The 72,089-nt window shown below is 41.3% G+C and overlaps 1 pseudogene; it reads left to right on the forward strand.

The window, feature by feature from the left end:
- Positions 1-11,410: 11,410 nt before the first annotated feature.
- LOC125343066 lies at positions 11,411-57,781 on the forward strand (annotated as a pseudogene).
- Positions 57,782-72,089: the final 14,308 nt, after the last annotated feature.

Raw genomic sequence — 72,089 nt, forward strand, 5'->3', positions numbered from 1 at the left:
TACTAATCTTGACATAACACTTGTTAACTGAAACAAAACACAAGAAATAGAAGCACAGTTACACAAGTATGATAGTGATATGAGAAATGATACTTTCAGCAAGTGGGGAGGGTGAGTGCTTTGGGGGAGATGAGTGCTTTTATAACTGTTTAACTGTGGGAAATTTGGATGAAGTCTTAAAATCATGATATTACCCCAAGAATGCATCACAAACAAGTTATTGCTTAATAATTAAAATTTCAGTTTTTATCAAAGCACAGCTGGAAAGAACAAAGCATACTAATATCCTAATAATTTGTTTTTGCATGTTTGACAGGATAAACAGATGATTTATGTTATACAAATGACTTTTCATATTTTTCTAATAAAAGGAGGCATGTACTTTGCAAATCTGTCTTACTGTCTCTCTCCCTCCTTCTCTGTCTTTCTTGTTTTCTGTCTCTCTTTCAAATCAAAAGGGCCTGGGGGGTATTCTAGCAAGCAAAGGCCCTGAGTTCAATCCCCAGTGCCACAAAAATGTACATGCTTTATTTTTATTGGTGCATATTATTTGCATTAGATGAAAGATTCCATTGTGATATTTCCATAGATTTATATAATGCACTTCGTTTACACTCATGAATCACCCTAATTTCCCTATTACATCCACTTTTCTTCTCCCCTAGTTCCCATTTTTTCAGGATTCCACATATGAGAGAAAACCTGTGATATTTCTTTCTAGTTCTTACTGTTGAAATAGAGACACTGGCTCTAAGTGGCGTCATCTTGGCCATGTGGTGGATGATAGGGTATTGGGTTTAACTGGCACCATCTCATCTTCAGGGTGGAGGCAGGGAAGTCCCACCTCCCAGGTGATGGGTGTGCTTGAATTCTTAGAGACAAGGGTAGGAAATTGGACACCATGGTACTGGTCCTGCCAGTCTTAGGTCATGAACTCTCAAGCTCCTTGTTACCCTGTCCACTGGTCTGACCTTTTTTATTCACCGACCAGCTCAGGCACCTTTACACATGCCTTATGTTCCCATTTCCCCTGTTTCCTGGTTCTCCTCTAGTCACCATGGTATCTCACTTCAGCTCTCTGTTGGGGTTGATCTGGTTTGTTGGTATTGTTTTTCTGCTTTCTTTCCTCTCCTGCTCTCATGCTCAGTTTTCTGACAGTGTGAAGTATATTCGAAGGGCTGCAGGTCTTTGGGACAAGAGTCCACCTGCATTAGTCACTGGCTTCCCAATAAATGCTTTTTGGTTCAACCTCTCAAAATGTGGCTTCTCAGTTTCTTGAACTGAGTTACCTTCCAACACTGTGAGATGATCATGAGTTCCAGTTTCGTCCATTTTCGTGTAAATAAAGTGATTTCATTTTCCTTTGTGGCTTAATAACACTTTCTTGTGCAGATACAACACATTTTCTTATATCCACATCCATTGATAGGTATGTAGGCTGATTCTATAACTCAGTTATTGCTAACAGTGGTGCAATATAGACGAGTACATAGATACAGTAATTTGACTTATATTACTTGAAGCATCTACTGAAGGGTTAGTATAGCTGATCATATGATAGCTCTATTTTTAGGATTTAAGAAACTTTTATACTGATTTTCACAGTGGTTGGCCTAATTTACATTTGCAAACACTTCCCCATACCTTTCCCACATTTCCTAACTCTTTCTGCCTATCATGTCCTCATCAGTATTTGTGATGTTTTGATTTTTGGATGAGTTTTATTCTTGCTGATGTGAGATGGAAATTCAATGTAGTTTTGATTTGCATTTTTGTATGTGACTGTACTGGGATTTGACTCAAGACCTAGCCTACTTGCTCAGCTTTATCACTGGCATTTGATAAACTAAAAATGCTGTGAATATGATTGGAATCCATACGCAAAAAGACTTCACTGGGTTTTGAGTCCAACACTTTAACCACTCAGACATACCTCACTTGCCTTTATCTGCACAGTATATTTCATCCTTCTCATTATGTTTTTGAAGATATCAGAGGCAAGCAAATAGCTAGGCACAGGTGCCTCCTGCCTGTAATTCTAGCTTAAGCAAAAAAGAAAAAGTAAGGGACTGTGTCCAGGTCCTGAGTTCCAGCCTCAGTATTAGTACAAAAACAAGGACAAACAAAAGAAGAAATAAAGAAAGAGTATGAAAATATCTGCAAAAACATATGGCAGATAAGACCTGAAAATGAGCTATTCTGATGTGCCAAACAGTCAAGAGAGAACCAGACAATAAATGGGAAAGGTCCAAACAAGCAATAAAAATAGATTTAAAAATAAGTGCTATCTCTCTGGACCTCCTATTATTGTTTGATGTACAGATGAAGGCACTATGTTAGGTAAGATAACTTGCTATTTGAGGGCAGAAGGGAAACTGCTAATGGCCTGAATACACTAGAGTGAAAATGTTTGTTCTGTCACATAGCTTTTTATGTTCTGCTAGCTATTTCACCTCTGCTAACCCTCTACTCCCATGATCATGTTTTATGTTTCAACAGTTGTTCCCCTGCTCCCACTGCTTTCATTCTCATGGCCTTAGGTTCCAAGACAAAGCAGATCAGCCCCAAGACCGCTGGGAGGTATGTTATTCTCAGCATAGCAAGCACACATCTGAATTGTTTCTGCTGTCAACCATTCACATTAATTAGAAGACAATCCGGATTGGAGGAGGGGAAAAATAAGCATGTTCTGTTGGGTAGAGTGCTAGTGAGACCAAGTTAAGTTAATGAGAATGAACAAAGATGGATACTTGAAACCGATTATCAGCAAGCATGGAAATAGAATCTCTTGAAACTGTATTAAGAGAAGGTAAGGGAGCTTGATAATATAGGGTTTATTGGAATACATTGCATACATATGTGGAAATGTCACAATGAAATCTCCCATTGTATAGCTTATGTATGCGAATTTAAAAAAAAGTCATAGCTTACATATGCTAATTTAAAAAAGAAAAAGTCAGCCAGGGAAATATATTTAGAACATACAATATAAACTGTTAAAATCATTGAAATACTGTGCTTCTTCAAATATATAGTGGTACTCAAGTACAAAATATGAAAAAAGACAGTTAACCTGATAGAAAATAGAGTAAAGAACACTAAGAGATAATTAAAGAAACAAAATTAAACTATCTGAAAATAGTTGGAACTTGCATAAATTAATTTAGATCAAATAAACGTTAACCAAAACAATCATAACAGATAAAAATGAATCCTTGCCAAGTAGATGTGTGATAGCTTGGAACAGCATATTGGAATGTGCTACATAAGAAGTTGGCTAAAGAAGAAAGGGAAATTGCTGAGTAGTTAGAACAAAGTTCTTGTACTTCTACAGAAATATCATACAACAAAGAGCAACTGTCAAAATAAGCTTCTTCAGAACTCTGGAAACACAGTCCAAGTCAAGTTTTATAGCCACAAAGTTGACATAAAATTAAGGAAAAGGAAACTTTAAAATGATTAAAGTTGTGTGGCTTTCCCCTCTATTTTTCTATTTTTATTTTATTTATTTTTAAATTATCTTTAAGTAGTTTTTTTGTTTGTTTTGTTTTTTGCCAGTCCTGGGGCTTAAACTCAGGGCCTGAGCCCTGTCCCTGGCTTCTTTTTGCTCAAGGCTAACACTCTGCCAACTTGAGCCGCAGAGCCCCTTCTGGCCTTTTCTATGTATGTGGTGCTGAGGAATCGAACCTAGGGCTTCATGTATATGAGGCAAGCACTCTTTCCACTAGGCCATATTCCCAGGCCTAAGTAGTTGTTTTTAAAGAATATTTTTATTAGTGTCTTTAAGTAGTTCTATAAAGGAGTTGCCATTTAACGAAGCAGTTAATGAATTTAATACATCTTGATCAATGTCACCTCTTTCAACTTTCTCACCCATACCTCCCTTATCCATCCCTTTCCTCACTCTTCTTAATTTTATAGGATATACATTGATTCTTAACTTCATTCTCTCTACTTTCTCCTCTTTATTTGTCTGCCCCTTTCACCTTATCCCTACCTCAACCCTTTCAAATATCAGCTTTCTGGTGTTTTAGCTTGCTGAACTCTGACTTTGCCTTTCTAAGGAACTACACTGAGTTCTCCCTTGGATCTACTGAATTTCAGTTAATATATTTGTGTACACTTGTGTACCACGCAGCATATTTACTTAAAAGTTTGTGAGCTAAATATAGCTTCTATAAATAAGGGAAAACATGCATAATTTGTCTCTCTGGGCCTGACTTACTTAATAATTTTTTCCAGGTCGTTCCATGTCTTTACAAATGGTACAGTATCATTCTTTCTAGTGGATGAGTACAATTCCATTGTACATATATGCCACATTTTCTTGATCCATATTTCCATTGAGGGGCATCTGAGCTCATTCCATTCCTTGGCTATTATGCTGCAATGAACATATTTGTGATGGTGGCTTTATTGTATCTTGGTTTATAATCTTTTGAGTAAATGCCTAGGAGTGGAACTGCTAGATCATAGAGTATAGTTCTATGTCCAATTATTTGAGAAACCACTCCAGAGTGGTTGAACAAGTTCACATTCTTACCATTAGTGTATTGGGGTTCTCTTTTGGCCACATCCTTGCCAGAATCTATTTATTTATTTATTTATTTTTATATAATGGCTATTCTAACTGGGGTGAGGTGGAATCTCAACGTTGTTTTGATTTGCATTTCTTTTATGGCCAGGAATAGACTCCTCCCCCAAGCTAGTAGAACTGATTCAAAACTTTGGTGAAGTAACCAAAATCAACCCATAATAATCAGTAGCTTTTCTGTACTCCAACAACAGAAGATTGTGAAATCAATTCAACGCAACTCAAATCAAATCAACTCAATTTGAAATAACCTTAAAAATACTTAGGAATTAACTAAAGATGTGAAGTATCTGTATAATGAAGAGTTTTAAATTTTAAAGAAGGAAATTGAAGAAGACTTAAGGAAATGGAAAGACCTTCCATGATCCTGGATTAGAAGAATTAACATTGTGAAAATGGCAATAGTGCCCAAAGCAATCTACAAATTCAGTGTAATAGCCACCAAAATCCCAACATCATTTTTCAGTGAGATAGAGAAAGCAATCCAAAAATTCTTATGGAACAATAAAAGACACTGAAGAGCAAAAGCAATCCTTAGCAGGATAAATAGTATTGGAGGGATAACAATACCAAACTTCAAACTCTAATGAAACCAGATTACTACTGGTACAAAAACAGGCCTGAAGACCAATGCGACAGAATAGAAGACCCATAAATAAACCCACAGTCCTCCAACCATTTAATATTCTATAAGGGAGCCAAAACCACATATTGGAAGAAGGACAGCCTCTTCAACAAACTGGGTATTCATGTGTAGAAAAAGAAACTAGATCCTCACATATCACCTCATACCAGCATTGATTCAAAGTAGATAATAGATTTCATGTAAGACAAGAGACGATGAAAATATTATAGGAAAGAGTAGAGGAAACATTAGGGCTCTTGAGCACAGGTAGAAACTTTCTGAGAAAAGATCCAGAAGCACAGAAAATCAAATAAACACTTGATAAATGGGATTGCATCAAACTAAAAGGTTTCTGCACAGCAAAGGACATAGCCAACAAGATAAAAAGAAAGCCTATAAAAAGGGAGAAGATTTTTGCCAGCTATAATATCAAGAACAAACAGAGAACTTAAAAGATTAAATCCTCAAAGAAAACAACCCAGTTAATGACTGGGCTAGTGAGTGAGAGTCTTTTCAGAAAAATAAGTAAGAAAGACCAATTGTGTGGCATTTTACTTGCCTATATCTCATTCCTTATCTCTAGCCAGGTAGCCAGCTTGAAAGGGTAACCTGTTTTTCCAGTGTTGGACTCCACTTGCTTGTTCTGAAGACATTTTAGAGAATTACTGGGCATACCTCTTCTAATCTGTCTGGAGGATACCTTATCTCTGTTTTGTCTAACTAAGAATTCTCTCAGGGAAGAAAAATGATGAGCATTACACAAAAACATCACAAGATGAAGGAAATTCTGACATCCTCTTGAACAACAAGTACTGAAAAAAAATAGCCTAAAATATAGGTTAGAAAATCTAGTGAGAGAGATAAAAGGAAAGCACATGCATGAGGGCCTGAGTTCAAGCCAAAATACCACCAAAAATAAAAGGAAAAACGAGAAGCCTAGTTTTTTTGTTGTTGATTTGTTTTATTAGAAACTTGAGGCCTTTAAAATGATTGTGTATATTGGAGAAATCTGAAAGCCACATGCCTTGGCCACCATGGGGAGATGCTATTCTTTCATCTTCTACTGATTTCTGGGCTAAGTATTAACAAGATTAGAGGCTGAATTAGCAGAATGGTATGCAGCCTGAATAAGATTTTAAAAAATATCCCAGCACAAAATCTGCTTATAAAGACAGATGCCAGTGTTTTCTTTGTTTGTATATATTTTTGGTTCATGTATATGTTTTTAGTGTCAAAGCTCTAGTAGAAAACAAACTAAATGAATACCTCAATGACTTCATGCAAAAATATTCTGGAGAAGTAACTAAACAAATGGGTAACTAAAGCCTTCAACAATCTAATAACAGAAAACCTTGAATTGAAGGACAGGAAAGAATCTAATTTTCAGGGTTACACATTATAATATTTAAATGTCCAATTTTCAACCAAAAAGCTAGAACATTTGCAATGAAATAAGAACTCATGACCCACTAAGACTAACAAAATAAATTAACTTAAAATATCCCTAAAAAGTCAAGATATTGGACTTCTTAAAACATTTCATAAAAGGGGCTGAAAATATGGCCTAGTGGCAAGAGTGCTTCCCTCCTACACATGAAGCTCTCGGTTCGATTCCCCAGCACCACATATATGGAAAACGGCCAGAAGGGGTGCTGTGGTTCAGGTGGCAGAGTGCTAGCCTTGAGCGGGAAGAAGCCAGGGATGGTGCTCAGGCCCTGAGTCCAAGGCCCAGGACTGGTCAAAAAAATTTTTTTTTCATAATTGTCATAAATATGTCAAATAGTTAAAGGAAAGCATGGAACTAAAGAAAATCGGGGAAGTTATGTATGAGCAAAATGAAAATAGAATTTGTAAAAGAAAAAAATTACCAAAACAGTGATATTGATGCTAGAAATAGACAATTAAAGTGAAATTACAACTATAGCATTACAAAAACAGATGTAAAAAAGTCACAAAAAGATCTAGAAACTTGAGGACAGTGCAATTAAATTTTCCAGTATGGAGAACAGGGAAAATAAGAATAAAAAACATAGATCTCCATCAAGTGGAATGACATATGCATTTTAGAAACCTTAGAAATAAAAAGAGAGGAATGAGAAGAGGTGGTAATAAGATCCAAAGCCTCTGGAGTTTGGTGAAAGGCTTAAATCTATGCATCCAAGTAACTTGATAAACATCAAATGAAATACATTTAAGGAAGTCCAAACTAAAACATTCACTGTCAAATTATTAAAAATACACAAAAGAATGCTGGAAGTAGCAAGACAGTAATAACCCATTATATACAAGGAACGCTCAATAACAGCCAATTCCTCAAATGAATTATGCTGATAATAAGAAAGTAGGGTGGTTTACAATGCTAAAGAAAAATAACTGAAAAAAGTATTTTCTATATTTTATTTTAGTTTGATTTCTAGTTTGTTGTTCAATATGGCAATCAAAATAATTATTCTGTCCTTATTTATGAAATTAATGAGTGTTTCTAATAGTAAAATATTAAATATGATATTTGCATGGATATTTAATCAGGTGACTTTAATGGACTAATAAAGTATTTTTCTATTAAAAACTGTAAGCTAAGAATTTCACATCTAGAAAAATGTCCTTTCACAATCAAAACAAAAATTAAAACTTTCAGATAAATAGTAGTTAAGTAAGTTTGTGACCTGTAGACTCAATCTCCAAAAAAATTGACAGTGTGTCCTTCAGTTGAAACAAAAACTAGACAGCAACCAGAAATAATATGAAGAAATAAAGATCTCTGAGAAAGTTAAATACACAAATACAGCATTATTTTTCTACTGGTATAGAATTCTACTTTTCGTGTATGCCTGCACTTGGGCTTGAACTCAGGGCCTGGGCACTCTTACTTAACTTTTTCGCTCAAGTCTAGCATTCTACCACTTGAGCCACAACTCCACTTTCAGACTTTGGGTGGTTAATTGGAGATAAGAGTCTCATGGATTTTTCTGCCTGGGCTGGCTTTGAACTATGAGTCTCTGATTTCAACCTTCTAAGTAGTTAGGATACAGGTATGAGCCACCAGCACACAGCTCTATGATTCTTTTTATTTACATATAAATGCATATAACCAGGCTGGGAATATGGCCTAGTGGTAGAGCTTGCCTCACATATATGAAGCCCTGGGTTTGATTCCTCAGCACCACATATAAAGAAAAAGCCAGAAGTGGTGCTGTGGCTCAAGTGAAGCCAGGGACAGTGCTCAGGCCCTAAGTTCAAGCCCTAGGATTGGCAAAAAAAAATGCATAAAGCTTCTTATGCTATTTGGCAAATAATGTATAAATATGTTCTTGTAAAAAAAGATACTACTGTGACAACAACAATATAAAGGAGACCTGTACAAAAGCAGTTTTTTTTTCAAATTTTTATTATCAAACTGATGTACAGAGAGGTTACAGTTTCATATGTTAGGCATTGGATACATTTCTTGTACTGTTTGTAACATTGTCCCTCATACCCCCTCCCCCCTCCCCCTTACCCTTTCCCCCATGAGGTGTTCAGTTCACTTACACCAAACAGTTTTGCAAGTATTGCTTTTGTAGTTTTGTCTTTTTTTACCCCGTGTCTCTCAATTTTGGTATTCCCTTTCAATTTCCTAGTTCCAATACCAGTATACACGGTTTCTAACATACTCAGATAAGATTACAGAGATAGTGTAGGTACAACCACAGGAAGGTGATACAAGAACATCATCAATAATAGAAGCTACAGATACACATGGGATGTTGAAAGTAGTCACAACTGTGATATAACAATTGTCTCCATAACATGGGAGTTCATTTCACTTAGCATCCTCTTAGGTGTTCATAAGGGTATAGCTATTGGGCCTTGTGATGCTCTGCTGTGACTTGCCTAAACCTGTACTAATTATTCCCAATAAGGGAGACCATAGAGTCCATGTTTCTTTGGGTCTGGCTCACTTCACTTAGTATAATTTTTTCCAAGTCCTTCCATTTCCTTACAAATGAGACAATGTCATTCTTTCTGATAGAGGCATAAAATTCCATTGTGTATATGTACCACATTTTCCTGATCCATTCGTCTACTGAGGGGCATCTGGGTTGGTTCCAGATTCTTGCTATGACAAACTGTGCTGCAATGAACATTGCGGACAATGGCCTCATATCTAAAATATATGCAGAACTAAAACAATTACCTTCTTCCAAAACAAAACTGCAAAAACCAATAGCCCCCTCATCAAGTGGGCTAAAGACTTACAAAGAGACTGCTCTGATGAGGAAATGAGAATGGTCAGGAGACATATGAAAAAATGCTCTACATTACAGGCCATAAAAGAAATGCAAATCAAAACAACATTGAGATTCCATCCCACCCCAGTAAGAATGTCATATATCAAGAAAACTAACAATAACAATTGTTGGAGGGGATGTGGCCAAAAGGGAACCCTACTTCATTGTTGGTGGGAATGTAATCTGGTTCAGCCACTCTGGCAAGCAGTATGGAGATTCCTCAGAAGGCTAAATATAGAACTCCCCTATGACCCAGCAGCCCCACTTTTGGGTATCTATCCAAAAGACCACAAACAAAATCACAGTAATGCCACCAGCACAACAATGTTCATTGCAGCACAATTTGTCATAGTGAGAATCTGGAACCAACCCAGATGCCCCTCAGTAGACGAATGGATCAGGAAAATGTGGTACATATACACAATGGAATTTTATGCCTCTATCAGAAAGAATGACATTGTCCCATTTGTAAGGAAATGGAAGGACTTGGAAAAAATTATACTAAGTGAAGTGAGCCAGACCCAAAGAAACATGGACTCTATGATCTCCCTTATTGGGAATAATTAGTACAGGTTTAGGCAAGTCATAGTAGAGCATCACAAGGCCCAATAGCTATATTCTTATGAACACCTAAGATGATGCTAAGTGAAATGAACTCCATGTTATGGAGACAATTGTTATATCACAGTTGTGACTACTTTCAACATCCCATGTGTATCTGTAGCTTCTATTATTCATGATGTTCTTGTATCACCTTCCTGTGGTTGTACCTACACTATCTCTGTAATCTTACCTGAGTATATTGGAAACCGTGTATACTGGTATTGGAACTAGGAAATTGAAAGGGAATACCAAAATTGAGAGACACAGAGTAAAAAAAAGACAAACAACTACAAAAGCAATACTTGTAAAACTGTTTGGTGTAAGTGAACTGAACACCTCAGGGGGGGAAAGGGTAAGGGGGAGGGGGGAGGGAGGTATGAGGGACAAGGTTACAAACAGTACAAGAAATGTATCCAATACCTAACGTATGAAACTGTAACCTCTCTGTACAACAGTTTGATAATAAAAATTTGAAAAAAAGATAATTATAGAAAAATAAGTCAAATTATTTGCCCAGAAAGTAATTATATATATTTTTAAATTTTTAACAGAATTATAATTTTGAATATCAACCATAAAATTAGCAGTAGAAATCTTAGCCCTAATGATCTATGATTTGTATACAGCTCCACTACTTATTTCTGGTGTTCCCTGAAAGCACTTTACTGGTTTTATTTTCATTAAAATGTCAATATTCTAAAAAAAAAATAAAAGCTCTGTTCAAGGGATCTCTGGATCTGTTGCTGACCTTATGCAGCAGGTTCCTTGGTACCCTGAAACCAGTTCCACTGTCCGGTCTCCATCATTGCTTTGCTGCTGGCTGTGGCAGGATAAGGCACTCGGGGTGGTTTGCAACATGGTATTCAGAACATCCTTTCCCCATAGGGAGGCAAATGGCCACTCTCGGAAATGCATTCATGTTTATGTTTGCTGGCAAGTGGGTCTAAGGGCCCAGAGACCAAACATTCCAAACTGTGATTTCTACAACTTCCTCCCAACTCCCATGGGGAAGTAAAGTGCTAAGCAGTGTCTGAAAGCACTGACACCTATTTCTGGGAACTGCTTTCTGATGTGCATTTGCTACAAGACATGTCAGATGACCTTGGCCCAGGATCTCTGAGTTACATGATTTCCACAGCCTCTCCCTCCTCTCAACAGGGAGGTGACCTGTTGGACAGGCTCTGAAAGCATTCACACTCAGCTTTGGAAACTATATCCTGGTTTGTTACTAAGAAGCTCTGAGGGCACTGATCTCAGGACCTCCAAATCACATGATCTCCCCAGGTTCCTCCCGCCACCCCCCCCCCCCCGCCCGCGATGAACTACTGTGTGGTATCTGAAAGCCCTGATGCCATCTTTGGAAACGTCAACTTGGCAAGTGTTTTCTATCAGGTAGGATTAAAGGCCCTTCAGTCCAGACTCTGCATCACAAGAGTTGCTCAGCCTCCTCTCCAACAGGGAGGTAAACTGCTAGATAGGTTCTGTAAGCAATGAGACTAGCAGGCAGAAATGTCTAGGACTCTCAGTTTTCCCTCTACCAATGCAAAAATCAGTACTCTGCCCCCCAATTCTCTGACACATTCAGGGTTTACCATGTCCTTGGAAACTTACAGTCCCTGGGGACACAAACTGGAGGACTTGCAAAGCAAGAAGGAGCTTGATCAGCCCACCTGACATACTTACTCTATAAATCAAGCAGTGACTCTCACTAAACAAAGAAGGGAAGCTTCTACAGTGAAAGCATCTCAGAAGCAGAAAATCAAACCCTTATAAGAGGTTCCAGCTACTTTTGTTCAATATGAGTGGTGCTGGTAATCAGTCCCAGTACCCTGAGCACATAGATAAATGCTTAGTGACTGAGCCACACCACCAGCCTAATGGTGAGAAATAGCACCTGCATCCTACCAATACAACTCTCCTGTCTGAATATTGAGAATCCTTCGAGAAAAGACTACAAATTATTATAATTTCTAACTTGGTCACAGATTCACAAACCTAAATGCAGAAACACAAGAAACATGAAGCAATAAAAAAGAGGCAACATAGCTCTTACAAAATGTAACAACCTCACAGTAACAAACAACAGTTAAAGGGGTGAAATCTAAAAGAATTAAAAAGAAATGATTATATGAGTGACCAATGAAAAGAAAGAGTACATGAATAAATATCTCAGAAAATTCCAAGAAAAATCAAATTGTGAACTGAATAAAATAAATAGTATAATGCAGAACATAAAGAAGAATTGAATAAAGATGCATAAATTCTAAAAAAAAAAGAAATCAGGCCCGGTGCTGGTGACTCATGCCTGTAATCCTACCTACTTAGGAGACTGAGATCTCAGGACCATGGTTTGAAACCAGCCCAGGCAGGAAAATCCATGAGCTTCTTATCTCAATTAACTACCACAAAAACTAGTAGTGAAGCTGTGGCTCAAGTGACAGAACACTAGTCTTGAGCAAAAGAAGCTCAAGGACAGTGCTCAGGACTTGCTTTCTAGCCCCAGGACTGGCACAAATAAAATCAAATTGAAATCCTGCCAATGAAAGGCTCAATAATTCTGATAAAACCTTAGTGGAAATTCTCTAGCAGACTGTCTCAAAGGACTTAATGTCAAGGTAGACATATTTGAACATGAAGATGATGATAAAGGAAAAAAATAATACTTTAAAAGCCTATGGGTAGCCAGGTGCCAGTGGCTCACACCTATAATCCTAGCTACTCAGGAGGCTGAGATCTGAAGATGGTGGTTCAAAGTGAGCCCCGGGAGGAAAGTCTGTAAGACTTATATGTACAATTAACCACCAGAAAATCAGAAGTGGTGCTGTGGCTCACAGGGGTAGAGCACTAGCCTTGAGCTGAAGAGCTCAGGGACAGCACCCAGGCCCAGAGTTCAACTGTGTATAGGGGTCACCCAGGCTGTCACCCACCATGTAGCCAAGCAGAATCTCCAGACACTAGTCACCACAAAGTCGCCCCCATAGTCTGAGGTGTGCAAAGCAGAGCTGACCTTAGGATGAAGCTCCTCTTGCTCCCGTTCCTGCCCTCAGCCCCACCCCCACTGCCTAGCAAAGAATAAAGAAGTTTGATTAAGCAAAAAAGAAATGGAACATGAAGACCTCTAAAAAAGTTAAAATCCAAAATCTATGTACATGTGAATGCAGAAAAATAAGAGGTGGAGGCTAAACACACAGAAAACATTTAAGGAAATAGCAGAAAGTGTCCCTAATCTGTAGAAAGAAGTGGTCATCTATGCATAGCAAACCTTTAGGGTTCCAGAGAGAAGACCAGAAAAGAAACTTCCCAAGGTTTATCATAGTTAAAATATCGGTATACGAGTTAAGGAAATGATGTTGAAAGCTACAAGAGTAGCACCAAGTCAGATATAAGGAAAATTCATCATCATAATAGATTTCTCAGAAGAAACTTTCAAAGCAACCAGGGCATAAAATGATATATTTCAAGTTCTAAAATAAAATAACTATCAACCTAGATTGCTATACCCATATAAAATGTTTCATGATAAACAAAACCTAAAGAATGTATGACAACTAAACTATTGCTGCAGAAGATACTTAAAGGAATCCTACACATAGAAAAGGAAGATAAACACAACCATGAAAATACAGGAAAGGACAAACCTCAAAAGATCGTAGACAAATGAAGCCGTTTGTAAAGAAATGCAAAGACTTGGAAAAATTATGTTAAGTGAAGTAAATCTGGCCAAGAGAGACAAAGGATACATGCTTTCCCTTATATGTGGAGGCTAGATTTAGCTTGTAAACTTATAAGGAAATACCTTGGGTGATATGCAACTATTTACAAATCTGTTAACTGAAATATGGTAGATTCAGGGAAAAACTCAAATCATGTAACTCATCAGAAAGGCAACAAAATAAACACCAGAAAGTGGATACTTGAAAGAGGTGGGGTAGTGTCAAGGGAAAAGAAGTAGACAAATGCAAAGGAGAAGAGGGGGAAAATGCACTCAGAATCCAATGTATATTCTACAAAATTAATAAGAGTGAGGGAAGGAGTATGTGGGGAAGGATGGGTGTGAGTGTTGAAAGGAGTGACATTGATCATGATGCATTGCATTCATGATCTGCTTTGTTAAATGGTAACTGCTTGTACACTACTTAAAGATAATTTTAAAAAGAAAGAAAAATGAGAATCAAGGAAAAATTGAACAATATAAAACTAATAAAATGGCAGGAATCGCTAAATATTTTTAAATAACTGAATATTAATGGTCTCTATTCTCCAATCAAAAGAAAAAGACTGGAATTGGAGGTGCAGCTCAAGTGCCAACCTTGAGTAGGGGGAAAATGACAGAAAATAAATTGAATAAAAAAAAAGAAGACCCAACCATTTGTCCCTTATACAAAAAATACACCTCACTGAAAAAAAAAAACAAAATAAGCTTAAAATAAAAGGATGGAAAAGATTTCCCAATGAAATGGACCTTGAAAGCAAGAAGGAGTGGATGTATGACAAAGCAGCCTTCAGTAAAATTTAGTAAAAAGAGACAAAGGGCACTTCATTCTAATAAAGGAAACAATTCATCATGAAGATATAAAAATTATGCTTATCAAAAGTTGATGCACCCAAATTTATAAAGCAAACACGACTGGACATAAATATAGATAGACACCAGCAAGAACAGTGAGTAACTTTATTATTCTGCTCTCACAAATAGGTTGAATACACAAAAAGTCAACAAGAAAACTTGAGAATTAAATGGCACCTATTGACCAAATTGATTTAATGTGTATCTACAGAATTTTCCACCCAACAGCCACCAAATACACATTCTTCTCAGTGGCTCACAGAACGTTCTTCAGAATAAATTCTATCTTGAGGCATAAAGCAGGTCTTAATACAAGAAAACTGAAATAATTTCCTATATTGCAGTGAAATAAAGATAAAAATAAATAACTAGAGAAACTATAGAAATAACCAAACACATGAACTCAAATATTCACCCTTGAATGATTAGGGAGTCATCAATGTGATAAAGAGGCTTTATCAAAACATTCCTAGAATCAAATGAAAATGAACAGAACAAAAATTTCTGTCACCATAAAGATATGCTAAGGTTGAGAGCTGGTGGCTCACTCTGTAATCCTAGCTACTCAAAAGGCTGAGATCTGAGGACAACAGTTCAAAGCTAGCCTGGGCAGGAAAGTCTATGAGACTACTTTTTAAAATTAATTAATTGATTTATTGTCAAAGAGATAAACAGAGGGGTTACAATGTCATATACAAGGCAGTGAGTACATCTCCTAACAAACTTGTTAACTCCTTCCTCATTTTCCTCCCACCATCCCCCTTTCTAGCTCCCCCCACCCCAAGTTGTACAGTTGGTTTACAGCATATTTTCTTCAAAGTATTGCTGTCACATTGGTTCGACTTTTACCTTTTGCCTCTTATCTCTAATTGGCCACCAAAGAGCCAGAAGTAGAGCTGTTGCTCAAGTGATAGAGCACTAGCCTTGATCTCAAAAGCTAAGGGACAGTGCCCCAGGACCCACATTTAGAAAGGGGAGTCTATCAAGAAAACACCAATATCCAGTTACTGGGCACTGGTGACTCAGGCCTGTAATCCTAACTACTTAGGAGGCTGAAATCTGTGGATCAGGATTCGAAGCTAGCCTGGGCAGGATACTCTTAGCTCCAATTAACTATCAGAAACCCAGAAGTGGAACTGTGGCTAGAGTACTATCTTTGAGCATAAAAGCAGGGGACAGTACCCAGGCCCTGAGGTCAAGTCCCACGATAGACAAAAGAAAACAAAACAGAACAAGGGAGTTCACAGGATCATTAGAGAATACTATATAAACCTATACTAAACTTGAAAATGTGAAAGAAACCGATGAATTTCGAGGTGCATTTGACCTATCAAATTGAATCAAGAGAATAAAAATACATTTAAATAGCAATGACATTAAGACAGCAATAAAGGGTCTCAGAACAACAAGAAGAAGCAATCAAGAAGTGAATATATTCACTGATAATTTTTTCCTGACCTTCAAAGAAGCAACAGCAGGACAGCCGTACCAGGCTTGCTCAGGGGCACCTATGCAGGGCCTGTCTTCTTCCTAGCCCACAAATGAAGTGATCCACACATGGCAACCCAGGCTGGACACTATAGATGCCATGCCATGAATCCATGGACAAAGCATTCATCGGTAAAGGTCTGATCACTCTTGGCTGTACTGAACTCAGTGGAAGTGTGGGTGGTGACCCACCCTGCATTTTGACAGTGAGTTGTGCTCCTGCCCCCCATCAGTTGTGATTCTGGCATCACAAGGTTAGGAAACATGAGCCTACATAGATCAGGTCCAAGTGACAGTGTCTCTAGCTACCTCAAACCTGGCAGCATAGGAACTCTGATGGCTCCTTAAAGCACAAACATCAGATGTCACAGACTGCTGAGCAGATGGCTTCCAACTTGAGTCCAGTTGGAATCTGGTTCTGCCAACATAGTGTCTGCAGCCACTTGCCAGAAATCCAACAGTATGAAGTACAGTTTGGATCACTGATGAGTCTTCACACCCATTCTGATACCCAGCACAGCCGTGAAGGAGTGATGTCTCACTTCTACCCCCGACCCCCATCGCTTGTCTATCTCCACTTCAATGTGGTCCAAAGCAGCCCAATGGGCATGGTAGAAAGCTTTACAGCTGCTTCCATGGAATGGTCCTGCAGAATGCAAGCCAAAAGGATGTTATGGACCAGCTGCAGACCACACAGACGATCTAGGACATTCTGTCCAACTTTGAGCATTCCTAGACAATAAGTATGTGGTCCATCTCCAAGAAGATAGCTACAAGTACCTTACTATCACCAAAGCAACAACACAGCCCTATGCAAGATCCTTACCAAGCATATCCACTTGGATGTGCAGCCTGCCAAGAGGATGGACAATGAGCTCTATGCCAGTGGCAGCTCTTCCCATAGCAAGAGCAGCAGCCTGAAACCCCCAGATTTACCCAGTTCTATTCTGTAAAATTAGGCTGCCTTGGAGGTCTTTCAGCAGAGCCATGAGGTCTGTTAGGGGTGAACCTCCTCTCCCTACCATCTGCTTCTAAGCCTTCTATAACACAGAGCAGCTGTTTACACATCAGAAATCTCTCCTGATAGCAAACGGCTTGTTGCTGCATTTGACAGCTCCTGCATCAAGCTCCCCAAGCTGTGCAATCTGTGGTCCAAGATACTGAAGTCGGAGCCCCACTATGTGGATACATCCTGCAACCAGCTGGTTTGTGATACTCTGTGGGAAGAGGAAGAAGACAGTAAGGGCACAGAGATGAAGATATTGTGGGGGTACTGTGGACCACTATGCAGCATGCAGTTCCTCTCAGACAGCTCCAAGTTGTTGTCTTTTTCTGAAGACATGCCCATCAGATATTGGGAATGTTTCACCAACACTGCACTGTACCAAGAACAAGCCTACCATGTGTGGGACCTGGACATCAGCTCATATAGCCTGTATTTCATCAGTGGCTCCCATAATCGCATCACCAGGCTGTGGTCCTTGGATTGGAAGAACCCACTGAGGATATTTGCAGGACACCTGACAGATGTGGACTGTGTCAAACTCCACCCTTTTCTCAAATTATTTGGCCATAGAGTCAACTGACAAGACTGTCGGACTTCAGAGACCCAGCAGCCGAATTCAGTGTGGCTCTTTTCCAGTCATGGCAGCCCTGTACTCTCCCTTGCCTTTGCTCCCCATGGCAAGTACTTAGCATCTGCAGATGAGGTCAAGCAGCTGAAGCTGTGAGACTTGGCCTTTGGGACACATATTAAAGAACTGAAGAGCTAGGTGCTGGTGGCTCACACATGTGATCCTACTTATTTAGGAGGCTGAGATCTGAGGATCATGGTTCAAAGCCAGCCAAGTAGAAAAGTTTATGATACTCTTATCTCCCATTAACCACCCAAAACTCAGAAGTGGAGCTGTGGCTCAAGTGATAGAGTGCTAGCTTTGAGCACAAACACTAACAAACGGTGGCCAAGCCCTGCAGTCAAGCATCAGGACCAGCACAAAAACAAAACAAAACAACAACAAAAAAGAAATTGAGAAGTCACATAGACAACATAACTAGCTTGACCTTCAACCCCGACAGTGACCTAGTGGTCACCTCTGCCTACATAGGTAACTCTGTGATGTCTGGGTCATCAGGAACACGTACTGCAGTGTACTGTACTCGCTGACAATTTCTCCAGTGATCTTATGGATGTATGCACTAGGCAGATGAACAATGTCCTGAGTGTACAGTTCATGGCCTACAATCTCCTCCTAGTGACTAGAATCACACAAGAAAACCAGGAACATATTGGAACTAGGAAATTGAAAGGGAATACCAAAATTGAGAGACACAGGGTAAAAAAAGACAAACAACTACAAAAGCAATACTTGCAAAACTGTTTGGTGTAAGTGAACTGAACACCTCAGGGGGGAAAGGGGAAGGGGAAGGGGGAGGGGGGTATGAGGGACAAGGTAACAAACAGTACAAGAAATGTACCCAATGCCTAACGTATGAAACTGTAACCTCTCTGTACATCAGATTGATAATAAAATTTTGAAAAACAAAAAAGAAAACCAGGAACACTGACTTTTTTTTATCTTAGCGGTTATGTACTAGGCAGGCCTAGAGGGCCTCTGGCTTGCTGAAACTAAATCACTGATTGTGGAAGAGCCCTTCCTTTCCTCCTGAGTACTTATTTCTCACTACTATGGAGTGAGTGATACCTGAACTCCTGTTCAGAACTAAAGGTCAGTTGCAAGTTCTCAGAAAATCTGCCTGATGCCACCTTCCCCTCTGCCTCTTGTCTTCTCGCTGGCAGGTTTGGCTGGGGCAGCTGCAGAGGATGGAGCAGCTAATTATGGTGTTATATGTTGGCCATGCCACGTGGGAGAAAGCTGTGACAGCAAATAGAAAGGCAAAGAGAATGGAGGTGTGTGTGTGTGTGTGTGTGTGTGTGTGTGTGTGTGTGTGTGTGTGTGTGTGCTTGAGCTCAATACCTGGCTTCTGTCTTTGAGTTTTTCCACTGAAGGCTAGCACTCTAGCATTTGAGCACACCTCTACGTCTAGCTTTTTGATGGTTACTTGCAGATAAGAGTTTCACATACTTTCCTGCATGGGCTGGCTTTGAACCATGATCCTCAGGCCTTAGCCTTCTGAGTAGCTAGGATTACAGGTGCGAGATATCAACACCCAGTTCTGGTGTTTATTATTATTATAAAGAAGCAGAAACCTCACACTGGCAAAGAGGACTTTCTCTGCTTTTCTTTCTCATTTGACCCCAGGCACTGACTATGGTACTTGTAATTTTAAGGCTCAGGGAATTCAGAGCTTTTGTTGGCTCAGTGTATGAGAAGAAAGGGAAATCCTGGGTATAAATCAATCATGCTAGATGAGTTGTTTCTGGAAGTGGGTAGGTAAGTTGACTAACATTGAGCTGTTGCAATGGTGGTGGAAAATATTCTCTTCTTGGCTGCATATCTGTCAGGGAGAATTTTCTCCCTTGAAAAGGAACAGTATGACAGGCTGTAGTTCAGTGGTAGAGCACTTTCCTAACACAATTAAGGCCCTGAGTTGATTCCTAGCATGAACAAAAAAAAAGATTATTCTAAAGAATAATTTGGGATTCATCACAGATATATATCCAGCAAATATTGGATTTCTAAATGGCCATTTTCTCAGACCAAGCTTTCAAGGCAAAGCAAGTTCTAATGTGTAAGAAAAAGATGGAATATTTCTGTATTCTGAAATGTAAGATTTGGGACTTGGCAACTACTACAGGAATACATAGGAAAAAAAACTTGATGATATAAATACAGGCAATTATCTTCTGAACAGGACTCCAATTGCCCAGGACATAAGAACAAGAATTGACCACTGTAGTTGCATCAATTCCATTATAAAAGTTTCTGTAGATCGAAAGAAATAATGATCATAATCAAGAGTCCATCTATCAAACAGTAGAATGTCTTTGCCAGCTACTCAACAGATAAAATATCAATATTCAGACTATACAGCCAACCAAAAGAACTAATAATCTAAGTAGTCAATAGGCAAACAACATAGTTTTCAGAAGTACAAATGGCTATTCAGTATATGAAGAAATATTCAGTATCCTTTGCCATAAACAAAATTCAAATTAAAATAACACTAGATTTCATCTCGTCCCATTCAGAATGGCTATCATCAGAAAAACAAACAATAACAAATGCTGTGAGGATGTGGGGTGGGGAAGGCCCTCATATACTGTTGATGGGAATGTAAATTAGTATAGCTACTGTTAAAATTAATACAAAGTCTTCAAAAAACTAACCATAGGCATACTTATGACCCTGCGATATTACTTGAAGTATATCAGCATACAGGAGAAATACCTGCACTCATATGTTTATAGCAACATTGTTCACAATAGCAAAGCTATGGAATATGTTAGGTGCCCAGCAACTGTTGAATGGATAAGAAAATATGTTATCTGTAACAGTTACAGGCTGTAATCCTGGCTACTGTGCAGGCTCAGATTGTTGGGATAGCAGTTCAAGGCCAGACGGTGATGAAAAGTCCTTGAGACACTTTCTCAATGAAGATATGGAAGCAGTGGTACATACCTGGTATCCTAGCTACCAGGAAGCCTAACCAGTAGATCACACTCAGGCATATGAGCAAGAAGGAAGCAAGACCTAATCACAAAAATTACCAGTAGAAAATAGAGTTGGAAGTGTGGAGCAGTAGTAAGAGTACTAGAATAGCAGGCAGAGTTCAAATCCCACTACCCCCCCCCCCACACACACAGAGAGAAACAAGAAAGGGCTTGGAGTGTGGCTTAGTAGTAGAGTGCTTGCCTAGCATGTATGAAGCCGTGGTTTCGATTCCTCAGTACAACATACACAGAAAAAGCCAGAAGTAGTGCTGTGGTTCAAGTGGTAGAGTGCTAGCCTTGAATAAAAGATGCTCAGGAAGAATGCCCAGGCCCAGAGTTCAAGACCAAGGACTGGAAAGAAAAACAAGAAAATATATAACGTAAACACAATGGATTATTACATAGCCATAATGAAATATCATTTGCAAGAAAATACATGGAACTGGAGAACATCATATTAAATTGTTTAAGCCAAGCTCAGAAATCTATATCACATTTTAACTCAAATGCAGATTATAAGTCTGAAATGACAAGAAATATAAGGAGGAGAGGAAGAAAGAGGAAAAGGAGAAGGAGGCATGCGTATACAAGAGGGATAGTCAGAGAGGACCAACATGAGGAACAGGGGAAAGGGAGAAAATACTAGAGGTTAAAGAGTTTTCGTGTGTGTGTGTGTGTGTGTGTGTGTGTGTGTGTGTGTGTATATGAAAGTAGCATAATGAAAAGCATCAAATACTGTTTGAGAAAAGGAAAAGAGGCTAAAGGAATATAATAGAGGTGAACTTGTTCAAAGTACACTGTGTGCGGGGTGCCAGTGGTTCACGCCTGTAATCCTAGCTACTCAAGAGACCAAGTCCTTCAGTTCAAGCCATACTGGCACAAATTAAGGACACTGTATGTGTCTATGAATGATCACAGTGAAATCTCCTTGACGTATTAATGTATGCTAATAAAATTTAAAAATAGAAGAAAAGTAATTAAACTATTTTCAAAAGATAATAACATAAGTCAGCTTATACTGCCATATATCAAAACATGCTCTAAAATTATAGCAACTAAAAGAATATGATATTGGCTCAAGATCTGACAAAACTTAATTCTTTTATAAAAGCAATCTGAGAGATATATTACAGATAGTTTTTCCAATAAGTGGTTTGCCTATTTGCATTACTTATAAATGCCTTTGTTCATGTAGCTTTTACTTGGAAGGAAAATAAGTTTATGTCTTTTTTGCCTTTTGTTTTACTGTATAAGGCAAGCCATTCCAAAACATCAGCCCACCTTGGAAGCTATGAGTATAACCTTATTTGGGAAAAGAAAGATTTCTTTTTTTTTTTTTTTCTCAAATTTTTATTATCAAACTGACGTACAGAGAGGTTACAGTATCATACGTTGGGCATTGGATACATTTCTTGTACTGTTTGTTGCCTTGTCCCTCATGCCCCCCTCCCTCCCCCCCTTTCCCTCCCCCCCCAGGTGTTCAGTTCACTTACACCAAACAGTTTTGCAAGTATTGCTTTTGTAGTTATTTCTCTTTTTTTACCCTGTGTCTCTCGAATTTGGTATTCCCTTTGAATTTCCTACTTCCAATACCAGTAAACACGGTGTCCAATATACTCAGATAAGATTACAGAGATAGTGTAGGTACAAACATAGGAAGGTGATACAAAACATTATCTATAATAGAAACTACACATACACATAGGACGTTGAAAGTGGTTACAACTGTGATATATCACTTGTTTCCATAACATGGAGTTCATTTCAATTAGCATCATCTTATGTGTTTCTAAGGGTATAGCTATTGGGCCTTGTGATGCTCTGCTATGGCTTGCCTAAACCTGTACTAATTATTCCCAATAAGGGAGGCCATAGAGTCCATGTTTCTTTGGGTCTGGCTCACTTCACTTAGTATAACTTTTTCCAAGTCCTTCCATTTCCTTACAAATGGAACAATGTCATTCTTTCTGATAGAGGCATAAAATTCCATTGTGTAAATGTACCACATTTTCCTGATCCATTCATCTATGGAGGGGCATCTGGGTTGGTTCCAGCTTCTCGCTATGACAAATTGTGCTGCGATGAACATTGTTGTGCTGGTGGCATTACTGTGATTTTGTTTGTGGGCTTTTGGATAGATACCCAACAGTGGGGCTGCTGGGTCATAGGGGAGTTCTATATTGAGCCTTCTGAGGAATCTCCATACTGCTTGCCAGAGTGGCTGAACCAGTTTACATTCCCACCAACAATGAAGTAGGGTTCCCTTTTGGCCACATCCCCTCCAACAATTGTTATTATTAGTTTTCTTGATATATGACATTCTTGCTGGGGTGAGATGGAATCTCAATGTTGTTTTGATTTGCATTTCCTTTATGGCCAGTGATGTAGAGCATTTTTTCATATGTCTATTGGCCATTCTCATTTCCTCATCAGAGAAGTTTCTTTGTAAGTCTTTAGCCCACTTGATGAGGGGGCTATTGGTTCTTTGCAGTTTTGTTTTGGAAGAAGGTAATTTTTTTAGTTCTGCATATATTTTAGAGATGAGGCCTTTGTCTGTTGAATGTCCGGTAAAGATCTTCTCCCAGTCTGTGGGCTTTCTGTTTATCTTGAGAGCTATGTCCTTTGCCGTGCAGAAGCTCTGGAGTTTGATGCAGTCCCATTTGTCCAACCTTTCTTTGATTTGTAGCCTTTCAGGGTCTTTGTTAAGGAAGTTCTGTCCTGTGCCAAGGAGCCCAAGTGTTTCTCCTACTCCTTCCTTTAGTGTCTTCAGGGTGCCTGTTTTGATTTCAAGGTCTTTAATCCATTTGGAATTGATTTTGGTGCAGGGTGATATATAAGGATCTAGTTTTAGTTTGTTGCATGTGTTGAGCCAGTTTTGCCAGCACCACTTGTTAAAGAGGCTATCTTTCTTCCATACTATTGTTTTAGCTCCTTTATCAAAGATTAAGTAGGCATAGTTCTGTGGGTTTAATTCTGGGTCTTCAATTCTGTTCCATTGGTCTTCAGGCCTGTTCCGGTGCCAATACCAAGCTGTTTTTATTACTATAGCTTTATAATACAGCTTGAAGTTGGGTATTGTAATTCCTCCAGCACTGTTCTTTCTGCTTAGGATTGTTTTTGCTATTCTAGGTCTTTTATTGTTCCATATGAATTTCTGGATTGCTTCCTCTATTTCATTAAAGAAAGGTGTTGGGATATTAATGGGTATTGCATTGAATTTGTAGATAGCCTTTGGCAATATTGCCATTTTGATTACATTAATCCTCCCAATCCAGGAGCATGGGAGGTTTTTCCATTTTCTTAGTTCTGACTTAATTTCATTTTTCAAGCTTTTAAAGTTCTCTTCAAAGAGGTCTTTCACTTCTTTGGTTAAGGTTATTCCTAGGTATTTTATGTTCTTGGGGGCTATTGCAAAAGGAGTTGCTTTCCTGATTTCAGCCTCGGTCTTCGGGTTGTTAGCATAGAGAAAGGCCGTTGATTTTTGAAGGTTTATTTTATATCCTGCAACTTTGCCAAAGTTATGGATCAGCTCTAGTAGCTTGGGGGTAGAGTCTATGGGATTCTTTAGGTATAGGATCATGTCATCTGCGAAGAGAGAAAGTTTAACTTCATCTTTTCCTATTTGGATCCCCTTTATATTCTCTTCTTGCCTAATTGCTCTGGCTAGGAATTCTAGTACTATGTTGAAGAGCAGGGGAGAGAGTGGACATCCCTGCCTTGTTCCTGATTTTAAAGGGAATGGCTTTAGTTTTTCACCATTTAGAGTTATGCTTGCTGTTGGTTTGTCATAAACTGCTTTGATTATATTCAGGAATGTTCCCTGGAATCCCAGTTTTTCCAGGGCTTTTAGCATAAATGGGTGCTGGATTTTATCGAATGCTTTTTCCGCATCCAGCGATAAAACCATGTGGTTCTTTACCTTGCTCCGGTTGATGTGGTGGATTACATTAATTGACTTGCGTATATTAAACCAGCTTTGCATCCCTGGGATGAATCCAGTTTGATCGTGGTGTATGATTTTTTTGATGACCTGTTGAAGTCGATTGGCCAGAATTTTGTTGAGAATTTTTGTATCTATGTTCATCAGGGAGATTTGTCTGTAGTCCTCTTTCCGTGATGAGTCTCTGCCTGGTTTTGGGATGAGGGTTATACTGGCTTCATAAAATGAGTCTGGCAGTGAACGTTCTCTTTCAATTTCATTGAAGAGTTTGAGAAATATTGGAGTGAGTTCTGTTTTGAAGGCCTTGTAGAATTCTGCGGTGAATCCATCTGGACCTGGGCTTTTCTTGGATGGGAGATCATTTATTGCTGTTTCTATTTCAATACTGGATATGGGTCTGTTTAGAAGGTTTAAGTCTTCATAGTTGAGTTTGGGGGTATCAATTTTTTCTAGGAAATCATCCATTTCTTCCAAGTTCTCGAATTTGTTGGCATAAAGGTTTGCAAAATAGTCCCTTATTATTTTCTGAATTTCAGTTATTTCTGTGGTGATGCTACCTGTTTCATCTCTTATCTTGTTTATTTGAGTGTGCTGCCTTCGTTCTTTGGTCAGTTTTGCCAGGGGTCTGTCTATCTTGTTGATTTTTTCAAAGAACCAACTCTTTGTTTTGTTGATTCTTTCGATGGTTTTTTTCGTCTCTAATTGATTTAATTCTGATTTGATTTTAATTATTTGCTTCCGTCTATTGACTTGGGGTTTGGCTTGCTGTTCTCTCTCCAGAAAATTAAGGTGCTTCCTTAAATTACTGAGTTGCTGTTTCTCCAGTTTGTTGATGTATGTACTCAGAGATATAAATTTTCCTCTGAGTACTGCCTTTGCTGTGTCCCAAAGGAGCTGGTACTTTGTGCCCTCAACTTGGTTGAAGTCCGTAAACATTTGAATTTCTGTTTTAATTTCTTCAATGATCCACTGATGGTTCAGCAGTGTGTTCTTTAGTCTCCATGAATTGTGGGATTTTCTGTGGTGGCTGAATGAGTTGAGCTCTAATTTTATTCCATTGTGGTCTGAAAGAATGCAGGGAATGATTTTGATACTTCTGAATTTGTACAGATTTTCTTTGTGCCCTAAGATGTGATCTATTTTGGAGAATGTTCCGTGTGCTGCCGAAAAGAATGTGTATTCTGTCCTTGCTGGGTGGAATATTCTGTAGATGTCGATTAAGTCTAGTTGGTCTATGCAATTGTTTAGTTCTGTGGTTTCTTTGTTCAGTTTTTGGCGTGTTGATCTGTCCAGAGGTGATAGTGGAGTGTTAAAGTCCCCCACTATCATTGTGTTTGGGTCTATGAATGTTTTTAGAGCCAGTAGTGTTTGTTTGATGAAGTTGGGTGCTCCTGCATTTGGCGTGTAGATATTTAGGATGGTTATTTCTTCCTGTTGGAGAGATCCTTTTACTAGTATGTAGTAACCTTCTTTGTCTCTTCTTACCTTTTTTAATTTGAAGTCAATTTTGTCTGATACTAGGATTGCAACTCCAGCCTGCTTATGGGGGCCATTTGCTTGATAGATTTGTTTCCAGCCTTTCACTTTTAGAAGATGTTTACTTTTGCTGGATAGATGTGTCTCTTGGAGGCAGCAGAAAGATGGATCTTGATTTTTGATCCAAGTTATGAGCCTATGTCATTTGATTGGAGAATTAAGTCCATTAATGTTGACAGTTAGGATTGAGAGGTGATCGTTTGTTCCTTTCATTATCACTGTCTTGTTTAAAGCTGTGTCTTCCCATTTCTTGATCTAGTGTTTACTAATTAGGGTTCATTTCTCTGTCTGTGTTGGGATCTTGATTATTTTCCCTGTATAGTACATCTTTAAGGATTTTGTGTAAAGCTGGTTTGGTGGAGATATATTGTTTCAGTTTTTCCTTATTGTGGAAGACTTTTATTTGACCTTCGGCTATGAAGGAGAGTTTGGCGGGGTACAGAATTCTTGGTTGGTAGTTGTTTTTATTTAGAGTTTGGTATACTTCATTCCAGGCTCTCCTTGCTTTCATGGTCTCTGCTGAGAAGTCTGGGGTAATTCTGATTGCTTTTCCTTTATATGTGATTGTTTTCTTTGCCCTAACAGCTTTGAGTATTTTTTCCTTGCACTCTGCTGAAGCTGTTTTGATCACAATGTGTCGGTGGGAAGTCCTATTCTGGTCTGGTCGATTTGGGGTTCTAAATGCTTCTTGTATCTGTATAGGCCTTTCCTTCTGGATGTTTGGGAAGTTCTCAGCTAATATTCTGTTAAATAGGTTGCCTATCCCATTAACCTCTTTCTCCAAGTTTTCCTCAATACCTATTATCCTTAAATTGGGCTTCCTGATTGTGTCTTGAATCTCCTGTAGCGATCTGTTTTGTTGCTTGGACTGGATTTGTATTGATTTTTGATCTTTCTCCATAGAATCTAAGGAATCTTCAGCTCCTGAGATTCGATCCTCTGCTTCAGTTAGTCGGGACTGTAGGCTAGCTACTTGATTTCGAATCTGTTTTCCTTCTGACTGGTCTTTTCTGATGATTTCAATGTCATTTCTTAGGTCCTGTATGGACTTCTTTACTTCATTAACTTCATTACTTTGGTTTTGAGTGTTGTCTCTCAAATCTTTAAGTTGGGTAGCTATCTTTTCATTTGACTCTTGAAGCTCACTTATCTTTCTATTTGTGGATGCCATGAAATTCTCCATTAATTTTTGCCTTGCCTCCTCACGCTCTAACATAATTGACTGAAGAGATTCAAACTTTTCATTTATCATGTTTATCAGTAAACTTTGTAGAGCATTTTGGGGGTTTTCTTCTATGTTTTTGATTGACTGCTCTGCTTCCTGCTTGTTTTGGGTGGGGGATAAGACTTCATTATTTGCCATCTTTCTTGTGTTTCTTCTGCCCATTTGAATTGGGAATGCCAGTCTACCAGCACCTGTGAGCACTGTTTAAGACCCAAAGCAGCCCTTACCAAGCACTGTTGTGTAAATCTTACAATTTCACAATTATATACAGATAACTTGTATACCTGTCTATAAAGTTAGATTTGGGGTTCCTAAAGAATACAATTTCAATATAACATCTGATCCTGGGCCCTGTATTCAGTAGTTACTTATTTACTGTTACAACCTTATACGCAATTCTTGTTTTTATATTAAGTTCTTTTAGGACTGGCTTTCTCTATGAACCCCTTTGATTCACTCGTATTAAGCTGGGATATCCTCTATCCAATAACCAGGAGTCATTGGAGCCTGGAGGTCCAGGCAGTAAGTCAGGAGGGTAAGTTGGAGGTAGTAAAGAGAATAGAGTAAAGTGTATTGGGGGGTGGTGGTGATTTTGGTTTAGTTTCAGTGACGTGGAAATGTGGAGAAGAGTAGAATCAGTAGAAAGCACATTGATAAAATGACAGACACTGGAGAGTTAGCAGAAAAGGGTGTAGGTGTTATTTATAGGAAAGTAATTTTTAAAGGAAGAGGACGCAACGAGAGAAATGAAGTAAAAATACTGGAACACAGATACACAAAACAGAGAAAAATTATTTAACAAGGAAGCATAAGTAAATAAAAAGGAAAATAACAGAAAAGGGACAACCCAAGCAAATAAACAAACACACACAAAAAAAAAACTTGATAAAACAAACCAGTAAAAATGGAAAACAAACAAAAAAAAAACAAAAAAAAACAGCCAATGATGTTTCAGGTGTGAAAAAATTAAAAAGAAAATTTAAAAGAAAAGTTAAAAAAAAATGTTTGAAAAGAAAAAGAAACCAGTCTCTGGTTCTGCAATGGACTGCAGTCTATTTTCCTGATTGGCTGGTTTGACTTGATTTCAGTTGGCAAGGGGTGGATCTGTTCTGACCTTCTCCCCTGTTGGTGCAATCGTGGGTCTCTGAGGTTCGCACAGCTTGCAGGCAGGCCTTGGGCGTCCTCTTTCGATGGGGACGTGGGCAGTCACAGGAACTGTGGCTCCTCTGTCTGCTGTGGGGCCGCTGCCTTTGATGCCTGGACTTGACTAGACTGTGAACTCAGCAGAGTGTGGTGCCTCTGGCCTGTTTTGCTCCACTAAGAGTTGCTTGCCTGAGGGAGGCGGCCTCTTTGGCATAGGTAGCTATGGAATGCAGCTCCGTTTTGGGCTGGGAATTAGTTTCCTCTGTGACGGGACCATTTAGCTGTCCCCAGAACTGTTTGTTCCTCCTTCTGTTGTTTCCGTGCCCCTGGTAGCTGCTCGCAGCTTTTGCTTTAAGTTTAGAAGTTCCGGCGGGCATGGCGGGGCATCTCTGGATAATCCCCGGACTCGCCTCCCGCCAGGGCAGGGGGCGTTCTTCTGGGCGGAGCTGGTTCTCACTGATTCCGCCCCTCCTGCCCTTTTCAAAGATGGCTTTTTTGACCTCGCTTTCCCCAGGCCCGCTTCAGTTCCAGTCTGGTCTGACCCTATGCCAGTGGCAAAGATGGCGCTTTGCTCTGGTGGTGGGGACAGGGATGCCTTCCAGAAGCTGGACTGTGGGCACAAGCGAGAATAATTTTCTTTTTTTGCGGGGTACTAACGCTGTCTCTGCGGTGTCAGGTCCTCCGTGCTCGGCTGCTGTCTGGAGTATTTCTCGATTTAGCTGCGCGGAGTGCGGGGGGCTGTGCCCGGCACTGTGCCGGAGCCGGCGCTGGCGCCGCGGCGGGACGCCGCCTGGAGCTCAAAACTGTGTTTTCAGACCAGCAAAGTCGATTTTTCCTTCCTGTTCAGAATCCCTGTACTGTTAGAACTTACTTTGGCTGTCTTTCTCGGAGAAAGAGTTTCTATGAGGTGAGAAAACTACGATATCGGAGGGAGCTCTGCAGGGCTCAGCCGCTCCTCCGCCGTCTTCCCTAAATCGCTCGAAAAGAAAGATTTCTATGGATGTAAGTAAATTAGAGACCTAGAAACAATGAGGAGATCTGGTCTGGGCCCTAAATCTCATGACAAATGTCCCTAGAAGAACCAAGGCTGGCATAAACATAGAAGGCAGGCATGCAAGGTGAAGACCCAGCAGAAATGGGATAGGACCATGTACAAGCCAAAGAAGGCCAAGAATCTTCTGCAGGCAGCAGGAGCAAGAAGGAAGGAATGAAACAATTGTATCCCAGAGCTTCCAGAAGGAACAAACTAGGCACCTGTGACCTCCACACTATGAGAAAGTAAATTGTAGTAAACTGGTAGAATCCACCCACTTTGTGCTAATATGTTATAACAGATCAAAGGAATAGAGCTTTTTCCTGTTCCGATGACCATTGGTATTTTATAATTATTACAACACTTATTATTATGGTTTATTTGTAACTTCTAATTCCCTATCAATTTGTTAATGTGTAGATAGACACATAACTAAATATTTTCCTGAATAGTCAGCCAACTGTGCTAATACCACTTACTGAGTGATTCTTTTCTTGTTGATTTGGAGCAGTGGTTTGGACATAATAAGGGGTCTGCTCTCTGAATCTATTTTTCTTTAGAATTTTAGAATTATCTCCTCAAGTCCCAATTAAATTTCTGATTTTTTTGTGATTACATTGAATTGATACATGCATTTAGGGAGAACTGATACATTGACAATTTCTAGCTCTCCTGTCTGTAAAAATGTTTGTTTATTCAGGCCTTTTTTGTTGGTCATGGGGCTTGAACTTTGGGCCTGGGTACTTTCTCTGACTTCTTGAGCCCAAGGCTGGTGCTCTTACCACTTTAGCCACAGCAACACTTCCAGTTTTCTGGTGGTTAATTGGAGATAAGTCTCTCAGACTTTTCTGCCCAGGCTTGCTTTGAACCACAGTCTTCAGATCTCCACCTCCTGAGTAGCTATCTATGATTATAGGCGTGAGCCACCGACACCGAATGACCTTTTTTTTTTTTCAGTGAACTTTATATTTTCTTTGTGAGAGCCTTTATATTTATCTTAAGCCTATCTTGTATTAACTTCTGATGTTAGAAATGTTTGAAGTTGGTATTTCTAGATACACAGTCATTTCACTTTCAAATAGTAAAACTTGTGCTCTTGACTTTTTTCCTGTATCATAGCTTAAACTCAGAGCCTCACTTGGTAGGTGCTGTACCACTTGCGCCATGACTCCAGCCAAACTTTCTGCTGGCTAATTGGAGATTTAGTTTAGAGGCCTGACTTTTCTGCCTGGGCTGTCTTTGAACCACAATCCCCTGTGTCTCAGCATCATGATTAGACAATGGCTCCCGGCATATCCTTTTTTTTTTCTTTCAGAACTGGGTTTGAACTCGTGACCTATGCTATTTAACCCACAGTTCCAGCTCAAATGTAATAATTCCTATAGCAGGTATAGTGGTTATCATTTCATGCCCCAGATTTTACTGGGAAAGGGCCCAGTGTTTTACTGTATATGTATATATGGAAATGTCACAGAGAATTCCTTACTTTGTGTGATTACTACACACTGGAAAAGATGTGTGCAATAAGGTTTTGGAAGATATGATTACCAGTTTAAAATAATTACTTTTTCAGCTGAGCACTAGTGGCTCACACCTACCTATAAGAGGATTGTGTTTCAGAACCAGCTCAGGCAGGAAAGTCCATGAGACTCTTACCTACAATTAACTACCAAAAAGCCAGAAGTAGAGCTATGGTTCAAATGGTCGAACACTAGCCTTAAACACAAAAGCTCAGGCGTAGTGCCCAGGTTCTGAGTTCAAGCCCTAGCACTAGTGCACCAAAAATTACTTTCTCTCTTGGCTTCCTAAACTACTATTAATTTACTATTAGTATGAATGAATGTTGAATGTGTTGTACCAGAACTCAGTTGTGAGAAAACAGAGAAGCCACATTTTGAGAGGTCGAATTGGGAGTCTTTATCAGAGAGCCAGCAGCTGCAGGTGGTTTCCTGTCTCAAAGATCTGCGGCCCAGACTGAACTTGAACAAACCTTTTAAAGACAAAAACCACATGCTTGGTGTAGAGACAAAGGGTCCAATATACCTGATTTGAATGAGTACACAATTTTTTATGTATTTTACTTTTATTGTCAAGGTGATATACAGAGGGTTTACAGTTACATGTGTAAGGCATTGAGTACATATCTTATACACAATTTTTGTGCTACTACTGGGGCTTAAACTTCTTGTTCTTCCTGTTCTTGCTCAGCTTTTTCACTCAAAGACGGCCGTCTATCCCTTGAGTTACTCCTCCACGTCTAGATCTTTAATGGTTATCTGGAGATAAGAATCTGAAGTATTTCTATGGCCTCCCTTATTGGGAATAATTAGTACAGGTTTAGGCAAGCCATAGCAGAGCATCACAAGGCCCAATAGCTATACCCTTATGAACACATAAGATGATGCTAAGTGAAATGAACTCCATGTTATGGAAACAATTGTTATATCACAGTTGTAACTACTTTCAACGTCCTATGTGTATGTGTAGTTTCTATTATTGATGATGTTCTTGTATCACCTTCCTGTGGTTGTACCTACACTATCTCTGTAATCTTATCTGAGTATATTGGAAACCGTGTTTACTGGTTTTGGAAGTAGGAAATTGAAAGGGAATACCAAATTTGAGAGACACAGGGTAAAAAAAGAGAAACAACTACAAAAGCAATACATGCAAAACTGTTTGGTGTAAGTGAACTGAACACCTGGGGGGGAGGGAAATGGGGGAGGGAGGGGGGCATGAGGGACAAGGTAACAAACATTACAAGAAATGTATCCAATGCCTAATGTATGAAACTGTAACCTCTCTGTACATCAGTTTGATAATAAAAATTTGAAAAAAAAAAAGAATCTGAAGTATTTGTCCTGTCTCTGAACCTCAATTCTTAAATCTTTTCTCTGAAGTAGCTATGATTATAGGTTTGCACCACTAGTATTAGGCTACATAAAATTTTTTGTCTCATCTAAATCTGATTGTTTACTTTTCGTATGCTTGATGTACTTTGTACCTTCTCTTTTTTCAATATATTTTATTTCTATTAAAATTTATTAATTGGGTAAAGAGGTTTCACTGTGATATTTATACATATGCATATATTGTATTCAGGCCAATTTCCTCATTTATTCTTTCCCATAAAATGAGCACATCAAGAGGTTTATCTATTGAGCATTTAACCAGACAAGCTTTTGGTTCTATTGACCAATTATACATATTTCTATTCATCTGTAACCTAGTAAGTACACAAAGCTTTTAAGAGTTTTATTACAAAAACAGCATGTAAAATACAATAACTCACACCATCTACTACAACCAAAATGAGCTCATAGCCAATCCTGTTTATTTCATGTGCACTCTACCTGCTTCTACTCATTACTCTTAAACAAATTTAATATTTTATATAATCTATTATAAATATTAAGTCCCTATCCAAGATAAGAACATTTAATTAAATACAACACACGACCATTGCTACACCAGAAAATACTGCTCATTCCTATTACAAAATCATTTCATATATATGGAACTAGCAGATGTGTGTGAGGCAGAAACAGGGACAAAGACAGAAATAGGGACAGGATAGAGGTGTATTAGCATCAGGACCAAATAATGTCCAAGAAGTCCAAATGATTGACATGGCTCTGAGGTATTTAAATGTCTTTTGAGTCATAATTTTCCTTCTTCTCTCACAATTGTTGAAGACCTCAGGTTATTTGCCCAGGTTAATATTGAAAAATATGCTTATGAAAATATAAAGGGGATCCAAATAGGAAAAGATGAAGCTAAACTTTCTCTTTTTGCAGATGACATGATCCTATACCTAATGAACCCCAGAGACTCTACTCCCAAGCTACTAGAGCTGATCCAAAACTTTGGCAAAGTTGCAGAATATAAAATAAACCCTCAAAAATCAATGGCCTTTTTATATGACACTGACCCGAAGACTGAGGCTGAAGTCAGGAAAAAAAAACTCCTTTTTCAATAGCCTCAAAAAACATAAAATACCTAAGAATAACCTTAACCAAAGAAGTGAAAGACCTCTATGATGATAATTTTAAAAACATGAAAAACGAAATTAAGGCAGAACTAAGGAAATGGAAAAACTTCCCATGCTCCTAGATTGGGAGGATTAATATAGCCAAAATGGCAATATTGCCAAAGGCTATCTACAAATTCAATGCAATACCCATTAATATCCCAACACCATTTTTTAATGAAATAGAGGAAGCAATCCAGAAATTCATATGGAACAATAAAAGACCATGAATAGCAAAAACAATCCTAAGCAGAAAGAACAGTGCTGGAGGAATTACAATACCCAACTTCAAGCTGTATTATAAAGCTATAGTAATAAAAACAGCTTGGTATTGTCACCGCAACAGGCCTGAAGACCAATGGAACAGAATTGAAGACCCAGAAATGAACCCACAGAAATACGCCTACTTAATCTTTGATAAAGGAGCTAAAAAATAGGATGGAAGAAAGATAGCCTCTTTAACAATTGGTTCTGGCAAAACTGGTTCAACACCTGCAACAAATTAAAACTAGATCCTTCTATATCACCCTGTACCAAAATCAATTCCAAATGGATCAAGACCTTGAAATTAAAACAGATACCCTGAAAACACTACAAGAAGGAGTAGGAGAAACACTTGGGCTCCTTGGCACAGTTTGAAACTTCCTTAATAAAGGCCCAGAAATGCTACAAATCAAAGAAAGGTTGGACAAATGGGACTGCATCAAACTGCAGAGCTTCTGCACTGCAAAGGACATAGCTCATAAGAAAAACAGAAAGCCCACAGACTGGGAGATCTTTATCGGCCATACAACGGACAAAGGCCTCATATCTAAAATATATGCAGAACTAAAAAAATTAAATTCTTCCAAAACAAAACCACAAAGAACCAACAGCCCCCTCATCAAGTGGGCTAAAGACTTAAAAAGAGACTTCTCTGATGAGGAAATGTGAATATGAAAAAGTGCTCTACATCACTGGCCATAAAAGAAATGCAAATCAAAACAACATTGAGATTCCATCTCACCCCAGTAAGAATGTCCATTATCAGGAAAACTAACAATAAGAAATGTTGGAGGGGATGTGGCCAAAAGAGAACACTACTTCATTGTTGGTGGGAATGTAAACTTGTTCAGCCACTCTGGAAAGTGGGATGGAGATTCCTCAGAAGGCTAAACATAGAGCTCCTCTATGACCCAGCAACCCCACTTTTGGGCATCTACCCAAAAGACCACAAACAAGAACACACTAATGTCACCAGCACAACAATGTTCATCGCAGCACAATTTGTCATAGCTAGAATTTGGAACCAGCCCAGATGCCCCTCAGAAGACAAATGGATCAGGAAAATGTGGTACATATGCACAATGGAATTTTATGCTTCTATCAGAAAGAATGACATTGCCCCATTTGTAAGGAAATGGAAGAACTTGGAAAAAATTATATACTTAGTGAAGTGAGTCAGACCCAAAGAAACATGGACTTTATGGTTTTCCTCACAGGGAATAATTAGCACAGGTTTAGGCTAGTCACAGCAGAGGATCACAAGAGCCTAATAGCTATGCCCTTATGATCACATAAGATGATGCTAAGTAAAATGAACTCTATGTTATGGAAACAAGTTTTATATCACTGTTGAAATTACTTTCAACATGCCGTGTGAAACCGTAGCTTCTTTTGTTGATGATCCTCTTGTATCCCCTTCCTGTGGTTGTCCCCGTGCTATCACTGTATCTCATCTGAGTACCCTGGATACTTTATATACTGGTATTAGAACTAGGGAAGGGAAAGGGAATATCAAAATCGAGAGACAAAGGATAAAAAGACAAATGTTTCCAAAAGCAATACTTGCAAACCATTTGGTGTAAACCAACTGAACAACTCATGGGGGGAGAGGGGGAGGGGAAGGGGGAAGGGGGGGAATGAGGGAGGAGGTAGCAAACAGTACAAGAAATGTACCCAAACTATATCCTCTCTGTACATCAATTTTACAATAAAATAAAAAAGAAAAATATATATGCTTATGTTTTAAATCATCGTACAGGTATTTATGTGATCACTTGAATACATAGGTTCATTTGTTTCATTTTTCTGTTGACAGTTAATTGTTGTTCCAAGTCTAGCCAGTCATGGTGGCACCCACCTGTAATACCAGCACTTGGAGGAGTACAAAGCTAGCCTGGGTTACAAATCCTTAAAAGAGTTGAGTATGGCTTTTATCCCCCTTTTATTACTACTATGCTCATAATGTTTTTTTCCTTATTTTATGATTTGTCTTTTTTCAAGATAAAAAGTATGTGCATATAAGTATGTTGCTGATATACTTTTCTCTCCATACCCCTTTTTTTGCAATACTGAGATTAGAAGTCAGAACATCTTGCTTGCTAAGAAGGCACTCTTGTTTCTGAGCCATGCCTCTAATCCTGATTTCTGCTAGTTATTTTTGAGATCACATCTCCCTGCTCAGGTGCATGCTGGATGTGATCTTCCTATGTTAGGCTTCCCTGAGTAGCAGAGTAACAGGTACCTGTCTCTTTGCCTTGTTTTTCAATGAACAATATCCTTGAGAATGCTCCATGAAAGTATTTAAAGACAGTCTTAAATATTTGTCCAAGCTCCATAGTGCTTCAGTTTGTGGATTTACTAGACCTTTTTTGAGTATCTATGTTGTTTCTAGTCTGTTACTGATACAAACATGCTTCAACCAACAGGCTTGGGGAATCTCTATTTGAAATTGGTCAATTATATCTATTTAAAATGTATTATAATAGTGACACTTATAGGAGAGTTTGGGCTCTGTTTGTGGTACCTGGCACCAATGTTTTAGCTTCTCAGTCATCATTTGGAAAGAAAGCAATCTGAGTAACATCATTAAAAACAGCTCTGATAAACCAGGCTCCAGTGAGTTATGCCTGCAACCCTAGCTACTCTGGAGAGTAGAGGATCATGGTTTGAAGCCAACCCAGGCAGGAAAGACTGGGAGACTTATCTCCAACAAACTACCAAAAAGCTGGAAATGGACAGGCTGGGGATATGGCCTAGTGGCAAGAGTGCTTGCCTCGTATACTTGAAGCCCTGGGTTCGATTCCCCAGCACCACATATACAGAAAATGGCCAGAAGTGGCGCTGTGGCTCAAGTGGCAGAGTGCTAGCCTTGAGCAAAAAGAAGCCAGGGACAGTGCTCAGGCCCTGAGTCCAAGGCACAGGACTGGCAAAAATAAAAGCTGGAAATGGAGCTGTGGTTCAAGTAGTAGAGTGCTAGCCTTGAGCAAAAAAAGCTCAGGGACAATTCCCAGGCCCTGAATTCAAGCCTCAGGACCAGCATAAAATAAAATAAAATAAAACAAACAGCTCTGATAAAACACAGTCACTACTGTACACCACAAGGCATTTCACATTCACAGAGGTATCATACTATACAGTCTTAGATCTATAATACTAACATATAATTTAAAAGGCATTAGTTGAGGCTTGATTCTACTTTTCCAGCAGAGAACCCAACCAAAGAATTGTCTTTACTTCTCCCCCTGCTTGTCTGCTTCTGTGTGTGTGTCTCTGTGTGTGTCTGTGTGTGCGTGCGTGTGTGTGTGTGTGTGTGTGAGTGTGTCTGTGTCTGTATGTTGGGCTGCCTGTCCTCGAGCTTGAACTGAGGGCCTTTTCCCTCAAGGCTATCACTGTACCATGTGAGCCATACCTCCATGTCTGTCTTTTTGGTGGTTAATTGGGGATGAGTTCAGTGGATTTTCCTGCCTAAGCTGGCTTTGAAACAGATCCTCAGTTCTCAGCTTCCTGAGTAGCTAGAATTACAGGTGTGAGCCACCAGAGCCCAGCTTTTAAAAAAAAAGTTTTAATCTCATATATATATATGTATATTTGTATATATATATATATATATATATATATATACACATATCTTCTCTTTCTTGGGACAATAAAGATTTCATTATGCCTTTATTCTCTGTGATAAGAACCTATAGTTTGCATTTCTGTTCTTTTGGTGCTTGCATTCATTTTTAATGTGTATGCTTCACTATAAAATGTTTTAACACGTTTTAGTATGAACATAGTGTCTCATGCCTCTTTTCAGGAGGCTGAAATCTGAGGATCCTGCCCAGGCAGGAAAGTCCTTAAGACTCTCATCTCCAGTTAACCAGCAAAAAGCCAGAAGTAGAGGGGTAGCTCAAATAGTGCAATGCCAGCCTTGAGTGAAAACACCAGGGACAGCACCCAGGCGCTGAGTTAAAGTCCCAGCACTTGCGCACACACACATGCATGCATCCTCCCCCAGCACACAATGTTTCAACACATGTAAAACAATTTAGTGTTTTATTCTTCCAAACGTGAAAGGCTTTGTAATATTCTTTATCAACTCATCCAACAATGAGTCTTTCTTCATTTATTATTGCCTAGAATGTTAGTCTCATCTTTAATTTCAGTTTACCTTTTCTCGAGTTGGTAATGCATTTGTATCATTCCAAAGCTGAAATAATAAAATACATAAAGTTCATTCTGAGCCATAGGTCAGCTATGGATTTAGGATAAGCCTAGACTTGGATTGCCCTCTTGTGCTGAAATAGTGATAAGACACTAATAGCCAAATCTCAGCAAACTAGTATCTGGGTACCATAAAGTGCTGAAATAGTGGAAGTGACTACAGGCTAGGAGAAAATACTCAGTCTGGTAAGATACTGGAAAAAGAGGCATAAACAAGCTCATAGTGGTAATATGACAACGAAGACCCAGCTATCTCAATACTCACATGATGCTTCACACAAATAAGCATTGAGAACTATCAGAATATTATGATCTGACCTAAGAATCCAAAATAGGTTTCAGAGACTGACCAGATAGTAATCAGAATGAGAGAACTCTCAGGTAAGAATTTAAAATGGCATTTCAAAGGAAAAACTGGAGAAATAATTTAATACTCTAACAGAGAATCTTGAAAGTTTCTTATGGGGGCACTAGGTTTGAATTCAATGTCTTGACCTTGCTGTGGTACTCTACCACTTGAGCTGTACCTTCAGAAGTGCTTTTGGCTGGTTATTCTGGAGATGGAATCTGGTGAATTTTTCTGCTGGTCTCAAACTGTGATCCTCTAGATATCTGTGTCCTGAGTAGCTAGAATAACAGACATCAACCAGCTACTGGCACCTAGAAAATCTTGTGTTTTTGTCAGAGTTAGGGTTTGAAATGACAGCCTCAGGCTTCCTAGAAGCATACTCTATCATTTGCACCATAATCACAGTACCAGACCTTTTCCTTTAGTTATTTTTCAGATCAGTATCCATGTTTTTTGCCTGGGGCCAGACTTGGACCACAATCTATGTCTATCGCTTTACAGGAATTACAAGGCAGCAACATAAGTGCTGTTTTCTTTTTTCTGGATGACTCAAGCTATCACTGATCAGAAAAAAACAGGCTGCTTGAAGCAGGCTTTTACTTTTTCTGGGGGTTTGTGGCTATAAAGTTTTGTAATCATTCATTAGTCAGGGCGTGGCTTTACATGTCTTGAGGGGTGCTTTTTCTGTTAAGACAGGTCCTAACAATGCAGCCTAGACTAGCCTGTAACTTCTTTTGAACTCATGGCCTCATGTTCTCCATCTTTTGCTCCAGTGGCACTATCACTTGAGTTCCTGGCCTAGAACTCTTGATTCTCCTGGTTTAGTTTCTTAATGGCTGAGATCACAGGTGTGTACTACCAAGCATAGCAATGAGCAGTTGTGTGTGTGTGTGTGTGTGTGTGTGTGTGTGTGTGTGTTGGTACTAGGGCTTGAACTCAGGACCTTGGAACTGTCCCTTACCCTTTTTGATCAAGACTGGCACTCTACCACTTAAGCCACACCTCCACTTCTAGATTTTTAGTAAATTAAAGATAAGAGCCTCACAGACTTTCTTAATTGGATTGGCTTTGAACTGTGATCCTCAGATCTCAGCTTTCTGAACATCTAGGATAGTAAGTGTGAGCCACCAGTGCCTGGCTTGAGCATGCTTTTAAAGATGTTCTTCATCTAGGTGCTGGTGGCTCATGCCTGTAAGTCTAGTTACTCAGGAGGCTGAGAGCCGAGGATCACAGTTTGAAGTCAGCCCAGGCAAGAAAGTCTGTGAGACTTTTGTCTCTGATAAATTACCAGAAAGGCTGGAAGCAGAGCTGTGGCTCAAGTGGTAGAGTGCTAGCCTTGAGAAAAAGAAGTTCAGGGACTGTGCCCAGTACCCAATTTCAAGCCCCAGGACCAGCAAAAAAAGTTTTCAAAAGGCATTCCTCAAGATGAATGCAGTGGTTCATTCCTATAATCTCTACACATGAAAGGCTAGGGCAGAAGCATCACAAGTTCAAGGCCAGTGTGGGCTACATAGGGAGATCCTATCACAAAGAAAGGAACTAGGAACGGGAAAAACAAAAGCAAAAGAAGCATATTCTTGTTTGAAAACACCTAAGTCTTGTACTTGCTAGGCCAACAAGTGGGGTCAACTTCACTCAGGAACTGGTCATTCATGTAGCATGCCTCATCGTTTTGCACAAATGTCCCAGCCTTATGGTTTGGTCTGGGCTTTATGACAAGGCTTAAGGACTGTAGGTGTTGAACTGCCCAGAAAGCACAAGGATGGGGTGGAAGAAATACACACCAGCCCCAACAGGCAATAATTCACTCCAGCTGAGTTCACTCACATTACAGTCTTGAATCAGAACTTTCTCACATGAACAAAAGTCTACATGTGGTACTAAGTAGTCTGGCTCAAAGGCTGAGGAACAAAGGAAACAGACCAATAAGAAGACAGAGATGTCAAGCCTTTTATCCCATTTTAGTCACTCATCAGATAACTAAAGGCTTTAGTCAAGCATCAGCATTTTTAGCAAAAGCTGCTTTCAAGGTTCTGCTAAGTAACCTAGGCAACTATTATCACAGCTCTGACGTCAGAGAGCTGTTACCTGCAGTGAAGCAAGGGGGGAGCTAATAATGTAGTGCTCAGATGTGACCTTCGAAATTAGTGATCTAAGTCAAGGGAGAACAATTCTGTTTTGCTTGGACAGAGTGACATCTAACTTGTTCTGGAAGCTTACCAGGGCATTTTATGAGCTGAGGATTTTTTTCCTTGGTAACTATCTCTCTTATCTTGGTCATTTATGTAGCCATCTCAAACTCCATTAGTTTTAGCTTGGTCTAGTCATCGTGGACTCCCAGTCTGTAAATGTTTGTTCCATCCTTGTGCCCTACTCTGCTGATTTATGACAAAGCTTTGAAAACATGCCTTTTACTAGGTAACTGGTGAAATGCTCCCCTCAGTTTATTTGCTTTTTGTTCCGTCATGGAGGCTCCTCCCTGTCTCAATCTGACTTCATTGCAGGGGGTGACTCAAAACTTGTCACTCAGCAGATCGCACTGTGTTTTTCTGAGAATTTCACACATTTGTTCACTCATTCACTCCACAAATAAGAATTGAAGGCGGTGTAAGGAAACTTGTTAATTAACAAGCTACCAAAAGATAGTGAAGCAGTTATTTCTCTTGTAATATTCTGTATTGTCTTCACAATTCTTCAGCTGCCTCACTAGGGTCTGTCACCGCTCTTGTACTTAGCTGTTTGTTGGCTGGGGATTGGACCTACTTGGGGAAGCTGAGTTGATAGACTCTATCTATGTGCTATTTTTTCCCCAGGAGTACTTCTGGGAATCATGCAGCACTCTAAGACAACAAAGAAAGAGTTGACCAGGCCACCAAATTCTATGGATCAAGGAGTCACAGATGAGTCCAGGTTTACAAGCATAGAGAAATGGACTGTACCTCTGGCTGTTAGGAGCTGAAAAATTGTAAGTAATGGAACTTACTGTATTTGTGAAATATTCTATTTGGCTCTGAACTAGACTGTGACAAAAAGCTTTCCCTTTAGCACCTTGCTCTAGTTAGCCATAAAGAATTCAACAAGTGCAAACACCAGGGAAAGCCTCCTGGAGTTGGTCTGAGCTGAACCCTAAGGAATTGGGCACATCCTGGACTATTTCTTAAGTTTTCTGTGGATGACCTATCCTGTTGTAAGCCTCAGAAAGACTTGTCTTAGGGGAAATGGGTTGTGTGTGAGGAAGGACCTGGGGCATTGCTCTTGATTGCTGTGATGTCCATATTGTTGTAAATGAGTGTGGCCCAGGTAGCCAAGCCCCTTGTTTCCTCCTACTGCTTTGGCATTTGTATCCCTACCTGTGGTCTCCATTGGTCTCTTCTCCCCCATACAGTGCCCACCAAATGCTCTGTCTAGCAAACCACTCTTGGAGGAAAGGAGTCCAGGGAAGTGTGAGAAAATGGCAGGACCTTGGAAGAAGGTCAGGTTTGTGCCTGTCCCCCAGCCCAAGTAATCAGAAAAGCAGATGTTCACCATGTGACTGGCAGCTCCCCACACTGCAGATAGCAGGGAGGACTGTGTCGGAGAACATTTTAGCTTTACCTCAGTCACAGCAGCTCTGGGGAGCCCCTCCAGCTGCATCCACCCTGGCATTGCTGACCTCCTTTCCTGTCTCCCCACCAGTGCTTCCAGGTTTCCTTATGCTTCATTACTTCTTTTTCCAATTCCTCCTTGTTGTTTTTCTCTTCTAGCCCTCCCTCTCCCTGGCGTTCTGGTTACTGGCCTCCCAAGCGCTAGCCTTCCCGCCATCCCACTCCCTCACGTCTTCACCTTCTCTCCTGCCTCTGTCTCTCAGTTAGTTTCCTTCCTCCTCTTTTGGTGAAGATCCATCCACAGTCTCCTCTACCCACCCTCGTATCTACTCACCTCCTTTCCAGCACATCTCACCTCCCTTATCATCACCTGTCACACTGTCTTATCCAACTCTCAATCTGCTCTCTCCCTCTGCACTCTTCAGTGCGTTCACCACCCTCATGCACACCAGTCTACATTCCTCTAAGCATTCTCTATTTTCTTTGTTCTCAACTCACCTCCCCTTCTCTAGCCTGCAGGGCTTTTCTTCCTCTCCTGATATCAGCATTTCTCTGCCCCCTTTAGAGCCTGTGCCTCCCTTTCCTCTCTTCTGCCTTCTTGTTCTGCTAATGACATCCCATGCATCTTTCACCTGTCTATCCTTACCTCTAATAAGCTGCTCCAGACCCCACCCCTGCCTGCTCCACTCTGCCCCTACCATCCCCCCCACCACTATGGGACAAGATGTGAAAATCCCTAAGCTCATACAGCACTGCCTCTCTCTCTCTCTTCTGGTGCCTTGACATGATGATGATTGACACGTAGAGCAACATGATGGATTGTCTGGATGTGTCATAAGCTAGCCTGACTCTGCAGTGTGACTGCTGGTACCACCCTGCTCAGCCCCCAGGCACTCTGAAAATGACATGGAGTGCCTCCACTTGTACTGTTCCAACAGGAGTCCAGGATGTGCACAGTTGCTTCAATGTGACCTAACAGGGTCTGTCTCACCATGATCTAGAACGACCTGGCATGCTTCCACTTTTGCTGCCCACAGTCCAAGTGTGTTTGGATATAACCTGCAGCGCTTCTTCTCTTACTACCCAGCCCTCATGACACATCTGGATGTTCTGTGGAGTGAAATAATGTGCACCACATGATGCCACACTGGACGTGATGCCACGCTCTACATGATGTTGCACTCAACTGGTCACCACGAGGTGCCTCAACATGATGTGATGTCACACTTGGTGTGACTCCACGTAGTACTGCTCCAACCTACAGTTATGTCTAGATTTGACGTGGCAGAGACTTGGTGCACCAGCCTCACAATATCTGGATCCATCCTCCCAACTTGCCTTTATGTGATAGGGTGAGACCCCAGTGTGGGTTGCTTGTACTGCACCACCCTCTTGATGTGGTGGTGGTGATTTAACCCAACCTACTGGCTTGTCCCGTCCAAGCATGAAGTGGCCCACCTTCAGGAGAAGAGACCCAGTGAACCCCGCCTAGCCCAGTCAGGACACACCGCTCAGTGCTGCAACTCGAGGCGCCCAACAATGCCCTGGAGAATCCAACCACGTCCCTTACTTGCTGGCTACAACCTGTTCTCGCACATTCCACCCAACCGGTACAGATACTCGCCCATCTTCACTCCACGCCGCGGAGACATGATCTGGCCCAGTGGGACCCCTTGGCCCTAACCTGTCCAGTGCTGAGGCAACCCCTTTGGCTACCTGCCATACCACGTACTCCCTTGGCCGGCCAGCCCCACCCAGGCTGGAAGTGATGCTCTGGCTGAGCTTCACCAGCCCCACTGCTCTGTTTCCACAGTCCACTTTCCCGCCCCTGTGAGACCTCCCATGGGCTAGGCCCCGCCCCTCAAGGTGCAGAAGTCTGAAGTGGAGCAGCTGGCATAGGTAGCCTAGTCGGTCAACTGACCATGAATGCATTTCAATGGTGACATCTTGTACATGGATACGATCATTACCAGACTAGGCTCCAGTCCTCAAACGAAGGATCTGCAGGGCTGGTGGTAACAGTTGGCAGGAGCCAAGCAGAAAGCCAGACCTGTTTATTTCCTGGGTCAATCCTAGTGGGCAAAGAAGTGAAGCTGCCTAGCACTCCAGCTGCTGGCTCCTGACCATGCAGGTCCTGTCCATGCCAGCTTCCCATTACTCAGTCCAGCTGGCTGCCCTCTTCTTCCATCCATATCCTATGCTCCAGGTTTCCTCCTTGTGCCTCCAGAGAAACTGATGTTCTTGCAACTCTTGACTGGCCCAAGGTCACCTAGCAACTTGGTAATAGCTAGAGCTTATTCTCCAGCCCTGCTCAAGTCCCTTGCCACAACTCCTTGTCCTATTTCCAAGTCCCCAGACACAATGCTCCTTGCCCGAGGCTTTTTCTTTGCCAAGGCTCTGTTGGTGGGGGTTCTTCTTGTGAGTACAGCTAGTGGCAAAAGCTGCAATAGCATTCTAGAGTATCTTCCTTTGTTTTGAGGCTTTTCTGTAGCCCTTTCCCTCAAAGAAAGCACATGGAAGCTGATCTGTATGTTCTAGGCATTACAATGTGCAAGATTATTTATTATGGGTAGTCCCCTAAAGTACATGGTCTGCAAAGCAGAGGTACTTGTGTAATTTGTTCCTCACTGTATCTTTTGCAACTAGACATGATAGGTGCTCAGTAAGTGTTTTCCTCAGACAATAAAAAGAGGGAGAGAAGTCTCATAGCTAGTCACATGTTTGGTGGTTGATGCCACCATTAGTGCCACCTAATTTTCAGTTATGTTATCAAATGCCTGATGTGTAACAGGCTCTGTGGCATGCAAAGACAATACAATAAGGAAAAAGACAAGCATGAAGACCTTGCTCTTGTGGGTCCTATACTCTAATGGAGCATAGAAAATAAGTAAATGAATTAGGCATTTTTTCAAATATGAAAAATACTATTGTGGAAGTGGCACTGTGGCTCTAGTGGTAGAGCACTGGTCTTGAACACAAAGTGGCTCAAGGACAGCACCTAAACCCTGAGTTCAAGCCCTACATCCAACTAAAAATACTATTGTGACAATAAAAACCAGATGTGGAGTGCCTTGAGTACTCACTCAGATGGATGGTAAAAAAAAAATCCTTTCTAAGGAAGCAATACTGAAAGGCAAGATATCAATTATGGAGAGCTTCAAGAGAAAAAAAATTCTGAGCAGGGAGGATAGATACTGTGTTGGGGATTCAGTTTTGGCCTTGGTGGGGGAAGGGCGCCAAGAGCGAGACGCTGCCCTTCCCCCAGCCCTGGGACAGTGTAACAGCGAGTCCCTCCCACCTTCCGGCCTCAACCAGAAGAGAAGACCCCCCGCCCCAGGGGGAGGCAGACACGTGCGTGCCACCATGATAGGGATTATCCAGCCCACAAAGGAAGTTTCATGACATCACCTGATGAGCAGCCCGGCTTAGCCAATGGCCCAAGTCCTTCCCATTCCCGCCATTACCGCTATATAAACCCCCCTCCAAATTAAATCCTTTGAGACTCATTCAACCATCCAACCGTCTCCCCGATATCTTTGTCCTGAGGCTCCTGACACATTATGGGGGGCCGAGGAAGGGATTTCGGCATCCCACTTCAGCTTCGAGCAGTCCGGTAAGGACACGCCTTACTCCTTCTGCCGGTATGAGGGGTAGGGTGGAGCTTCTTCCATAGAAATTGAGGTTCAGGCATTTCCCCGGGAGATAAGGGGGAAGGGGTCCCCAGAGGCCCCGACAATACTGAATGTTTCCTAACAGACTGAGTAAATGGCTAGACAGCATGTCTCTCTGTTTGAGATTGCCAGCATCTTTCTCCTGAGTTCTTATCTTGGGATGCAGTCATCATGTTGTGGACTCTTTCACTTCCTTAGGAAGAGGATCAGGCCTTCCTCAGAAAGATCTGTGGGGAAAAATTGAGCAAAAAACTGAAGCGGTTGTTTTCTGGATAATCTGGAAACTAGTTTACTAATGTCAAATTAAGAATCAGTAGAAGGAATTTACTGAGATGTAGATTTTTAAAGCTTCTTCTACTTTGACAACGAAGGTTAGTTGATGAGTATTAGTTTCTGGAAAATAGGATGAGCGTTCAGGCAGAATCCTGGTATTTACACCTCCACAATGAAATCTGCCTAGATGCTGTCCTCACAGTATTACTGCCAGAGTTTTGTACGAGCTTCAAAATATTTATGTGCTAAGGTTTTTATTTCTACATCAAAAATTGGTTCATACCTTAGAATTATCTTTTCTTTTTAGGCCCAAGGCTAGGACTCAATTTCTGGCTACTGCTCTACCAACTGAGCAATGCTCCAACCCCAGCATTTTCTTTTTATTCATATCTCTAGGGAACTAGATATTTTTCTTTCTATCATTACTTGGGTTTGATCTCAGGTTTGTCATTTTATTTCCTCTCACTTATTTTCCATAAATAAAATCCCTTCACAAAATTTTCCAAAGCAGGCCTTTTATAAGCATCAGTGTCCTATTGGGCAGCTGGTGCACTGAAGGCTTGTTGCAGTGCTTGGTATTTTTCACACCTTCCTTTGCATACAGAACCTCCATGGGATACCTTTAAATGCATTTATCATTGGTCCAAGACCCAGATGCCTCCCTTTTCTGGTGTTGGGAGGGAGTGAGAGAGGATGGGTACAAAAGAAGATGAGGAAGCAGGTGTCTACAAATCACCTAGGGCCTTTGATGCCCACTCCCTCATACTCCAAGAATATAAACCACGAGAAACAGGATGGTGACCCTTCTTTGCTCTTGTATCCCAGTACTGGCAATGGACAGTGTCTGGCACAGACAACGATAGGAAAGCAAAACCACAAAGATTACAAAATTCTCTGGTCCCATCTCATGCATGGACAAGGAGGTAAAATCATATTTTAAACCTTTTCACGTTGAATGAAGAATACCATGTTCCTTAAGGAGTTTGTTGAAGGAGAATGCTTCAAATAATTTTTGTGTATACTTGAATATCCAATATTTGATCTCCACCATCGCTTGCTTCATCTTTACAGCATGGACTACCATCCTCATGTTTCTGCTTCCTGCTGTAGCAGGAATGGCAGACTAGCACTACAAAGCCTAGCACTCGCTGTTGAGAAAGAGCTCTCACCAACTTTTGCCCAGGCTGGACTTCAAACTAGATTCTCCAGATGTTAACCTTCTGAGTAACTAAGATTACATATGTGAGTGTCCTTGCTCTGCAAGGCAATGTTACTTTTTAATATGCATAGTAAGGACAACACTGTAGCCCTGAATCAGGTTCCCAGCCTTGGGGAAAATTGTTTTCAACATTGATACTTTGGGTAGGGGTGGGTTGTAGGCCACTGCAGTGCTCAGGACAGACTTGATTCCTAACAGAAGCAAGAGTGAGCAGGGTCAAAGACCTGGAGCTTCCCATCATTAGCCAGATTTACCCCTCAGGAGACCTTGCTTCAACATGGGCAGGCAAGGGCTCTGGGCTTGTCCACACTGCACTCTCTCTAGGGATGACCTTGAGCAGTTGAGAGTGTTCAGGTCTCTGCCTGCTCTTCCTCTCTCCATCAGTGTTTTGTAGATGATAATTGAGGACAAACTTCTGAGAAATGGGGCCAGGTTTCTGTACAGTGTTGGGGTTTCCTACTACAGTAGCAGAGGCCCAGACTTCAGGAGCTTGTGCCTGCTTTCTTTAGGCAGAGACAGTATTGGGACTACCGAAAACCTAACAGAATAAATACCAGAAGCACATCTGTAAATCTCTCCACCTCTCTTGGAGCAGAGTGCCTTTAGCTGGTTGGGTATTAGGATCCCAGGCTGATTTGAAGAAAACACTGATTCCCAGCTCTGCTCTAGAATCTGGCTGAGGTCTAGAGCCTGGGTTTACTGAGCTCTCTTAGGTGATACAGACTCTCAGCCAGACTTGGACCTCCTCTTGACCTCTAAGTCCTTTCAGCTCTCAGAATTTCTGGCCTGACAGCCAGTGGTGCATGAAGTCACACAGGTGAGTAGCCTCTGAAAAGTATAGCAAGGCAGAGAGACTGTGGCCTAGCCAATGCTCTGCAGCTACAAGAGTGATACACATTGGTAATGTATGTGTAGAACTTGGTTACTGTTCTTTAATTCGTGTGTGTGTGTGAGCACACACGCATGCACACCATTCCTGGGGCTTGAACTCAGGACCTGGGCACTGTCCCTGAGCATTTTTGCTCAAGGCTAGAGCTCTACCACTTGATCCACAGCTCTACTGCCACCTTTTTTTTTTAGTAGTTAATTCGAGTTAAGAGTCTGACAGGCTTTTCAGCCCGGGCTTCAAACAGTGATTCTCAGATCTCTGTCTTATGAGTTGCTAGGATTATAGTCATGAACCCTGCTATTTGGCTATTTTTTTAAGATATAAAGAAAGTAGGTTTAGTTTGGCTTACATTTGTGGTCCAATGTTGTGGTAACACATGTGCTTCTTGCTAGTAGAGTGAGGGTAGTGCAGGGCATCACCTGGTAAGAGACAGAGGGTACCCTGTTGGAGACCCTGTGTTATTTGTAATACCTAATGCAATGTAAATTCTGGTAAATGGTTGTTACATTTAGGGTTTCAGGAATAATTACAGGCAAAATATTTATGTACATGGGTAGTACATATGACATTTTTCTGCCTAAAATTCTTTTCAATCTGCAGTTAGTTGAATCTGGATGTAGAAACCATGGAGACAGAGACAACCAAAGTGTGCATATGTGCAGGTACAATTATCAATCAGCTTATTAAAGAAAAGGGTTTATATACTCTATCCTTAAAACTACTGATTCTGATATACTGTCTAAATGGAAAAAACACAGTGAGGAATGGGGAGATCTGTGCTGAGGCTGACATTTCCTTTTTCTTCTTGGAATAAAAGACAATGGAGGCTTTAACTGTTTAGACCTGCTTTTCACTGTGATTAATTGAAATGTTCATTGTGGCCTTTGTATCCAGGGCCAGGCAGGCAGCAGGAAGGAGCAGCCCCCTCTGAAAGGTATCATGAATGTGTTCACACACTTGCACTCTTCATCTCAAACACACCGCCTCGTGACTGATCTTTTCAGGTAATGTTATCCACACTGTGTGTGCATTGTCTTATTTAATTCTCACATGACCCTTGCTAGCAGGTGAGGAAACTGTAGCTTGAGGCAGTTAAGTCACTTAAATGCTGTTGCTAGGAAAAGGCAAAGCTGGTATCTGGACCACACAGGCTGGCTCCAGAGCCCCTGATCTTTTTTTTTTTTTTTAACCATAAAAGTGATGTACAAAGGTGTTACAGTTACATAAGTCAGGTAATGAGTACGTTTCTTTTTGAGCAGTGTTATTCCTTCTTCATTTTCTCCCAGGTTTTCCACTACCAACTCCTCCCTCCAAGTTTATAGTTCATTTCCAACATAGTGTGTAATGAGTATCGTTGCTGAATTAGTTCGCAATTTGTTCCACTGTTTCTGTGCTTTCACTTCCCCTCCTCAAATCAGATAAATTTATACACAAGACAAAGGGTACAGAAATAAAAACTACAGAAAAAGGAAAAAAAACCAAAGGGGAGAAAAAAGAACTGCGAACAGTACAATAAAGAAAACCTGTTTCTTGGAGTTCATTTCAATATGCATCACTTTATATGATCATATGTACACAACTATTGAGCCCTGTGATCTTCTCCTAAGAATATCATCCTTTGTTCTCATGGTGTGAATGTTTAGAGTCCTGTTTTATTAATCATGTCCATATCTAAATTTTTGCCTTTTATTATGCATTGGGTTTACTTGTAGATTTATATAAGCACATTCTAATTATTACAAATGAGGGAAACCATGCAGCCTATGTTTCTTTGGGTCTGGCTTGCTTTGCTTAATATAATTTTTTTCCAAGTCTTTCCATCTCCTTACAAATGGGACAATGCCATTCCTTCTGATGGAAGCCTAGAGTTGCATTGCATACATATACCATATTTTCTTGATCTATTCATCTACTGAGACTGAGGGGTATCTGGGTTGATTCCATAGCTTAGCTGTGGTAAACAGTGATGCAATGAACATGGTTGTGCGTGTCAGAGCCTCTGCTCCTATTCCCAGCTCTGCCTCCACATGTGCTGCTGGAGGGGAGCTAGGTCTTTAGTGGAGTAGTTGCAATTAGGAAGGGAGAGAGCATAGACCAAGGGTCTTTGAGTTCCTCAAAGCCAAACTCCAAAGCAGAACATCTGTGCCTAAAGGTTCCAGAGTCCTAGTGTAATTTCTGCTGGGACAATGAAACTCTCCCATTGCCTTCTAAAATGCAACTTCATGGGTACATTGCCATATCCTCTTTTTCTCCCTTCTTTCTTTTCACTGGAAATGCCCATGTGAGATTGAGTGTTTGGATGTACATAGGGAATGAAGTCTGAGCTTAGGAAGTAATGAAGGTCATGCTTCTCTCTGGGTGAGAGCCAAGGTCAAGCCCCCTCTCAGCCTCATTCTTCCAAGAAGTCCTTGCTATTCACATAGCAGTGGAGTCCTGCCACCCTGTGCAGTGAGCTTATAGAAACTGTCTACCACTGCCTCCCTTTATACATGTGTGATTCACAAGTGACTCTGTCTTAGTGACCTCTGGCTTGGGTTCCTGGACCACAGTGTGGTTGTGGTAGGTACACAAAGGACTACTGCATGTGCCTTTCAGATCAGGGTACTAGGAGCAAGCTCTAAGATCCCTTATCTATTGCTGCTGAAGTTTCATGGCCAGGGCACATATGCAGTCAGTCTTGCCTGGTTTGCAGTGACACTTCATTTGTACTGCTGGCTATCAGTCAAGAGCTCCCTTGGACTCCTGGTATGGCTTTGGTGATAAGCTATTATTTAGATAATAAATAAAAGTGTAATGGGTTACGATCAGTATTTTTTTTAGTGAAGGTGTCATGATATTTCTTAGAGTGGTGTACAAGTGTATACATGTATTAACTGTAATATTGTAGATTCAAGGGCGAACTCAAGTGGTGTAATTCCTTAGCAAAGCCAGGAATGTGCTGCTTGCTCTCCTTGGAGTTGATAACTATCACTGTGCAATGACACAGCAGATGACAGGCAATCCTTGTCATCAGCAGATAATCTGGTATGTTGGCGATTATCCTGTGCAGACACATGTCCATTTGTATTTGTTTTGAAGATGCAGAACTAAAATCTCTATCCAAAGAAGAAAGTGAAATAAGCAATTCCTGTTCAATTTTCAGTCAGTCACACAGGCCTTTCTAATACTCTGTTATTGGTTCTGTCTTAGAACATGGTAATGTTGGCAGAATATAATGTTAGACTTCTGTGTGTGGTGTATGTGTGTGTGCACACGTGCCAGTCCTGGAGCTTGAACTCAGGACCTTTGCTGTCCCTGAGCATTTTTACTCAAGGCTACTGCTCTTATCTCATGAGCCACACCTCCTCTTCCGACTTTTGGATAGTTAATTGGAGATAAAAGTCTCATAGACTTTCCTGCTTGGGTGGCTTTGAACTGTGATCCTTACATCTGTCTCCTGAGTAGCTACAATTACAGATGCCACTGGTGCCAGCATCAGATTTTTCAAAATCTAAATTTTCTGCCATTTTTTCCCTCTCAAAATTATTAGTGTTGGTTGCAGAAAAATAAAAAAGAGAGAATGAAATACTTCCTTCTATTTTTTCAACATTGGGAAGTCAGCATTATGGATAAGTCATCACTTTAGTTATATCCTTATGGTATTTTCTTCCTATTAAATATTTTTTTTCTTCTTAAATAAAATAACACAATATATACACTATGTTAAAACCATTTTACCCTCTTTTTCTGGTGCTGACAATTGAACCTGGGGCCTCATTTCTTCTAATAGGCTTGTGACCTACCACTGAGCTTCACCCCCAGCCTGTCACCAGCTATAAATTTAATATATGTTATGAATATTTTTTTAGGCCTACAGGTGTGCTTTATTATTCTTTTGTAAATTGTGTATTTAAATATTACAAATAGAAGGTAACGTGATGGGGCTATCCATCTAAGAACCCTTTTGTAAATCTTTTTTCACCAATGTCTCAAACTAATTCTTGATTTGCACTCTTCATGCTCAGGAACCTTTTTATACATTTTTTTGCTCCTCATCAGTTCATCATCCCAGTGAAATTTTAATGCAACATTGGATTAAGTATACACTATATACATATGTCTGTGTGTAAGATTCTTTTTACCCTTCAGGAACCAATTTTTGTTCCCTTGGGGTTATGTCATCCCCAATAAATTCCCCTGCAGGAGGTATGTAACCCTTAGAGGAACTTATGTCTAAATACTAGGGTGCGACTTAGTATCACTGTATCATAGACATTCTTCCAAGTCAGTAGTACTTCCTTACATATCTAACTAACTTGATTTTCTCAAAAGCAAAAAAAAAGTATAACATGAATTGTGATGGCCATGTAATATTCTCAATGGATTATACCATATCCTATTGAACCAATTTCCTACTAAGTTTTCAGACTATTTCAGTTTTTTCCACAAGTAAGTTCATAATGAATGTGTTTATGAGTGAATCTTATATACATCGCTAGTTCTTTCTTTTTTAAAAAATTTTATTGTCAAGGAGATGTACAGAGGGGCTACAGTTACATACATAAGGTAGTGAGTACATTTTTTGTCAAACTTGTTACCTCCTCCCTCATTTTTCTCCCACCCTCCTTCTCCCCAACCCCCTCACCCCAGTTGTACAGTTGGTTTACTATATATTGTCTTATAAGTATTGCTGTTATATTGGTTCACCTTTTACCCTTTGTCTCACAATTTTGATGTTCCCCTTCCCTTCCCTGATTCAAATAAACATATATACAATAAAATACAGTGATAGGGTTGGAATATGGCCTAGTGGCAAGAGCACTTACCTCATATACATGAAGCCCTGGGATTGATTCCGCAGCACCACATATATAGAAAAGGCCAGAAGTGGCGCTGTGACTCAAGTAGCAGAGTTCTAGCCTTGAGCAAAAAGAAGCCAGGGACAGTGCTCAGGCCCTGAGTCCAAGCCCCAGGACTGGCAAAAAGAAAAAAGAAAGAAAATACAGTGACAACATGGGCTAAACCATAAGGAAAATAAACAAAAAAGAAATAATTTCACATAGTACATTAGAAATAACAGCAGTGATAAACAATTTTTTCCATAACTTGGAGTTCATTTCACTTAGCATCATCTTATGTGATCATATGTACATAGCTATTGGGCTATTGTTATCATCTGCTAGGACTATCCTAAACATATACTAATTATTACCAATAAGGGAGAATATAGAGTCCATGTATCTTTGGGTCTGGCTCACTGCACTTAGTATGATTTTTTTCCAAGTCTTTCCATTTCCTTACAAATGGGGCAATGTCATTCTTTCTGATAGAAACATAGAATTCCATTGTGTATATATACCACATTTTCTTGATCCATCCATTATACTGAGGGGCATCTCGGTTGGTTCCATATAATAGCTATGGTAAATAATGCTGCAATGAACATGGTTGTGCTGGTAGTGCTGGGGTGAGGTGGAATCTCAGTGTTGTTTTGATTTGCATTTCTTTTATGGCCAGGGATGTAGAGCACTCCTTCATGTGTCTATTGGCCATTCTCATTTCCTCTTCAGAGAAGTCTATGTTTTAGTCTTTAGCCCACTTATTAAGAAGACAGTTGTTTCTTTGAGGATTTGTTTTGGAAGAGCTTAATTTTTTGAGTTCTAAGTATATTTTAGATATGAGGCCCTGGTCTGTTGTAGGGCCAGTGAAGATCTTCCAAATTGTGGGCTTTCTATTTATCTCGCAAACTATGTCCTTTGCCATGCAGAAGTTCTTCAGTTTGATGCAGTCCCATTTGTCCAACCTTTCTTTGATTTGTTGTGTTTCTGGGCCTTTATTAAGAAAGTTTCAAACTGTGCCAAGGAGCCCTAGTGTTGTTTCTCCTATTCATTCCTGCAATGTTTTCAAGGTATCTGCTTTTACCTTGAGGTCTCCCTAGTTTTTTCTTAAGGGTAAATTCCTCAAGTAGTATTGCCAGGTCAGGAGTTGGACGATATGGGCTGATCTTTAAGTCCAGAAGTAGAACTTCTCTAGAAGCTTTAAGGTTTTGATGCATTAATTTGAAATAATATTCAAATTAATGTTCTGAGAATGTTCTACTGAAGTCTCTGCCTGCCAATGCCCATTTTCCCATTTAGTCATTGAACTAGACAGTAACTCATTCACATCTTTGCTAGTATGGTGGGAGGAAGGTCCTGAGGATGGGGATGATTCAGGTTTGTCATTTATATCTGCCTGCTTTCCATCTGGGAAGAGAGTTTGCATTTCCCTAGTAAATTCTAATGTATTAATCATTACTATTTGTTATAAATACATTTTGACTTTAATCTTTTTTGGTGTGACTACTGGGGTTTGAACTTAAGGTCTAGGTGCTGTCCCTGAGCTTTACTCAAGGCTGGTGTTCTATCAGAGCAACAAGCTCTACTTCCATACCTTTTAATTTTGTTTTTTTGTTTTTGTTTGTTTTTCTTTTGCCAGTTCTCGGGCTTGAACTCAAGGCCTGAGCACTGTCCCTGGTTTCTTTTTGCTCAAGGCTAGCATTCTACCACTTGAGCCACAGCACCACTTCCAGCTTTTTTTTTTTCTATATATGTGGTGCTGAGGAATGGAACCCAGGGCTTCATGTATACCAGGCAAGCACTTTACCACTAAGCCGTATTCCCCCAGCTCCACACCTTTTAATTGTAAATGTAGTTTTCTTTATTAGATAAAGATGTTAGCATTGAAATGCTTATCGTTTCTTCATTTATTCTGAAATGGTGATCATAGAAATACATAAGCCAGCTGTATTGGTACACACCTGTAATCCCAGAACTCCCGAGGCTGAGTCAGGAGGATTGTGGGTTTGAGGCCAGCTTGTCAATTGAATTGAACATAAGGAGAACCTACTTTAAAATAAAAACATTATTCTCCCAAGGCCAAACGGATGAAACTGTAACCTCTCTGTACATCACTTTGACAATAAATAAGAAAAAAACATTATTCTAATGACTCTTGCATTTGACTTATTTTATCATATATCCCCTTCTACACCTACTTTCTGTTGAATAAATTTAAGAATTTTAATTTCCATGGGACAGATTTCTTTTCCCTTCCTTCCTTCTTTCCTTTTTTCTCTTTCTTTCTTTGTTTCTTTGTTTCTTTGTTTCTTTGTTTCTTTCTTTCTTTCTTTCTTTCTTTCTTTCTGTCTTTCTTTCGTGTGTGTGTATGCGCACGTGCACCTGGAGCTTAAACTCAGTCCCTGTCCCTGAGCGTTTGTGCTCAAGGCTAGTACTCTATCACTTCAGGTACAGGTCCACTTCCAGATTTTTGAAGATTAATTGCAGATAATAGTCTCATGAGCTTTCTTGCTCAGGCTGGATTTGAACTGTAATCTCACCTCTCAGCTAGCTGAATATCTAGGATTAAAGGCATGAGCCACTGATACCTGGCTCATTGCTAATCTTGGGAGTTGGATTGTATAGCTCTTAGGTTCTCACTCATTTTACAGAAACATGCCTACCTGGTGTTTGACTTCCTATGTAAGCTATCTATGAAGCCCTTTGGAGAAGATCCTCCAGATCCAAAACGAGCACTACATCCAAAGCAGGAGCCCAAATTGCAGGGTTTTGTCCTCCCCTGGTTCCCACAGGTCCCAGTGCTAAGTTTCCTCCTGGTTGGTGTGGGGCGGGTTCATAGCTTTTCAGGCTTCTTCATTCCCTGAAATCCTTTCCTATTGAATTATCTCCCTCTCTACTAACCATAAGCTCTCCTAGTTCTGTCATTCTCAACCTACATGTTTAAAAACAATCTGTTTAGAACATGTGTTCTCTCTCTTACAGACTGAAGTATGTAATATCTGTGAAAGACCTGTGCAGCACAGAATGCTAGCAGACTCCTTTTCTCTGCCCCGCTGGAGACCTCTGCTTCACAAATAATATTTTAAGCCCCGAATTCTACTCAGGAAATCCAGATGTTTCTTTGTGGTAAACAAGATATCCCACTGGTATCGGTGCTAAAACAAGCTTTGGAACCAGAGAGAACTGCATTCAGATCTGGATTTTCTACTCTGTCAGATCTCCAATTTAAAAAAAAATTAGAATCTGTGGCTACATTGAGAAATAAGATTTTACATAAAAAGTATGTTCTGATCTCTCTCAAACTCCCTTACATATAGTTTCTGCATTTCTACCTAGAAACTGCGTGGAAGCCCAGTGGCAGCTATTCACCTAACAGGAATAGCTATCCCATGATCAGCTGTCTCCTGACCAGCCAAGGTTCCCACACCTTTAAGCAGCAAGTGTACACCCGTCTTTTCCTTCTACCCAGGCTGCTTCACTTGTAGGACCTGTCTGGTCTATCCAAGGACTTCGGAGCTCTGAGTCTTAACTGAATCTGTTTGGTGTCCTTTGTTTTCACAGCCTATAGGTCTTTTGCAAAGAGATGCTCCTGCACATTTAAAAAACCACCCATGGGTTCTTTTGAGCACAGGTGGATGGCCATTCAGATCCTGATGAAAATCTGTGTAGGTATGTCAGCCTTGAGGATGTATGGCAGCCTAGACATGCATGACAACTGAACAATGCATGAAATACTTTGATATGCTTTCATCTGCTAAAGCCCAATTCTGATGTTTTTGCTTCTCTTATAGAATGGTAAGGAAAAGATGGGAAAAAAGTACATCCCAAATGGCTTAGTCTACCAAATAAGAAGTCCCGCCTCACCTCTCTTTTAGAGTATGACCAGCTCAGGCCAGTTTACTGGGACTGTGGGTGTAGTACCAAGAGGCTAAGGATTTTCAAGTCTCGAGGAGATGGGGGTTCCCTGGGAGGCACTCAGGGAAAGGGGGAAAGTCCAAGCCACCAACCATCTCTACTTCACCTGAGGGAGCTGGAGTTAGGTTGATGTGGGGGTTGTAGGCTCAGGGTAGACACCTTGGTGAACATCGGTGGCTTTAGCTACTGAATGTCTTCTGTTACAATCCCTGGAAGATCTCTGCATTCTTGGCTGAGTTGGGCACCTTACCTCCAGAGGAGGTGACAGCTATGTCTTGCTCTTTCACACAGGTAACATTGGTGTCACTCTGCCGGGGCCTAGCACAGAGTTCCGCATACAACCAGAGTGCTGTTGATGGAACAGACTTGAAAGTCATCCTCTTCTTGGGCTATAGGTATGGGGAACAATGGCAATGGGAGTGTATCCAAATCCATTACAAGTGTGGGATTCAGAGATCATGGTAATGCTCAAGTAGGGATTTTTGGTGATATTTGTCTAACTGCTGCAGCAGACAGAGTACACAGAGCTTTGAGGCTGAACCAAAGTCAATGGTATAACCTCGCTCCAGCTACTGAGACCTACTTTAGTGGCCAGCCACAGTGTTTGGGACAGGCCTGACTTGGCAGGTCTATCGTTCTGTCATTGCTAGACCAGTGGTCTTGGTCCTCCATCACAAGGTCATAGCTTATTTTATTTTCCCCACACTTCCTAGAGGTTTGATGGGTCAAGAGGTGTTGACCTTTACATTCAGCAGGTTGGGAGAGTTTATGGGGCTCCTCCAGTACAACTCATCTATCCTGTAGATGAAGCACCTACAGCAGCAGTGGCTAGTGTCACTAACCCTGTGTGGAGGAAACTATTCTGCAGGTGCTGGGCTGATGTCCTACGCTGACTGGCCAGCCGTGGAGATCACCATGTTGTGAAGAGTCCCCCTACATACACATTGTTAGTGTGCTTTGCCCCGTACCACTGATGATTCTCAGCCCTTCTCTTAATGATAATGATAACACCATTTATCTGACTCGTGGGTTGTCTGGTTCCTCAAAGTCCTGAAGAGACTGCATGTCAATAGGATAGGCCTCCAGCAGGAAATTCTGCAGGGACACTGATGTGGCTCTGTCCTTTGCCCAGTGAGCCCAGCACTGGGCCATGGCCTAGATGTCCTCAGGGTAGTCTGTGGTTCCCCATCCTGTCAATCTTATGCAGGATCTGACTGCCACTGATTACAATCCAGAGATACTAGCCACTGAAAATCAAGATTATTTGGTCACAGGACCCTAAAAATCCAGGTGTTATTGGCATAGGACAAGGTCTATATCTTCAGGTACCCCTGACCTACCAGGTAAAGGAACCTTGTAACATTCCTGCATGACTTAATGGCTGCGATGCTGGGGCAAGGTTTGCATCAGTCCGAAGTCCTTGATCTTCACAAGGTCTTGAGTAGTCAACAGCAGATTTCAAACATCCAAGTCAAAGTGAATAAAGCAATTGGACACCCAGTAGCCCATATCCTCAGCCACCTGCAGTGTGGCACTTGAGTTCTCTTGAGAAATTGATCCTGACGTTTACACAGCCAGTCCAACAAGGATCCAAGGACAACTTCATCCTGAGCACAATGCTATATATTTGCCTTGTTCCTAAATGAGGTGCTCACATTGTCCATGAAGATGATGACAGAACTAGAACCTTGGATCCTTGTTGGACTCAAACTATGTCCCTTGTGCTTTTGTTCATTTTCTGGTGTTCTACCAACTGAGTCTCACCTTCAACCCCAAAGGTTGTCTTCAGGAAGCCAGAAGAAATGGCATGCTTGAAAAGTCACAAATTAGACTGTCAAAACTAAAATCTTTTTAGAAACACTTAAGGAACTTCAAAGGCAACCCGTAGACTGGGGAAAAAAAAAACATTTCAGAACATATCCTTGATCAAGGATTTGTGTGTGTGTGTGTGTGTGTGTGTGTGTGTGTGTGTGTGCGCGCGTGCACGCGCACACACGCGACAGTACTGGGGCTTGAACTCAGGGCCTGGGTGCTATTTCTAAGATTCTTTTGTTCAAGGCTAGTGCTCTACCACTTGAGCCACAAGTCGGCTTCAAGCATTTTGGTGCTTACTTAGCGATAAAAGTCTCACAGTTTCCTGCCCAAGTTGGCGGAACTATGGTCTTCAGATCTCAGCTTCCTGAGTAGCTAGGATAACAGGCGTGTGCCACATGTACTCAGATGATCAAGGATTTTTATCTACAATACATAAAAAGCTCTCAAAATTAAATAGTAAAAACGTAACTTAGCAACTGCATATATTATTTGAAAATACATTTCACTGAAGAAGATGCACAGATAGAGAACAGGGAGGAAGTGTGAGTCTATGCCCACTCTCTGGAGCAGTGTCAGGTTGCAGCTTGGAGGTGCAGAGACAAACAAGTGCCCTGGGTTGGGGGAGGGGAGAAGGAAAGGAGGGGGCTGGAGCTGCAGTCCCAAGGCTGGGGTGGGGTATGTTTCTCAACAGGAGCCCACAGGAGCTCTAGGACTGAAGCTCAATTTGGAGGACCCGATATGGACATGATGCCAGCCTAAGGTGGTGTGGGGGCGCTAGACAGTGAGTCACAGCTGCTTGTGACTCAGGATGATGGGGCCCTCCCCCGCAGCATCACAGCATCATGAGAAGGTGGGAGGAAATAGCCCTGTACTGCAGTAATCTGGTGAGGCCCTCACTGGAGTGCAGGAGAGGGGGAGGGGTGCCCACAAAAGCTGCTGCAATGTCTGGAGTTTCTGCAGGTGTGCACAGGGGCTCAAAAGCTCTAGGGAGAATTAGGAGACAGGCAGCCAACTCAGACTGGAGGCATTCAAAAAAGAGGAGAAAATAACAGATGTGCAAGATTGCAGTTGCTGGTGATGATTTGACAAGTGCCAGTATTAGGGCAATTTCAGGGCTTATGCCATAGCTGAATTAAGAGCACCAGTACTCATGCCAGGACCAGAGCTAGAGCCATGACTGAAGCAATGGTCAGTACATGGCTGGTGCCAGGGCTGGTTTTTCTCAGGCTAGCATCAGGGGCTTGCTGCCACTAGGGAAGGCCCAGGCTGAATCTGAATTGGTATGGTTGTGCATAGACAAAGGGGCCCTGGAGCGGTGGGCACTGGGGCTCTGAATTATGAATAGTTCAAAGGTTCAGTGAGGTGAGTGAGAACAAATTGCCAGTGGCATTTGTGTTCCAGGTTTCCTTGTGCTTCTTGGGGATCTCACTTTCAGTTGGTACAGTGCAAAGTGGTGCTGGTTTTAGGTAACTTTTCTTCTTATTGAGAAATGAATTATGGGCATAGACTGCTTAAAATTAAACCCCACGGGGTTGAGGATGTAGCTAAGGAGTATACAAAAGTTCCTATCCTGTGCACAGCACAAGAACACCTAAATGAGAATAGTGTTAGATCAAAGTTGAAACAAGTCATATCTTACCATTTATTCAGATCCTTGGTTGTCTAGCTATCTGCTTAAGTATTTACTTTCAGCATCTATGTTTTTGAATGTCATTGGTCAGAAGTTTTGTAGCTCCTTCTCTTAATTAACACAACTGCTGTTTACTTGTATTTAGTTCTCTGGAATGTAGGGGGAAATAAAATTTTAATAAATATATTTGCTGCCAAAGATTGTGTGTGTGTGTGTCTGTGTCTGTGTCTGTGTCTGTGTCTGTGTCTGTTATTGACTATATGCTATTTGAGGCATTGTGCCTGGCACTGAAGATACAGTAGTGGAGCAGACTCAACCTCTCCACATATCTGGGTTAGTTGGGATAGTCATGTAAGAAAATCATCCCGATATGTCAGTGTACTTAGTGCTAGGATGAGCCTATGTAGGTTACATGTAAGGCAACTTAGAGGGGAGCATATAACCCCAGGAGGTGAACATCTGTTGGCCACAGAGTCTTCCTTGGAGTGAGGTGTCACCTTAGGTCTTCAGCAGTAGAGAAGTGAAATGTACAAACGCCCTGAGGCAGGGCATCGTGGGCACCTGAGGATATTCATGTGCTTCCATGAAATGGGAAGCTTATGTTTTCAGGAAACTGGAGATAGAAGACCTGGGAATGAGGACATGTACATGAGCCAGACTCCTCGGTGGACTGAGTTGAGGAGCTGAGAGTGAACACAGAGGAACTCAACCATTTGGAAAGCAGCCATATTTGGCTCTTGGATGTGCCAAGGAGAAGATAATATGAGGCAGATATGGCAGCTCTCCTAGGCTTGGGTTCCTATAGGTGCCCTACACTGTATTCCCTGGGTACTTTTCACACATCATTGTTAAAGAAGATGATGAAGGAAGGGGTAAGCGTCCACTCACTGTAGCTAATTTTCAAAAACAACTGAGCTGAGCCTCTCCCTGTAGCCTGGGAGAACCAGAGCCCAGTGTGCTATGAAGGCAATAGGGTTACAGCAAGACTTGTAAAAACAAAACAAAACAAAAGTCCTGAGTGTTAGAATATATGAATGATCTCACATCTAAGTTTAGTTCAGCCTTTCATGTAAGGAAATTAGCCAGATGTGGCCATCAGTGTGCAGTAAAAACTGAGGTGGAAAGGAGCTCCAGTCTCATTTGGTTGGCCCAGGATGCTCCAGAGGCCTTTAGAGAGAGAGAGATCTGAGGAAAGTGCAACTACCCAATTACCGTAGCCAGAGCCATATGACTTTGAAAGGACCAGCATGCAGGATTCCTTGCATTGGGTGTTTATCATGCCACTCCTTGGTTGCTAGTATGACCATAACAGTTGGGCCTAGAGTTACCTTGGGTCTGTACAGGCAGATATGTCTGTTTAACAAATGTGATTGCAGACTATGGTAACTACTTTCTATCCAGAGAGAAATGCCATGGGATCAGGCTCCAGTTTCCTCAGGGCCACCCTAGAGTATACAGAGTCTAGGCAAGATTACAGTGAGGGTCCCCATGTGTCACAGTCCTCTGCTGACATGAAGGACTGGCTGATGGTATCAAGGGATCCGAATACATGAATGTGCCTGCCACCAGTGACTTATACCTGTAATCCTAGCTATTCAGGAGGCTGAAATCTGAGGATCAACTTTCAAAGCCAACCCATACAGCAAAGTCCAAGAGACTCTTATCTCCAGTTAACCACCAAAAATCTACAAATGGAGCTGTGGGTCAAATAGTAGAGCATCAGCCTTTGGGAAAAAGAAGCTAAGAGTCAGTGCCCAGGCACTGAGTTCAAGCCTCAGTATTTAACTTAAAAGTATTCAAATATGGGGCTGGGAATATGGCCTAGTGGCAAGAGTGCTTGCCTCGTATACATGAGGCCCTGGGTTCAATTCCTCAGCACCACATATACAGAAAACAGCCAGAAGTGGCTCTGTGGCTCAAGTGGCAGAGTGCTAGCCTTGAGCAAAAAGAAGCCAGGGACAGTGCTCAGGCCCTGAGTCCAAGCCCCAGGACTGGCAAAAAAAAGTATTCAAATATTCAATATGAGGGGTTTAGGAAGTGTTCTATTTTTCCCTGGGCTGGGCAACTTGAGCTGATTATGTACACATAAAAGGCTTTTCCTCAGGGTCCCAAAAATCTGTTACCCATTTGCAGCCCGCATTCATGTCACACATAAAGGCTGTGTATGTTGGCCAGGAAGTGATATACCGTCTCTCATGCTCATATCCAATTCACCCTAAGGTCTGCACAAGATATCCTTGGAAAAGCATTGTGTATAGGACCCAGTCCTAACAGGTACTTAGAGACAGGCACTAATGTCCCATGATAAGGACCGCAGATATATGTTCAGCGTTTTGGCTATGTCTAAAAATCCTGCCTGTCTCCAACTGCCAACACCATACTCACCAAATTAAGGTCATTCTGAGAAGGTGAAGGAACCATATTGATATGAAAACCAATAAACATTTCAAAGTTCTTCCATTTTCATGAGGGAGAAACGTGAGGAAGGCAGAATATGGCAGGAGACAAGGGAGTCATCATGCTGTGGGAATGGCTTCTGCAGAGGGCTGCCATCCTCTAGAAAATAAAGTTACCAAGCCATGAAGACCCAGGGCTTTACTCAGAGCAAGTGGATCCAATTCTCCAAGCAGAAAGAGAGCATTTCAGAGTGCTGTGATGGGGCCCACTGCACCCCACTTACCTATTACACTGGGTGTTGAAGGGACAAACGTTACTCGACTGATCTCTTTGACACTTAATGTTGTGATCTCTAACATACCCTTCTCAATAGTGTGACCTGTGGAGGAGGTCACAAAGTGACAATTGTGCTCCAAACTTCTGGAGGAACTTGTCTTGAGGAAACTAGGTCACCCCAGGAATGACTAGGCTCCCATCATATGGGGAGGAAGTCTCTGTAGTTGGAGACCAGATCTATTTTCTTAGAGGGGCTCTGCATGAGAATGGGTGGAGGGCTTGGGAGCTGTTTGTGAGTGGGGGTGTGTAAAGCCCTTTCATAGGACCTGCAGGCCTTTCCTCCACCAGCCCCCCTGTATAAATACCACCCAGGCTGTTTCCCACAAGTGCACTGCAGGAGAAGAGACCTCCCACTCCTGTATGCAGAGACCCATGAGGGCCAGAGCTGCCAGCCCCTGGAAATTCACTGTAGTTTGGACACCATCCATTGCAACCAGAACCCTGCCCCCAGCAAGCTGCTGTGCTTCAAAGGACAGGGTGGACAGACTTAGAGGACTAGGGAAGATGCTAGGTGCCAACTTCCACAACCCCAGTACCTGAGCTGCCCCTCACCAATGCACACCCAAGGTTGGCTGTAGTTCAGAAGGTGACATCAATTGTCAGGACACAATACTGAGGTATGGTATTGTTTATTTAGGCCCAGATACAGAGATACTGGGGAGAATAAGAATTCAGATCAGCTGAGGGTCTTAACCACTGTTCATGCCTCTGGCTATGACTTCTGGAGTCTCAGTGGTAGAGATTCTGGTATCCTCTCCTGTCAAAGAAAGTAGAAAGAGAAGTGGACCCTCAAGAAACCTGAGGGATTCAATTTCCCCTGAGATTTTCTGTAGGAAAGGGAGGGAAGGACCTCTGCTAGGCTGAGAGTAGCTGAGGTTGGCTCCATGCGCACCTGAAGGGCTTGGTCACACATGCCAGCAGTCTCCAAAAGCGGGTCCTCCAAGACACTCTCGGTTGAGGAGGCTCCCTGGAGGCCTCCTCATCGTCACATATACCATCCCATTCCTTGGGCTCTCTTTGTGAGTTGTTGAGATTCTGCAGAAGAGAGTTAATGACTTCATCTTTACAGTTCCATCATGACTGCCACCCATTGTTGCTTTCCACACTGTGATATGCACCCCCATCCCACGTGCAGGTGCTGGGGTGCTGTCTGACCTGGACAGTCCAATTGCCAACCCTCTAAAGGTATTCCAGATAAGAGAGGGAGGTAAGACTCACCATTTTCACAGCTGGAAGAAAAGGAGAGAGGAGCTTACTTCCAGTGTGTCCAATGTGCCCAGAGTGACCAACAGGACTTCTTTGAGGAGACCTGCGCCCCCCACCCCCTGACGCTGCACAGCCCCTGGTCCTTGGCCCCACCCATCCTTCCACCCTACAGCCCAGTTCAGTGCTCTGAAGCAGTAGATACATTTTCAGCATGTGACCTCTCTTTTGTTCCTTTGTCTCTTACTCCCACTCTCCAATCTTACTTTCCTGTTTACTGTCCCCTCTAACTGACCCCGCAGGTTCAAGGCAAGTTTCTACTTGGGCCCCAGAAGAGCACAGTATTGTCTTACTGTAAAACTTAACCTGCAGACTTGTAGAAGATCCCTTGCCTGTAGTGGTCACTCGTGGTCTGGGAATGTCTGAGACAGTTCTGGAAGTCCCTATGGCCTAGATAATCCTTCAGCACCAAGCAAACTGGGAGGACATTCTGTCACCCTATCTCACACAGACACTATTTTTGTGTTACTCTACATTGGTTTTCATCAAGTTGACTCTTATAGAGACCCAAAATATGGAGATGTGAAAGTGCTTTATATCATCCCAGTCTGGAAGTAAATGGAGGAAGTTCTGTTTGGCCACGCTTAAATGTCAACTGTAAAGCTCTTTACGAGTCTCAACCACCAACCCTATTCCAGGGGTGTCACATGAAAATTCTAAGTGGGCCCAGAACAGGAGAGAGAAAGTCAAGATAAAAGAGTACGGAAGGGGTTATTTCTAAGACCTCTGACACTATGGGTGGGATTTTCATGAATTTCCCCTTCCCACAGCCTGTCTATCCCTGGCTTAAGAGTTGATGATTATCAACACTAGAGATGTTGAAATAGAGCCTGGTACCATATGCCCTAGATGAGGGTATGCAAATGATCCCACACAGCCTTGAGACCAAGGGGTTCTTGTGCAAATCTGAGGTCAAGTAGATGTTAGTTTTCATAATACTCAATTACCTGATTTGCACGAAGTCTCTAACAAAATCTGTTAGGCAGTTTTTATTACATACAAACTCCTGCCTGAACTGAACAGTTCTCACTCTGTTTTTGATACCTCTCTTTCCTCTCTAGGAAACTGATCAAGTTTTCTCCTACAGTACTACTCCACGGAAACTTAGAACTTAGTGGAAAAAGGACTAATGAGCAAGTGAAATAATGTTTTTCATTTTTATATGTAAGTAGCTATGGGAATACAACACAGGTTTGTATGTTGTGATTTAGTATTTAAGAAAAACACAGGTTGAAATTGGTAGTTAAACAGGTACTTGTGGTTCATGCTTGTAATTGTAGCTACTCAGGAATCTGAGACCTGAGTACCATGGTTCTGTGAGACTCTTATCTCCAATTAACCACCAAAAAGGTAGAAATGTGAAGCAGTTGTTCAAGTAGTAAAGTACTAGACTTGAACACAATAGATCAGGGACAGTGCCCAGGCCTTGAGTTCAAACCCCAAGTCCAACACACATACACAAAAAGAAAAAAATCTAGCTTAATAATAATAAGCAGGAACAAAGACCTAAACATTACACTGTCCTCCTTAAGGAAAATTGTCAAGTAAGGAATTTCTTCTAAACCCCTGGGACAAACCCTTTACGCCCAGGCAGTTTAGTCTAATATCCATAATCAAACTCCCATTTTCCTTTCTGCACTTGTCCACCAACTCACAAGCCATAAGGTAGCAAATAAAACTAGAAAGCTGTGCCCTCATGTAAAGGGGTGCCCCTGTGCTGAGGTTTTGGAATGAGATTTCTTAAGAGGAGGGATTAGTCCTGGGAAACCATACCAAGATCTTGTCCTCTGAGGTGCTCTAGGATGTGTCCAGGGCCTGATCTACGTTTGTGACATCACAGATGATGATTAAGACAGTGAGGGCTATGGACATAGGAATTCTTTCCTCCACTACACTACTAACACTGGGATGTGGCATTCAGCTGCTCTAGGGTGAATGAGGGGCCAGTTGTATCTGTGAGTACCTTACAGTAGCAATGTCAGTGATTTGGACATCAGGGAAACAGGGACACCAGAACATCAAGGTCAACAAGAAAAATCTTTCCCATTGTGCTGGACTGAACTGTGTCCCCTCACAATCCATATATTGAAACCTTGACTCTAGCAAATGTGACTGTATTCAGTGCTGAAACTCTAGGGAGGGCATTGAAGATTAAGTCTTATCCTTGGGGTGTTTTTTGATACCATGATGCCCTTACAAGAAAGACATTCACACTTGTAATCCTAGCTACTCAGGAGGGTGAAATCTGAGGATAGCAGTTTGAAGCCAGTTTAGGGAGGAAATTCCATGACTCTTATCTCCAATTAATCACCAGAAGTGGAGTTGACGCTCAAGTGGTAGAGTGCTAGCCTTAAGCACAAAGGCTCAGGGACAGTGACCAGACCCTGAGTTCAAACCCCAAGACTGCCCCCCCCAATGTATACTTACCAGGAAACTTGCTCTCTTCCTCTTCATATGCACATGAACTTTGTAGAAAGGCCATGTGAGGATCTGGCAAGAAGGGGATAAAGCATGAAGCTCTCACCAGAAACAAAGCCTGGATTTTGGACTTCAAAACCTGTGGAACTACAATAAAATAAATTTCTGTTGTAGAGTTTGTTGTTGCAGATTAATAGACGGACCTTGGGATATCTCTAAGAATGAGCTGGGGGTTGGTTTGGTTTGGGTGGCTAGGCTCCCTTATTCCCTGGAGCCTGATGAAGGGTGAGGCTGACAACTCTGCTTGGTATTGTTGAATTTTCTTTTCTTTTTAGAGAACATGAACTTTCTCTGTTAACTGTTTTTTTTTCCTCCATTTCTTTATTGTCAAAGTGATGTACAGAGGGGTTGCAATTTCATATGTAAGGCAGTGAGTACATTTCTTATCCAACTTGTTACCTCCTCCCTCATTTTCCCCCCGCCGCCCTTCCCGCCCCCCCCATGAGTTGTACAGTTGGTTTACACCAAATGGCTTTGTAAGTATTACTTTTGGAATCATTTGTCTTTTTATCTTTTGTCTCTAGATTTTGGTATTCCTTTTCCCTTCCATAGTTCGAATACACATATATACAATATCCAGGGTACTAAAGTCAGTTTAAGTGATATCAGGGGTAAAACCACGGGAAAGAAATGCAAAGAAAAAGGGTATAATGCCACATGGCATGTTGAAAATAACAACAACAATGATATACCATTTGTTTCCATAACTTGGAGTTCATTTCGCTTAGCATCATCTTATGTGTTCATATGGACCTATTGAGCTATTGTGATCTTCTGATAGGACTATCCTAGACATGTACTAATTACTCCCAATGAGGGAAACCATAGAGTCTATGTTTCTTTGGGTCTGGCTCTCTTCACTTAGTATGATTTTTTTCAAGTCCTTCCATTTCCTTACTAATGGGGCAATGTCATTCTTTCTGATAGAGCCACAGAATTCCATTGTGTATATGTACCACATTTTCTTGATCTATTTATCTACTGAGGGGCAAGGCCCAGAAACACAACAAATCAAAGAAAGGCAGGACAAATGGGATTGTATCAAACTACAGAGCTTCTGTACCGCAAAGGACATAGCTTGCAAGATAAAGAGAAAGCCCACACATTTGGAGAAGATCTTTACCAGCCATACAATTGACAAAGGCCTCATATCTAAAATATATGCAGAACTCAAAAAATGAAATTACTCTAAAACAAATCCTCAAAGAACCAACAGCCCTCTCAACAAGTTGGCTAAAGACCTAAAAAGAAACTTCTCTGAAGAGGAAATGAGAATGGTCAAGAGACACATGAAAAAGTGCTCTACATCAAGGGTGAGAAGGAAGAGTCTTAGAAGCAGGAGACCAGGTAACTGAGGTGACTTTCATGGAGCAAGAATAAATCCAAGCTTCCCCTCTGTGCACTGTAGAACCTACGTATGGCTACTAGGGGGCAGCACAGGCATAGAAAATTATATGCCATGAAGACCTTGAATTCTGAGACCAAAGTTCTCCAGAATGAGAGTTCTCAGTCAGGAACTAGAATGTGTCCCAACATCAGCTTTTCAGGGCCTTCCTGGGAATATTCAGACATGGTTGCAAGGTTGTTTTGTGTTATGTTGTTTGTTGGTTGACTGATTTTTGTGCCAGTCCTAGGGCTTAAGCTCAGGGCCTGGGTGCTCATCCTGAGTTGTTGCCTAAGGCTAGTATTCTACCACTTAGGCCATAGCTCTATTTTCCAGCTTTCTGATGGTCAATTCTCCAATTGAGACTCATGGACTTTTTGCCCAGGAAAGTTCCAAATCACAACCATCACATCTCAGCCTTCTGAGTTGCTAGGATTATAGGCCTGAGCCACACTCACTGCTGGCCCGTGATCTGTAGTTTTTTGAAGACTTTCCTGGGACAATTGCAGGACTACTATTGTCCCCTAAGGTCCTGGACAGGAGAATTCTATGTCAGTCTCCACATTCTACAACTCTAGGATCTAATAGGTGGCAACATGGGAAGGATGAGAGACCAGACCAGTGTTGCCAGTGTCTTGGGGAGCCAAGGGTAACCCATGGGAGGTTAGCCCCTATGGCAGGAGTGCCCTCAGGGGTCTTGTAACTAGGCAGTGGGCTGGTGTGGCATGTAAGTAGCTGCAAGTGGGTGAGTTTTCTGAGTCATGAGATCAGGAAATGTACACATGAACAGAAGTTTAGAGATCCCTTGCTCAAAGACTGCATTGAACAGATAGGGAAATGGAAGCCTATAAAGGCAAACTCCCTTGCTTAAAGTTGCCAAGAGAAGATGGACCACTTTGATGAGAGTCTTTTGAGGGTGCAGAGATTGTGGCTGATGCTTACCCATAAAGCATGACTTTCCTTTGCACTGAGATGCTACAAAAGGCAAGGGCCTGAGTCATCATGGCAAATAGAGTGCAAATAGAGCCATGTCAGTCAGAGTCTACAGCAAGTGTGTCTGCTGAGGATCATGTGTGAACTGTGTCAGTGGTGAAATCAGCTTCTGGTACAGGTTTACTCCTAAGCATCAGAGGTAGCACTCCTCACGCGCCTTGCCCAGCCCAATGTTCATTTAACCAGGCCAGATTCCCTTTTGGGATTTTCAAAAGCTCCCAGCACCTTAATGTCTATAGTTACACAGGAAACAGTCATCTCCTGCTGCATGAGGGTCTGGGGGCTCTACCCTGGGGCAATGGATGAGATACTGACAGCCTTTTCCCAGCATAAAAGCTGTAGACAAATATCTGCTCACTCTTTTTGTTATCAAATATTATGTGAACCCTATATTAGGAACTTATTGCTCCAAGAGCAACAAGGCAGAGCTCTAGCCCTGGAGATGAGAGACTGTGTGGGGGCAGTTACACCAACGATCCTGCCAGAGGAGATAGTTTGGTGTGCAAAGAAAGGGCTGTGCTGGAGATCACACAGTGTGTATATACTCAGGAGAAGCAGTCATGGCCCCAAGGGCTGGGGTTGGGGGAGCTGGGAAGTAAGTATTCCTTCTCAGGAAGACTGTAAGGAAAGGATGGTTTCTGAGAACAAGGCTCCAAAGCAGATCATCATTGAAAATTCTTCTGTTGAGACTGAAGGCAAATTTTAGACATGTTGAGGCATGGATACTGAGGCAATGGGAGGAAATTAGAGCCACGTGCTTGGGTACAAGTTGTAAGGAATGAGAGATGGTTCCATACAGAAAGGATACTTAGAGAATCTTCTCATCTGAATGTATGTGATGGAGTGGCGAATCTCCAGGGCTGGATGGGAATGCTTACTGGCTGGGAATGCATACTGTGAGTATATTTGGGCTTTCCAAATCCACTACCACTAGGCACAATGCAGAGGCTGGAGTGGTGCCAACCAAGATACTCCCTGGATGGTAGTGCCCAGATCCTGTGGGCTGTTGAAGTGCCAGACTTTGAAGTCAGGTCCCACTTTACCACGTGAACCCCACTTTACCACGTGAACCTGAGATAAGCAGGCCCTGTGAGCAAACCCAGGACAAGCCCATTAGGGCCCAGTTGGTCTAGAACTCTAACCTCTGGGAATGCTTAACTCTGACCACCCCTAGAATGCCTCGAACCCTGAGCCAATCAGATTTGTACCTGTGTCCTAATCTTGCTTGCTTGAACACCTGATTGTTGTAACTTCGTTTTTTGCCTTTATAAGCCCTGTGTAATCGTAGCTCGGGGCTGCCTCCTAACTTCCACTGTGTCGGTGGGTAGGACAAGGCCTGGGCCGCAGCCCCACTTGAATAAAATCTTGCCTTGCTATTGCATTTTGGAATGTCTGAGTCTCGGTGGTCTTCTTGGTGGTGGTTTCGCGACTTGGCATAACATTTGGGGTTTCATTCGGGATAGCCCCAGAGACCCCCAAGACCTCAGACTCCGAAGGTAAGAAAACAGCCCTGTTCATTTGTCTTGTCCTGTAATGTGTCTGTTTGTCTGTTTTGCCTTTGCTTATTTCTTGAAGGGGTTGTCGAAGCAGATGCGCTTACTTGGCAATCCTGGGGAGACTGGGGGATGCCCTAGACTCCCCACCCTTAAAGGGGGATCTCTGGAGCCCCGCTTTCAATTTGAGTCCACTCCTTCTGCACCCTTGCAGGGAGGTTGTGTGGGCCAATTTGGGAGATCTCCAGTTTTTCTTTTTCTTGTTCTTGTTCTTGTCCTTAAAGGGGGACCTCTGGAGCCCCGCTTTCAACTCAAGTCCACTCCTTCTGCACCCGTGCAGGAGGTTGTGTGGGCCAATTTGGGAAATCTCCAGTTTTTCTTGTTCTTGTTCTTGTTCTTGTTCTTGCCTGTATTTTCCTCCTTTTATATTGTTATAGTTGTTTTGTTTTCTGTAGCCTTTTGGACTGAACATCTGATCAGAGCTATGGGTAACGTTCTATCATGGGAACCTCCATCTAGCCCTTTAGACTTGATCCTAGCTCACTAGAGGGAGGTTAAGGAGATAACTCAGAACCAGAGTGTGAACATGTTCAAGACTGCAGTATGATGCAAAACTAAGTTTATGTTTAAATTCAAATGGTCATCAAGTTTGGGCATTACCAAAAGCTTTAAAGGATTCTTGCATTGCATTAAAGAGGAACTATAGTTAAAAAAATCAGAGCTAAGTGTCAGAAATTTGGATTTAAAAGGATATATATATTAAACTAATGGGGATAGAAGTAAACTCTCATTAACTCTGTGTATGTAGGAAGAAATGGCAAAATGGGCCAATGTTTCTCACTAATATATTGAAAAGCTGAATGGATAAATATTTCTAATTGTAATTCTTACATTAAGGAAAAATTGTCATTTGAGTTCAAAGGTCTTCATGCCATACAGTAACTGGGCCTGAAGAAAAAAAAAAAAAGAGGCTCTTTTGAAACAAGCAGCCCGTAGGCAAATGGCGGCACCTGGTTTCAGAATGCCTGTGAGCTTCAGTTTTTCCAATGCAGATAAAAGCTAAAGAGTTGTGTTAGTGTTAAAAGGGCTTTTGGAAATCAAGAATACATTTCTAGATAAGAAATTTGGAAGTAAAATTGTCCTAAATAATTATTGAAAAGTGAGAAAAGGAGAATTATGGCTACCAAAATGTTTAATTGCCATTCCAGCTTCTTTGTAGGTTTTTTTTTGTAACAGTTTCCAGCAGGCCCACAGAGAAGCACAGGTAATTCCTACAAGTTTGTCAAGATCTAATACTGGCCCTTAATAAGTTCCAGGCAAGAGCATGCTTAAAACTACTTCTATGTGGACCACCTTGTTGCTTTAATTGGAGTAAAGTGGTCTCTTGTAAGACTCACTGATATGAAATCTGCAGTTCGAAGCCAGCCCAGGCAGAGAAAGGTC

Source organism: Perognathus longimembris, chromosome 28 (assembly GCF_023159225.1).
Source record: "Perognathus longimembris pacificus isolate PPM17 chromosome 28, ASM2315922v1, whole genome shotgun sequence".
In the NCBI taxonomy this organism is placed as follows: Eukaryota; Metazoa; Chordata; class Mammalia; order Rodentia; family Heteromyidae; genus Perognathus; species Perognathus longimembris.